This window comes from Triticum urartu, chromosome 1A (assembly GCF_056163025.1).
Source record: "Triticum urartu cultivar PI428250 chromosome 1A, HENAU_Tu73, whole genome shotgun sequence".
Taxonomy (NCBI): domain Eukaryota; kingdom Viridiplantae; phylum Streptophyta; class Magnoliopsida; order Poales; family Poaceae; genus Triticum; species Triticum urartu.
Genome location: NC_141873.1, coordinates 283777584 through 283849672, shown reverse-complemented (window position 1 = coordinate 283849672; position 72089 = coordinate 283777584).

The following is a 72089-nucleotide window of genomic DNA, read 5'->3' as shown; positions in this document are numbered from 1 at the left end:
TTTCCATCCAAGGATCTTAGAATCTTCTTGATGATGAATCTATCGGTCATCTCTTCACTTCCTAAGCCGGCAATCTCATTTGTGATGAGAGCAAGCCAAGAGTACATTTCAGCAACACCTTCACCATCCTTCATCTTGAACATGTCAAGTTGACTTTGAAGCACATCCAACTTGGATTCCTTGACGGAGTCGGTACCTTCGTGCATATCAATCAAAGTGTCCCAAATTTCCTTCGCATTCTCAAGACGGCTGATTTTGTTGAATTCTTCGGGGCACAATCCGTTGAAGAGAATATCACAAGCTTGAGCATTGTATTGCAACATCTTCAACTCATCCGCGGTAGCTTCATGGTTTGGTTCTTTCCCATCAAAGAAGTCACCTCGCAAACCAACACACACAATAGCCCAAACGGCGGGGTTATGTCCAAGAATATGCATTTTCATTTTATGCTTCCAACTAGCAAAATTAGTACCATCAAAGTAGGGACCTCTACGGTGATAATTTCCCTCGCTAGACGCATACTCTCCTAGGTTGTGAAACCAAGGCTATGACCACCAAAAGCTATGGAGATCAAAGCAAATGGAGACCAAAGCTCTGATACCACTTGTAGGATCGAAAGTATGTCTAGAGGGGGGGTGATTAGACTACTTGACCAAATAAAAGCTTAACCTTTTCCCAATTTTAGTTCTTGGCAGATTTTAGCTAATTTAGGACAAGTCAAGCAATCATCACACAATTCAAGCAAGCATGCAAAGAGTATATTGGCAGCGGAAAGTAAAGCATGCAACTTGCAAGAATATAAAGGGAAGGGTTTGGAGAATTCAAACGCAATTGGAGACACGGATGTTTTTCCCGTGGTTCGGATAGGTGGTGCTATCCTACATCCACGTTGATGGAGACTTCAACCCACAAAGGGTAACGGTTGCGAGAGTCCACGGAGGGCTCCACCCACAAAGGGTAACGGTTGCGCGAGTCCACACAGTGCTCCACCCACGAAGGGTCCACGAAGAAGCAACCACCCACAAAGGTTCCACGAAGAAGCAACCTTGTCTATCCCACCATGGCCATCGCCCACACAGGACTTGCCTCACTAGCGGTAGATCTTCACGAAGTAGGCGATCTCCTTGCCCTTACAAACTCCTTGATTCAACTCCACAATCTTGTCGGAGGCTCCCAAGTGACACCTAGCCAATCTAGGAGACACCACTCTCCAAGAAGTAATAAATGGTGTGTAGGTAATGAACTCCTTGCTCTTGTGCTTCAAATGATAGTCTCCCCAACACTCAACTCTCTCTCATAGGATTTGTATTTTGTGGAAAGAAGATTTGAGTGGAAAGCAACTTGGAAAGGCTAGAGATCAAGATTCATATGGTAGGAATGGAATATCTTGGTCTCAACACATGAGTAGGTGGTTCTCTCTCAGAACATATGAGTTGGAATGGTGTATGTGTTCTGATGGATCTCACTTCGAATGAAGAGGAGGTGGAGGGGTATATATAGCCTCCACACAAAATCCAACCGTTACATACAGTTTTCCAATCTCGGTGGGACCGAATCAACAAACTCGGTCGGACCGAAACTGTAAACCTAGTGACCGTTAGAGATTTTCGGTGGGACTGACATGCAACTCGGTAGGACCAATATGGTTAGGGTTTGGGCATAACGTATTCTCGGTGAGACCGATTACACAAACTCGGTGAGACCGAATTTGGTAATTAGCTAACTAGAGAGTTGGTCAGGCAAACTCGGTGGGACCGATTTGCTCTTTCGGTGAGACCGAAAAGTTACAAAGGGGAAACACTGAATTTACATTGCAATCTCGGTGGGACCGATTCGCTCTTTCGGTGAGACCGAAAAGTTACGAAAGGGAAACAGAGAGTTTTCAATCCCATCTCGGTGAGACCGAGATACCTATCGGTAGAACCGAATTGCTAGGGTTTGGTAGTGGCTTATGATAAGTGAAACTCGGTGGCGCCGGATAGGAAGAATCGGTAGGACCGAGTTTGGATTAGGGTTTAGGTCATATGTGGATATGGGAAAGTAGTTGAGGGTTTTGGAGCATATCACTAAGCACATGAAGCAAGAGGCTCATTAAGCAACACCTCATCCCTCCTTGATAGTATTGGCTTTTCATAAAGACTCAATGTGATCTTGGATCACTAAAATATAAAATGTAGAGTCTTGAGCTTTTGAGCTTGAGGCAATCCTTTGTCCTTAGCATTTTGAGGGTTCCACTTTCACATCCATGCCATGCCAATCATTGAGCTTTCCTGAAATAATCATCTTGGAATAGCATTAGCTGAATGAGCTATATGTTGTTATGAATTACCAAAACCACCTAGGGATAGTTGCACTTTCAGAGGCCATAGAAAAAAGAGAAAATGCCCAAATAAAAAAATGAGAGAAAAACAGAGAAGGAACAATGCTACTATCCTTTTACCACACTTGTGCTTCAAAGTAGCACCATGATCTTCCTGATAGAGAGTATCCTATGTTATCACTTTCATATACTAGTGGGAATTTTTCATTATAGAACTTGGCTTGTATATTCCAACGATGGGCTTCCTCAAAATGCCCTAGGTCTGTGAGCAAGCGAGTTGGATGCACACCCACTTAGTTCTTTTTGTTGAGCTTTCATATACTTATAGCTCTAGTGCATCCATTGCATGGCAATCCCTACTCACTCACATTGACATCTATTAATGGGCATCTCCATAGCCCGTTGATACGCCTAGTTGATGTGAGACTATCTTCTCCCTTTTTTGTCTTCTCCACAACCACCATTCTATTCCACATATAGTGCTATGTCCATGGCTCACGCTCATGTATTGCGTGAAGATTGAAAAGTTTGAGAACACCAAAAGTATGAAACAATTGCTTGGCTTGTCATCGGGGTTGTGCATGATTTAAATACTTTGTGTGGTGAAGATGGAGCATAGCCAGACTATATGATTTTGTAGGGATAACTTTCTTTGGCCATGTTATTTTGAAGAGACATAATTGCTTAGTTAGTATGCTTGAACTATTATTATTTCTATGTCAATATTGAACTTTTATCTTGAATCTTTCGGATCTGAATATTCATATCACAATTAAGAGAATTACATTGAAATTATGCCAAGTAGCATTCCACGTCAAAAATTCTATTTTTTATCATTTACCTACTCGAGGATGAGCAGGAATTAAGCTTGGGGATGCTTGATACGTCTCCAACGTATCTATAATTTTTTATTGTTCCATGCTATATTATATCCTGCTTTGGACATTATTTGGCTTTATTGTACACTTTTATATTATTTTTGGGACTAACCTATTAACCGGAGGCCCAGCCCAGAATTGCTATTTTTTTCCTATTTCAGAGTTTCGCAGAAAAAGAATATCAAACAAAGTCCAAACGGAATGAAACCTTCGGGAACGTGATTTTTGGAATGAACATGATCCAGAGGACTTAGACCCTACGTCAAGAAAGCAACCAGGAGGGCCGAGCTAGGGGGGCGCACCTACCCTTCCCCCAGGCGCGCCCTCCACCCTCGTGGGGCCCATGTTGCTCCACCGACATACTTCTTCCTCCTATATATACCTACGTACCCCCAAACTACCAGATACGGAGACAAACCCTAATTCCAACGCCGTAACTTTCTGTACCCGTGAGATCCCATCTTGGGGCCTTTTCCGGAGCTCCGCCGGAGGGGGCATCGATCATGGACGGCTTCTACATCGACACCATAGCCTCTCCGTTGAAGTGTGAGTAGTTTAGTTTAGACCTTCGGGTCCATAGTTATTAGCTAGATGGTTTCTTCTCTCTTTTTGGATCTCAATACAAAGTTCCCCCCCTCTCATGTGGAGATCTATTCGATGTAATCTTCTTTTGTGGTGTGTTTGTTGAGACCAATGAATTGTGGGTTTATGATCAAGTTTATCTATGAACAATATTTGAATCTTCTCTGAATTCTTTTATGTATGATTGGTTATCTTTGCAAGTCTCTTCGAATTGTCAGTTTGGTTTGGCCTACTAGATGATCTTTCTTGCAATGGGAGAAGTGCTTAGCTTTGGGTTCAATCCTGCGGTGTCCTTTCCTAGTGACAGTAGGGGCAGCAAGGCACGTATTGTGTTGTTTCCATCGAGGATAACAAGACGGGGTTTATATCATATTGCCGAGTTTATCCCTCTACATAATGTCATCTTGCTTAAAGTGTTACTCTGTTCTTTTGAACTTAATACTCTAGATGAATGCTGGATAGCGGTTGATGTGTGGAGTAATAGTAGTAGATGCAGGCAGGAGTCGGTCTACTTGTCTCGGACGTGATTCCTATATACATGATCATACCTAGATATTCTCATAACTATGCTCAATTCTGTCAATTTCTCAACAGTAATTTGTTTACCCACCATAAACTTATGCTCTTGAGAGAAGCCACTAGTGAAACCTATGGCCACCGGGTCTATTTTCCATCATATTAATCTTCCTTCAAAAAGCTATTTCCTTTTCCATTTATTTTGCTTTCTTTACTTTGCATCTTTATCATTAAAATACCAAAAATAGTATCTTATCATATCTATCAGATCTCACTTTCGTAAGTGATCATGAAGGGATTGTGTCGGAGTAATGGGCCACGGGTAGGCCAACCCAGGCCCAGAACCTTTCAAGACATTGGGGTAGACTGCGCCCCTCGAGGCCCCAGGACGAAGAGCCGCCTTCTCAGAGTCGGCGGCGAGGCCGCCGGCTGCTCACTCGTGGCCGAGTCCCAGGGATGACTTCAGGATAAGCCGACTCCTGACCGGCGACTTCCATAGAAGCCGGCCTTGGGGAGACGGCCCACGACGCCAACAACCCCCATGCCCTCATAAAGAGGGACGAGACGGGGAGTGGCCACAGTGAGGACCACTCCCGCCCCTTTTTTCCAAGGGCAGGCGTGGCTACAGTACGCCGTACCCGTGAAGATTTCCGCACGACGCGACACTGTTGCCATGCCGGCCCTGACATCAGCCCCAGGGGGCGGAGCCCTGTGCCCACGACGGCCTGCTGGTACGACCCAGGGATGATGGGTCCCACCAGTCGGCGGGCATATGAAAGACGGCGAAAGCACCACCTGTCGGCCTGGATGGGAGTCGGCCACCAGAAGTCGGCCGGCCTCTCCCACGGGCCCCACGCGCCATTAATCAGACACGACAAGTAGTGGCCACAGTGATCGCCCGCCAGACGGCGGGGCTATCGCCACGACCTCATGACCGAGCTTGCGTCATCAGAGGCATGGCTACAGTAATCTGCACCCGGCAAAGACCCGCCCGCGGCGGACGCGGCCTTTCGGCCCCACACCAAGCCAGTCGGCGGGGCCCACTAGTTGGCGGGCCCCAGGAGTCGGCGGATAAGATGGCGGCCAGAGGGACTGACGGCTGGGCCCGCGCCCAGCCGGATTACATGTACCCCTGGGGGGTAGGCCTATATAAACCCCCAGGGCATCCATGCAAAGGGTTGGAATCCATTAGCACTAGACCAGATCATATAGGAAGGAGAGAGCTAGCCTTGCCTTCTCCTACCTCCAGGAAACAGCTCAAGGAGCAACTGTGTAAACACTTTACCATAGTGATCATGCGGAGACCCCGTAGAGCAGCAGTAGGGGTATTATCTCCCCGGAGAGCCCTGAAGCTGGGTAAGATTCGCCGGCGTGCATGTCTTCGCCTTATCCCGTTTCGAGGCACCGGTGATGTTCTACTCGCCCCACCATGATAAGCCATCCTTTGGCATATGTCGCACCCAACCCCCGACATTTGGCACCCACCGTGGGGCATGGTGCACCGTCGTCCGGAGACCTGCTCTGGACGGTAACCCTTTTCCTCCCTGGCGAGCGCAGCCAGCCAGGCACGCCAGACGGAGTTTGCGCTGCACGGCGTTGAGATCGCCTGCGCTGCCAGCTGCCTCGCCGAACTTGTCGGCGAGGTTCGCCTCTTCGACGAACCTGCATCCAACGCAGGCACGGGCGGCCCCGAGAGCCTCCTCGCGGGCCTCCTCGACCAACTCCACGTCGTCGGCGAGCTTGCCGTGGACTTGGAGTATGTAGGTTCCACCGACCCGATGCTGGTCGACTCCGACACCGCATCGCTCGACGCGTTCCCCACCAATGTGGTGGTCTACGACGAACCTCTCCCTCGCGCGGAGAGCTACGGAAGCACCGTCACCGAGGTGCTCGTCATCGGTCATGATGAGCCTCCCGGCGAAGGAGCACATGACCCACTTGGCGCGGCACTACAAGACCTGACTGCGCCCATTCCGGAAGACGTTGACACGGAGACATTGGAGGCGCGTCGCCTTCAGCTCGTCGAAGCCGCGAAGAAGCTGGCTAGCATGAGACGCTTGTCAGAAGCCTACCAGCGTGAGATCGATCGCGCTGTCGGTGGCTTGCCGGCCCCAGCTGGGCCCAGCCGCCTTGGCACGGTCCAGCAACGCGGCGTGGCCATCGCCAACCTGTTCGGGGCAAGTCGCCCTGTGTACGCCACGCCTGCGGAGAACATTCGAGCCGCCCAGGCGGCGGCGGACGAGCTAGACAACTTCGAGGGCGAAGAGTGCCGCCTGATGATGAAGCGAGTCCAGCGGCTCCTCGACGCGGCTGCCGCGCAGAACGAGGCCGGCTGCCGCACGGAGGTGTCGCAGCGGCAAAACGACAACCTTCGCCAAGATCAAAGCGCGACGTCTCAGACGCCGACTGGCGGCGCCCGAGGAAGGAAAGACAAGGATTCGACTGTCAGCCACAGTCGGACTCACATTACCATAGAGCGCGACCAAGACGGCCGCCCGAGAGCAGTAGAACGACGGGTCGACTGTCCGCCTCCTCCTCCTCGCAAGGAAAGGCGAGTCTCCCCACCGCCTGTTGACCATCCGACTCTCAGCGACTGCCTTGGCCGCCGAGAGGGAGTCGGGGAAAACGACGCCCGCCACCGGATCGATCGACTTCACCGATCCCTGGCGCTGGAAGAAGAAGACGAGTTGGGTCCGCCTTGTTTCAGGCCCCGCATTTGAGACGAGCCCTTTCCCAAAGGGTTCATGCTCCCAAGAGACACGCCCAAGTACACTGGCTCCGTGAAGCCGGAGGACTGGCTGGTTGACTACTCCACGGCTATCAACATAGTGAACGGCAACAAGCGTGTCGCCGTAAAATACGTTCCGCTCATGCTCCAGGGCACGGCCCGGACATGGCTGAACAGCCTGAAGCCCCGCAGCATCAACGGTTGGGTCGACTTCACCGAAGCATTCGTCCGCAACTTCACAAGCACGTACAAGCGTCCTCCCAAGCCTCGTCAGCTTTCCTTGTGCATGCAAGGCCCCAACGAGTCGACCCGCGACTACCTCACGCGTTGGGCCGAGCTTCAGAACTCCTGCGAGGGCATGCACGAGGTGCAGGCTATCGAGTATTTCACCGCCGGGTGCAGAGAAGGCACCCTCCTCAAGCACAAGCTCCTCTGCGACGAGCCAGAAACCCTTGACGAGCTGCTGATCATAGCAGACAAGTATGCCACATCCGACTCCTCCATGAAGGCGGAGATTCAAGTTAGTGCAACTGGCAAAGTGGCCCCTCAGGCTCCAAGAACTCTGGCAGGAGACGCCAGTCGGCGGAAACAGCAGAACGACCACAAGCGCAAGGCCCCGCATCCGGCTTCCAGTAGCCGGCAGGTCGCGACAGTTGAAGGCCAGCAGCCGGATGGGCAGCCTCCAACCAAGCGATAGAAGGGTGGCAAGCCCAACTGCTTGCCGGCTTTCTCATACGAGCAGACTCTGGATGGTCCTTGCAAGTTCCATAGCGGCATGAAGCCGTCGAATCACACCACCCAGAAGTGCCACTGGCTCACCAGGATCGCTAAAGGAGACGGCCTCCTACCTCCCCCGCCTGCTGGGCAGCAGCCTCTGCCTCCGCCCCAGCAGCCGGCTGTCAGGCCAATCAGCGCAGTACAAGACGAGTACCCCGAAGAGGACGGAGCCTACGTGATATTTACCGGCATGGCTGATGATCAACGCAGCAAGCGGCTGCAGCGACAAGAGGTGAATGCAGTAGCGTCAGAGACGCCAGAGTTCATGCACTGGTCCGAGAAGCCTATCAGCTGGAGCAGGGCTGATCATCCAGAGGTGATACCGAGTCCAGGCTCTTATGCCTTGGTCTTGGATGCCACCTTTGCCACGGATAGACGAGCTGCTTGTTTCTCGCGAGTTCTAATAGACGGAGGCAGCAGCATCAACATCCTGTACAAGGACACCATGGAGAAATTAGGAATCAAGCAAAGACAACTTCAGAACAGCCAGACTGTGTTCCACGGCATTGTTCCTGGGCTTTCCTGCTCACCAATCGGCAAGATCCTGATGGACGTCCTCTTTGGACACAAAGATCACTTCCGCTGAGAGTCAGTTTGGTTCGAGGTGGTGGACCTCGAGAGCCCATACCATGCACTACTTGGCCGACCCGCCCTGGCCAAGTTCATGGCGGTCCCCCACTACGCCTACCTCAAAATGAAGATGCCCAGTTCCAGGGGGATTCTGACCGTAGTTGGCGACTACCGGAAGTCGTCTGCCTGTGTGGCTAAGAGTAGTCGGCTAGCCGAGTCCCTGGTGATCGCGGCCGAGAAGCGGCTCCTTGACCGGGTTGTGGCGATGGCCGGCAAGCAGCTAGAGGTGTCGCCTAACCCAAAGGAATCGGAGGCCGAGGGTTCGTTCAAGCCGGCCAAGAAGACAAAGAAGATACCCTTGGATCCGGAGCACCCAGAGAGGTACGCTGTCATAGGCGCAAACCTCGACAGCAAATAGGAGGGTGAGCTCGTCGATTTCCATCATTGACAGCAAAGAGAAGAGTTTTTGGAGAAGAGATAGCCTGACTCCTAGCAGTCGTCTTCATTATGGAAGTATTCTTTCCAGAATGGCTAGCCAACCCGGTCCTGGTACTGAAGAAGAACAAGCAGTGGCGAATGTGTATTGACTACACAAGCCTCAACAAGGCCTGCCCCAAGGACCCATTTGCTCTACCAAGAATTGATCAGGTGATAGACTCCACTGCCGGATGCGAGCTGTTGAGCTTTTTGGACGCATATTCAGGATATCACCAGATCAAGCTGAACCCGGCTGACAGACTGAAGACCGCCTTCATCACGCTGTTTGGAGCCTTCTGCTACCTCACCATGACGTTCGGCTTGAGGAATGCCGGCGCCACCTTTCAGCGTTGCATGCAGAAGTGCCTCCTCAAGCAACTCCGTAGAAATGCCCATGTCTACGTGGACGATGTGGTGGTGAAGATGGAAAAGCATGGAACACTGCTGGAAGACCTCAAGGAGACCTTTGAGATCCTGCGCGGATTCCAGATCAAGCTCAACCCTGAGAAGTGCGTCTTCGAAATACCAGCCGGCCAACTCCTTGGCTTCCTGGTCTCCGAACGCGGCATAGAGTGCAACCCTGTAAAGATCAAGGCCATTGAGAGGATGGAGGTACCCAGCCGACTACTGGACGTGCAAAAGTTCACCGGCTGCTTGGCGTCCATCAGCCGATTCATCAGTCGGCTGGGCGAGAAAGCTCTCCCCTTATACCAGCTCATGAAGAAGACCACTTTTTTCGAGTGAAACCACAAGGCGGACGAAGCTTTTCTACAGTTGAAGAAGATGCTGACTACTCCACCCGTTCTGGCGGCTCCGACTCCTAAGGAACCTATGCTCCTGTACATCGCCGCCACTAGCCGGGTAGTTAGCACAGTCATTGTAGTGGAACTCAAGGAGGAAGGCAAGGCACTACCTGTCCAGAGACCGGTATATTACCTGAGAGAAGTACTGTCGGCCTCCAAGCAGAACTACCCCCACTACCAGAAGATGTGCTATGGCGTGCACTTTGCCGCCAAGAAATTGAAGCCTTACTTCCAAGAGCATCCAATCACTGTGGTCTGCATGGCCCCACTTGCCATGATCATTGGAAGCCAAGATGCTTCTGGCCGAGTGGCCAAGTGGGCCATAGAGCTGGCTCCCTACACCATCCACTACCAGCCCCGCACCGCCATCAAGTCACAAGCACTGGCCGACTTTCTCGTCAACTAGGCCAAGACCCAGTACCTACCTCCAGCGCCCGACTCCACCCATTGGCGGATGCATTTCAACGGCTCCAAGATGCGCACCGGCTTGGGAGCCGACGTTGTCCTCACTTCTCCTAAAGGCGAAAAGCTCAAATACGCACTGCAAATCCATTTTGCCGCCTCCAACAACGTCGCCGAGTACGAGGCGCTCATTCAGGGGCTCCGGCTTGCCATAGAACTTGGCATTCATCGGATCTTGTGTTATGGCGACTCGGACTTAGTAGTCTAGCAGTCATCTGGCGACTGGGACGCCAAAGATGCAAACATGGTGAGTTACAGCTTCCTCGTGCAGCAACTCAGTGGGTATTTCGAGGGGTGCGAGTTCATCCATGTGCCAAGAAACAACAACGACCAAGCAGACGCCTTGGCATGAATCGGCTCTACCCGCCAAGCAATACCATCCGGCGTGGCCCTTCAACGCCTTCACCAGAATCAGACTCCATTTTTGTGCCAGCTCCTCCCGAAGAAGTCGGATCCGACTCCAGAGCCCCGGCAGACGGTACGGGGATTTTGACAGATGGCTCCAAAGCCGCCACGGTCGGGGCCAGCCCAGGGACTGCAGAACCCGGCCCGGGGATTGCAGCGGCCGGCCCGAAGACTCCAGAACTCAGCCCAAGAGCTGAGCCAGTCAGCCCGGGGACTTCATTAATCCAGCAAGCGGTTGTTGACTCCAACCCGCCACCTCCCAGCCCAGCCGCCCTTGTCCAAGTCACAGTTCTGGCAGTCGAAGAAATAGTAGCACCCTCATGGGCTCAGCCCATCCTCAAATTTCTGGTGAGCAAAGAGCTGCCGACTGATGAGACCTTAGCTCGGCAAGTACAACGCCGAGCGGCAGCCTACACCATAGTCAATACAGAGCTGGTCAGGCGCAGCGTCACTGGTGTCTACCAGCACTGCGTAGAGCCAGAGAAAGGCCAAGCAATTCTCAAAGACATCCATCAAGGCGTGTGCGGCCACCATGCGGTTTCAAGAGTACTCGTCGCCAAAGCTTTCCGACACGGTTTCCTTTGGCCAACGGACTTAGAAGAGGCCAAGGAATTGGTCCAAAAATGCAAAGGGTGCCAGAAGTTCCGCTCCAAGCCGCATCAGCCGGCTTCTGCACTGAAGACCATCCCCATTGCCTGGCCTTTCGCAGTTTGGGTTCTAGACATGGTGGGACCATTCAAGACGGCACAAGGCGGCTTAACTCACTTACTTGTCGCGGTGGACAAGTTCACCAAGTGGATAGAAGCGAAGCCAATCAAGAAACTGAACGGTCCGACTGCCGTGACTTTCATCTCCGACATGACAATTTGGTACGGCATACCACACAACATCATCATCGACAACGGCATGAATTTTGCCAAAGGCGCCTTGGCCCGTTTCTGTGCGACACAGGGCATCCGACTGGACCTAGCATCCGTCGCCCATCCATAGTCAAACGTCCAGGTGGAGCGAGAAAACAGCCTCATCCTGGCCGGCATCAAGCCCCGACTGATCGAGCCTCTGGAGCGCTCGGCTGGCTGCTGGCTCGACGAGTTGCCAACCATCCTCTGGAGTCTACGCACGACTCCAAACAAGTCAACCGGGTTCACGCCTTTCTTCCTCGTCTATGGTACTGAAGCCGTCATCCCAACGAACATAGAGTTCGATTCCCCGCGAGTCAGCATGTACACCGAGGAAGAAGCACGGCAAGACGGCGTCGACCTGCTGGAAGAGGGCCAGCTGTTGGCTCTCAGTCGGTCCAGCATCTACCAGCAGAGCCTGCACAGATACTACAACAGGAAGGTCAGGCTGAGATCTTTCCAGGAGGACGACCTCGTGCTCCGATTAATCCAGCGAACAGCCGGCCAACACAAGCTGTCGGCACCTTGGGAAGGCCCCTTCATCATCAGCGAAGTGCTGGGCAACGACTCCTACTACCTGATCGACGCTCAAAAGCCCCGAGCACGCAAGAGGGACGACTCCGGCAAAGAGATAGAACGGCCATGGAATGCAAATCTCCTCCAAAAATTTTACAGTTAAACACAGTATGTATCACGCTACCTTTTGTATTAAAAGTACCAAGACTTCAGGCCCCCCGAGAAGAGCTCGGGGACTGCACTCTTTTATCTATATGATAAGAAATATGCCTTCGAGTATATTACTCTTTGTTATGCCGTTTGGCACCGGGTTCGACTAGTCGGCTCGGGGACTTGCCGACCTGTGCTATCAAATGCTTCCTGCAGCCGGACAAGTAGTGTGTGGCATCTAAACCATCTCCTACCAGAAGCCGCAGCTCGCAGAGCGACTGTCTGGTGGGCAGGAGTGAGGAAGAATGGGCGTCCACATGAAAAATGGCTAAGGACTCAAAGCACAAACATAGCTTAAAGCCGGCTTCCAGCCTTTTTTCGCAAACCGACTCTTGAATAGTCGGCTTGACGCCTTCTATCCGACTTGTTAAAACAACCCTAAAAACGGCTAAGTACTTGCCTTCCCAAAGTGACCAAGAATTTGATCCAGCAGGAGTCCGCGGAGCGGCTATTTGACTGACAAAGACGGCAACTGAGGGAAGGCGGCAAAGGAAAAAGCCAAAAGAACAATGAGCAAGAAGGATAGAAGTCGGATGAATATTTACATAACAAAGGCCCTTGGCCGAATCTTCGAGAAGAATTTCAAAATACACCCCGTGGGTGGAATTGTGCAAATTAACAAGTTCTTCAAAAACTATTAGAACCGATAAAACAAAGACAAGGTGGCAGCCTAGTGTTGGAAATATGCCCTAGAGGCAATAATAAAAGCATAATTATTATATTTCTTTGTTCATGATAATTGTCTTTATTCATGCTATAATTGTGTTATCCGGAAATCGTAATACATGTGTGAATAACAGACACCAACATGTCCCTAGTAGGCCTCTAGTTGACTAGCTCGTTGATCAACAGATAGTCATGGTTTCCTGACTATGGACATTGGATGTCATTGATAACGAGATCACATCATTAGGAGAATGATGTGATGGACAAGACCCAATCCTAAACATAGCACAAGATCGTATAGTTCGTTTGCTAGAGTTTTCCAATGCCAAAGTATCTTTTCCTTAGACCATGAGATCGTGTAACTCCCGGATACCGTAGGAGTGCTTTGGGTATACCAAACGTCACAACGTAACTGGGTGACTATAAAGGTAGACTATGGGTATCTCCGAAAGTGTCTGTTGGGTTGACATGGATCAAGACTGGGATTTGTCACTCCGTATGACGGAGAGGTATCGCTGGGCCCACTCGGTAATGCATCATCATAATGAGCTCAAAGTGAACAAGTGTCTGGTCACGGGATCATGCATTATGGTACGAGTAAAGTGACTTGCCGGTAACGAGATTGAACGAGGTATTGGGATACCGACGATCGAATCTCGGGCAAGTAACATATCGATTGACAAAGGGAATTGCATACGGGGTTGATTGAATCCTCGACATCGTGGTTCATCCGATGAGATCATCGTGGAGCATGTGGGAGCCAACATGGGTATCCAGATCCCGCTGTTGGTTATTGACCGGAGAGTCGTCTCGGTCATGTCTGCTTGTCTCCCGAACCCGTAGGGTCTACACACTTAAGGTTCGGTGACGCTAGGGTTGTGAAGATATGTATATGCAGTAACCCGAATATTGTTCAGGGTCTCGGATGAGATCCCGGACGTCACGAGGAGTTCCAGAATGGTCCGGAGGTAAAGAATTATATATGGGAAGTGCTATTTCGGCCATCGGGACAAGTTTCGGGGTCACCGGTATTGTACCGGGACCACCGGAGGGGTCCCGAGGGTCCACCGGGTGGGGCCACCTATCCCGGGGGAGCCCCATGGGCTGAAGTGGGAGGGAACCCAGCCCATAGTGGGCTGGGGCGCCACCCCCCCAAGGGCCCATGCGGCTAGGGTTGGGGGAAACCCTAAGGGGGGCGCCCCCTTGCTTTGGGGGCAAGCCCCCACCCCTTGGCCGCCGCCCCCCGTAGTAGATCTCATCTACTAGGGCCGGCGCCCCCCCATGGCACCCCTATATATATAGTGGGGGGGAGAGGAGGTATTACACACCCAGCCCCTGGCGCCTCCATCTCCCCCTGTTACGTCTCTCCCTCGTAGTCTTGGCGAAGCCCTGCTTCTGTCACGCCCTGCATCCACCACCAGGCCGTCGTGCTGCTGGATCTTCATCAACCTCTCCTTCCCCCCTTGCTGGATCAAGAAGGAGGAGACGTCTCCCGTCCCGTACGTGTGTTGAACGCGGAGGTGCCGTCCGTTCGGCGCTGGTCATCGGTGATTTGGATCACGTCGAGTACGACTACATCATCACCGTTCTTTTGAACGCTTCCGTGCGCAATCTACAAAGGTATGTAGATGCATCCGATAGCTCATTGCTAGTTGAACTCCTAGATGATCTTGGTGAAACGAGTAGGAATTTTTTTTTTCTGCAACGTTCCCCAACAGTGGTATCAGAGCCAGGTTTATGCGTAGTTCTTCTTGCGCGAGTAGAACACAATTTGTTGTGGGCGTAGATTTGTCAACTCTCTTGCCGCTACTAGTCTTTTCTTGCTTCAGCGGTATTGTGGGATGAAGCGGCCCGGACCAACCTTACACGTACGCTTACGTGAGACCGGTTCCACCGACTAACATGCACTAGTTGCATAAGGTGGCTGGCGGGTGTCTGTCTCTCCCACTTTAGTTGGAGCGGATTCAATGAACAGCGTCCTTATGAAGGGTAAATAGAAGTTGACAAATCACGTTGTGGCTTTAACGTAGGTAAGAAGACGTTCTTGCTAGAACCCTAATTCAGCCACGTAAAACTTGCAACAACAATTAGAGGACGTCTAACTTGTTTTTGCAGCAAGTGGTTTGTGATATGATATGGCCAAAGTTGTGATAAATGATGAATGATCTATATGTGATGTATGAGATGTTCATGCTATTGTAATAGGAATCACGACTTGCATGTCGATGAGTATGACAACCGGCAGGAGCCATAGGAGTTGTCTTTATTCTTTTATATGACCTGCGTGTCATTGAGAAACGCCATGTAAATTACTTTACTTTATTGCTAAACGCGTTAGCCATAGTAGTAGAAGTAATAGTTGGCGAGCAACTTCATGGAGACACGATGATGGAGATCATGATGATGGAGATCATGGTGTCAAGCCGGTGACAAGATGATCATGGAGCCCCAAGATGGAGATCAAAGGAGCTATGTGATATTGGCCATATCATGTCATGTTTATTATTTGATTGCATGTGATGTTTATCACGTTTTGCATCTTGTTTACTTAGAACGACGGTAGTAAATAAGATGATCCCTCATACTAATTTCAAGAAGTGTTCCCCCTAACTGTGCACCGTTGCGACAGTTCGCTGTTTCAAAACACCACGTGATGATCGGGTGTTTTATTCAGACGTTCACATACAACGGGTGTAAGACAGATTTACACGTGCAAACACTTAGGTTGACTTGACGAGCCTAGCATGTATAGACATGGCCTCGGAACACAGAAGACCGAAAGGTCGAGCATGAGTCGTATAGAAGATACGATCAACATAAAGATGTTCACCGATGTTGACTAGTCCGTCTCACATGATGATCGGACACGGCCTAGTTAACTCGGATCATGTAATACTTAGATGACTAGAGGGATGTTTAATCTAAGTGGGAGTTCATTAATAATTTGATTAGATGAACTTAATTATCATGAACTTAGTCTAAAATATTTTACAATATGTCTTGTAGATCAAATGGCCAACGTATTCCTCAACTTCAACGCGTTCCTAGAGAAAACCAAGCTGAAAGACGATGGCAGCAACTATACGGACTGGGTCCGGAACCTGAGGATCATCCTCATAGCTGCCAAGAAAGATTATGTCCTACAAGCACCGCTAGGTGATCCTCCCGTCCCACAGAACCAAGACGTTATGAACGCTTGGCAGACACGTGTTGACGACTACTCCCTTGTTCAGTGCGGCATGCTTTACAGCTTAGAGCCGGGGCTCCAAAAACGTTTTGAGAGACATGGAGCATACGAGATGTTCGAAGAGCTGAAAATGGTTTTTCAAGCTTATGCCCGGATCGAGAGATATGAAGTCTCCGATAAGTTCTTCAGCTGTAAGATGGAGGAAAATAGTTGTGTCAGTGAGCACATACTCACTATGTCTGGCTTACATAACCGCTTGTCTCAGCTGGGAGTTAATCTCCCGGATGATGCGGTCATTGACGGAATCCTCCAGTCACTTCCACCAAGCTACAAGAGCTTCGTGATGAACTTCAACATGCAGGGGATGCAAAAGACCATTCCTGAGTTGTTCTCAATGCTGAAATCAGCGGAGGTAGAAGTCAAGAAAGAACATCAAGTGTTGATGGTCAATAAAACCACTAAGTTCAAGAAAGGCAAGGGTAAAAAGAACTTCAAGAAGGACGGCAAGGAGGTTGCCGCGCCTGGCAAGCAAGCTGCCGGGAAGAAGCCAAAGAATGGACCCAAGCCCGAGACTGAGTGCTTTTATTGCAAGGGAAGCGGTCACTGGAAGCGGAACTGCCCTAAGTACTTAGCGGATAAGAAGGCCGGCAAAACAAAAGGTATATGTGATATACATGTAATTGATGTGTACCTTACTAGTGCCCGTAGTAGCTCCTAGGTATTTGATACCGGTGCAGTTGCTCACATTTGTAACTCAAAGCAGGGGCTACGGAATAAGCGGAAACTGGCAAAGGACGAGGTGACGATGCGCGTCGGGAATGGTTCCAAGGTCAATGTGATCGCCGTCGGCACGCTGCCTCTGCATCTCCCTTCGGGATTAGTCTTAAACCTTAATAATTGTTATTTAGTGCCAGCTTTGAGCATGAACATTGTATCGGGATCTCGTTTAATTCGAGATGGCTACTCTTTTAAATCTGAGAATAATGGTTGTTCCATTTTTATGAGAGATATGTTTTATGGTCATGCTCCTATGGTGAATCGTTTATTCTTTATGAATCTCGAACGTGATGCTACACATGTTCATAATGTGAGTACCAAAAGAAGTAAGGTTGATAATGATAGTCCCACATACTTGTGGCACTGCCGCCTTGGTCACATAGGGGTCAAACGCATGAAGAAGCTCCATGCAGATGGACTTTTAGAGTCTCTTGATTATGAATCATTTGACACGTGCGAACCATGCCTCATGGGTAAAATGACCAAGACTCCGTTCTCAGGAACAATGGAGCGAGCAACCAACTTATTGGAAATCATACATACTGATGTGTGCAGTCCAATGAGTGTTGAGGCTCGCGGTGGCTATCGTTATGTTCTCACCCTCACTGATGACTTGAGTAGATATGGGTATGTCTACTTAATTAAACACAAGTCTGAAACCTTTGAAAAGTTCAAGGAATTTCAGAGTGAGGTTGAAAATCAACGTGACAGGAAAATCAAGTTTCTACGATCAGATCGTGGAGGAGAATACTTGAGTCACGAGTTTGGCACACACTTAAGAAAATGTGGAATAGTTTCACAACTCACGCCGCCTGGAACACCTCAGCGTAACGGTGTGTCCGAACGTCGTAATCGCACTCTATTAGATATGGTGCGATCTATGATGTCTCTTACAGATTTACCGCTATCTTTTTGGGGCTATGCTTTAGAGACTGCCGCATTCACTTTAAATAGGGCTCCGTCGAAATCCGTTGAGACGACACCGTATGAATTATGGTTTGGGAAGAAACCTAAGCTGTCGTTTCTAAAAGTTTGGGGATGCGATGCTTATGTCAAGAAACTTCAACCTGAAAAGCTCGAACCCAAGTCGGAAAAATGCGTCTTCATAGGATACCCAAAAGAAACTATTGGGTACACCTTTTACCTCAGATCTGAAGGCAAGATCTTTGTTGCCAAGAATGGGTCCTTTCTAGAGAAAGAGTTTCTCTCGAAAGAAGTAAGTGGGAGGAAAGTAGAGCTTGATGAAGTATTACCTCTTGAACCGGAAAATGGCGCAACTCAAGAAAATGTTCCTGAGGTGCCTGCACCGACTAGAGAGGAAGTTAATGATAATGACCAAGATACTTCTGATCAAGCTCCTACTGAAATTCGAAGGTCCACAAGGACACGTTCCGCACCAGAGTGGTACGGCAACCCTGTCCTGGAAATCATGTTGTTAGACAACGGTGAACCTTCGAACTATGAAGAAGCGATGGCGGGCCCGGATTCCGACAAATGGCTAGAAGCCATGAAATCCGAGATAGGATCCATGTATGAAAACGAAGTATGGACTTTGACTGACTTGCCCGTTGAACAGCGAGCCATAGAGAATAAATGGATCTTTAAGAAGAAGACAGACGCGGATGGTAATGTGACCATCTATAAAGCTCGACTTGTCGCTAAGGGTTATCGACAAGTTCAAGGGGTTGACTACGATGAGACTTTCTCACCGGTAGCGAAGCTGAAGTCCGTCCGAATCATGTTGGCAATTGCCGCATTCTACGATTATGAGATATGGCAAATGGACGTCAAAACGGCATTCCTTAATGGTTTCCTTAAGGAAGAATTGTATATGATGCAGCCGGAAGGTTTTGTCGATCCTAAGAATGCTGACAAGGTGTGCAAGCTCCAACGCTCGATTTATGGGCTGGTGCAAGCATCTCGGAGTTGGAACATTCGTTTTGATGAGATGATCAAAGCGTTTGGGTTTACACAGACTTATGGAGAAGCCTGCGTTTACAAGAAAGTGAGTGGGAGCTCTGTAGCATTTCTCATATTATATGTAGATGACATACTATTGATGGGAAATGATATAGAACTCTTGGAGAGCATCAAGGCCTACTTGAATAAGAGTTTTTCAATGAAGGACCTTGGAGAAGCAGCTTATATATTAGGCATCAAAATCTATAGAGATAGATCGAGACGCCTCATAGGTCTTTCACAAAGCACATACCTTGATAAGATATTGAAGAAGTTCAATATGGATCAGTCTAAGAAGGGGTTCTTGCCTGTGTTGCAAGGTATGAAATTGAGCTCAGCTCAATGTCCGACCACGGCAGAAGAAATAGAAGAGATGAGTGTCATCCCCTATGCCTCAGCCATAGGTTCTATTATGTATGCCATGCTGTGTACCAGACCTGATGTAAACCTTGCCGTAAGTTTGGTAGGAAGGTACCAAAGTAATCCCGGCAAGGAACACTGGACAGCGGTCAAGAATATCCTGAAGTACCTGAAAAGGACTAAGGAAATGTTTCTCGTTTATGGAGGTGACGAAGAGCTCGTCGTAAAGGGTTACGTCGACGCTAGCTTCGACACAGATCTGGATGACTCTAAGTCACAAACCGGATACGTTTATATTTTGAATGGTGGGGCAGTAAGCTGGTGCAGTTGCAAGCAAAGCATCGTGGCGGGATCTACATGTGAAGCGGAGTACATGGCAGCCTCAGAGGCAGCACATGAAGCAATGTCGGTGAAGGAGTTCATCACCGACCTAGGAGTCATACCCAATGCGTCGGGGCCGATCAAGCTCTTCTGTGACAACACTAGAGCCATCGCTCTTGCCAAGGAGCCCAGGTTTCACAAGAAGACAAGGCACATCAAGCGTCGCTTCAACTCCATCCGTGAAAATGTTCAAGATGGAGACATAGAGATTTGTAAAGTGCACACGGACCTGAATATAGCAGATCCGTTGACTAAACCTCTCCCTAGAGCAAAACATGATCAACACCAGAATTCCATGGGTGTTCGATTCATCACAATGTAACTAGATTATTGACTCTAGTGCAAGTGGGAGACTGTTGGAAATATGCCCTAGAGGCAATAATAAAAGCATTATTATTATATTTCCTTGTTCATGATAATTGTCTTTATTCATGCTATAATTGTGTTATCCGGAAATCGTAATACATGTGTGAATAATAGACACCAACATGTCCCTAGTAGGCCTCTAGTTGACTAGCTCGTTGATCAACAGATAGTCATGGTTTCCTGACTATGGACATTGGATGTCATTGATAACGAGATCACATCATTAGGAGAATGATGTGATGGACAAGACCTAATCCTAAACATAGCACAAGATCGTATAGTTCGTTTGCTAGAGTTTTCCAATGTCAAAGTATCTTTTCCTTAGACCATGAGATCGTGTAACTCCCGGATACCGTAGGAGTGCTTTGGGTATACCAAACATCACAACGTAACTGGGTGACTATAAAGGTAGACTACGGGTATCTCCGAAAGTGTCTGTTGGGTTGACATGGATCAAGACTGGGATTTGTCACTCCGTATGACGGAGAGGTATCGGTGGGCCCACTCGGTAATGCATCATCATAATGAGCTCAAAGTGACCAAGTGTCTGGTCACGGGATCATGCATTACGGTACGAGTAAAGTGACTTGCCGATAACGAGATTGAACGAGGTATTGGGATACCGACGATCGAATCTCGGGCAAGTAACATATCGATTGACAAAGGGAATTGCATACGGGGTTGATTGAATCCTCGACATCGTGGTTCATCCGATGAGATCATCATGGAGCATGTGGGAGCCAACATGGGTATCCAGATCCCGCTGTTCGTTATTGACCGGAGAGTCGTCTCGGTCATGTCTGCTTGTCTCCCGAACCCGTAGGGTCTACACACTTAAGGTTCGGTGACGCTAGGGTTGTGAAGATATGTATATGCAGTAACCCGAATATTGTTCGGGGTCCCGGATGAGATCCCGGGCGTCACGAGGAGTTCCGGAATGGTCCGGAGGTAAAGAATTATATATGGGAAGTGCTATTTCGGCCATCGGGACAAGTTTCGGGGTCACCGGTATTGTACCGGGACCACCGAAGGGGTCCCGGGGGTCCACCGGGTGGGGCCACCTATCCTGGGGCGGCCCCATGGGCTGAAGTGGGAGGGAACCCAGCCCATAGTGGGCTGGGGCGCCACCCCCCCAAGGGCCCATGCGGCTAGGGTTGGGGGAAACCCTAAGAGGGGCGCCCCCTTGCTTTGGGGGCAAGCCCCCACCCCTAGGCCGCCGCCCGCCCCTAGTAGATCTCATCTACTAGGGCCGGCGCCCCTAGTAGATCTCATCTACTAGGGCCGGCGCCCCCCCGCATGGCACCCCTATATATATAGTGGGGGGAGAGGAGGGATTACACACCCAGCCCCTGGCGCCTCCATCTCCCCCCGTTACGTCTCTCCCTCGTAGTCTTGGCGAAGCCCTGCTTCTGTCACGCCCTTCATCCACCACCACGCCGTCGTGCTGCTGGATCTTCATCAACCTCTCCTTCCCCCCTTGCTGGATCAAGAAGGAGGAGACGTCTCCCGTCCCGTACGTGTGTTGAACGCGGAGGTGCCGTCCGTTCGGCGCTAGTCATCGGTGATTTGGATCACGTCGAGTACGACTACATCATCACCGTTCTTTTGAACGCTTCCGTGCGCAATCTACAAAGGTATGTAGATGCATCCGATAGCTCGTTGCTAGTTGAACTCCTAGATGATCTTGGTGAAACGAGTAGGAAAATTTTGTTTTCTGCAACGTTCCCCAACACCTAGGGGGCGACACACGGGTTTGGAGGATCGGAGGAGACGGCGGTGTTGGACGTTGGGGCGGCCGGCTAGGCGGTCTCGGCTTGATCACCTCCGGCAGTAGTCGGCTCGGGCGGGCACGGCTCGTTGCTGGAGGCACAGTCGAGCTGAGGCTGGCCGTTCGCTCCGTCTTCCGGTGCCTCTGTCTCGCTCCCGTCCTCCGCCTCGTCTTCCTCCTCGACGCTGGAGTCGATCACCTCTTCCGAGTCCTCGCCGTAGTCGGGGTTCAGCCCAAACCACTCCGGTGGCACCTCCTCGCCGTCTTTAGCCCGCTCGGGGACAAAGATGCTGGTGTCGGTGTACTCGGCGATCACCACCGCACGCTTGATGAGGGCATCTTCCGTGGCTGCCAACTCCGGTTGGGCCTCTGACCGGAGTGTGGCCAGCCGGTCTAGGTCCAGCCCCGGGTACCACGCCTTGACGAATTCCAAGGCTTGGCGCGCTCCGGCCCGGGCCGAGGAACCCTTCCAGGCCTCAAGACGGCCAGCCGCGACCTCTAGCCAGTCGGCAGTCCGACTGGGGGTGTGCGGAGCCTGCACGTCTGGCCACAGGGCGGTGATCGCTTGGGCGCCGACACGTTGAAGCCAGCGCAGCATCTGGTGGGCCGGCCACACGCGAGCCCCAATGCTCAGAATATGCTCGTCAAGAGTCCGAGGGGCATCAGTGGCGATCTCCGTGCCACCCGCCCTCCGCTCCTCGCGGTCGGCCTCGATAGCTTGAATGCCGGCCTGCGAGTGGCCGGGGAAGAAGTCTGCCAAGACGGAAAGAACGAAGAGCAAGTCAAAAAAACCAGAAGTCGGCTTGACCTATAGTTAGCGGTTCGAAGAAGGAAAGCAAAGAAGCTCACCGTCGACAAGGTCCTCGATCTCGTGGAAGCCGGAGACCAGCATTGCCTCCTTGTCGGTCCAGGAGGAGCGCTCGCTCGTGAACTCGGCCAGGAGGGCGGCTTCCACCTCTTCCGCCTCCTTCTGCGTCTTCGTAAGCAGCTCCTTCTGCTCCGCCAATTGTGCGGCCAGTAGATCGCGCTCGGCAGCGAGCTTGCTGCACTCCTCCCCCTTGGCGCTCAATGCGGAGTTGGCTTCGCTCAGCTGCTGTTGAAGAGCGGTGTTGGCCTCTGAAGAGAAAGAAGAAAGAAGGCGTTAAGTCATCAACGAAGAAGGTCGCCGGGGAGATCCGGCCCGACTGCTTAGCAGTCGGCCCGAATCTCGGGGACTACAGCCCGCGGGTGCACCAGCGCGCCCCTGCAAAGAAGAAAAAGGACTCACCCTGGCTCTCCGACAAGTCGGCAGTCCGCTTCCCCGGCTCTTCAACGTTGCGGTTGAAGGCGACGACACGGAGGTTGTGATAGTCCTGCAACAAGTATTTTAGAACAAAGGTTAGAACCCGGAACATACCAATTGGAGTTCCGGGCCGCCTGCTCTGCAGCCGGCCCAGAACTCGGGGACTACACCCAGTGGGTGCGCTGGCGCGCCCCCATAGAGAGAAACAAGAAAACAGGGACAAAGGAGAAAGCATACCCGGATGGCTGCCCGCGACGCCAGGTGCGCCTTGGTGCAGTTCTAGATGGCGTCGCTCTCGGCTCGCAGCTTTGTCTGAACATCCAGAAGCACCTGGTTCAGCGGGCCCATGCCGCCTCCTCGCACCCACCCAATGGGCGCGGCACTCGTCGCCTCAGCGTCTGGAATCGTCGAGCTAGCGGTGCCGGTCTCCAAGGGGCATGGCGCCGAAGTCGCCTTCCCAAGATGGCGGCGCGTTGGCGAGCCTACTTGAAGGAGTAGCCTCGCCACAGCCTTGTCTTCAGTCGGCGGCAAGGGCGGATCCACCAGCTGTTTGCCTGCCGTGCTTCTAGACGGCGGCAGGGGCGGCTGTGGCGGCGCGACCACGTCCGGCAGGGGGTCGTCGCCGCCACCTCTCTCCATGATCGGGAACTCGCCGCCGGCTTCCCCCGACTGCCCCGTGAACTCCGAGGGCGGCGGCGCGGAGTTCAAAGGGGTAACGAACACCGCCGACCACCGGGGCGCGACTTCCTTAGCTGGCTGCTTTGCTGCAACGGCGGCCGAGCTTCTTCAGGGCGGAGGCCTCCGCCTCCTCGGCCTCCGCTTTCTCCCGGCGGGCGGCCTCGTCCTCCTCGCGCTTCTCCCGCGCATTCCACTCCGTCGCCTCCCGAAGGTCGGCGGAGGGTTCAATCCGCCGAGTGGTGGCAGACGTCTCCACCGACCCCATGACGGAGGCGGCGGCAACCCTCTCAAGAGTGAGGGGAGCCCTGAGGTGAGAAAAGCATATGAAAAACTCAGACAAAATTAACAAAGAGAAAATAAAGATAAGGGACGGAGGCGCTTACACAGAGACCAGCGGCGGCTTCTTCACCTCCTTGCGGAAGCGGTTGGCTTTCGCGGCCGCCTCTTCCCGTTTGGTCGCGGCAGCCGCTCCCTTGAACTTCTTCGATCAGCCACCAAGCATACTCGGCCCGGCCCGACGCTTCTTCGCACCGCCTTGAGCGTCCAAGCCGGTGGAGGAACTCGCGCTTTGCTGGCGACGTGGGGCGACTTCTCCCTCGGCCTCGTCGTCAGGCCAGTCGGCGAAAGTGGCCGAAGGCCTGGAGCCACCTGCCTCTCCTCCTCCTCCCACGGCGTTGGCTTCCATGGCTGCCGCCCCCAAGTCGGGATCGTCGACATCGCTCTCCGCCCGATCGGGGACAAACTGACAAGCCGGCCCCGCGGTGCCGGCCGAGGGAGGGACGAGAGGATTCTGATTCAAAACAAAAACGGTCAGACTTGACAAGTCCAACTCGGCAGCAAAAGAAACAGAAGAAGGAAGACGACTTACAAGAGGCGGGGGGTTGGCGCGCGAATATGACTCCTTGCCGAACCGCCAGTCCACCGAGAGACCGCGGTTCACAATGTAGTTCACCATGTTCGCCACCTCCGCGTGAGGCATGTCCTTGGAGCACATCCGACACGGGTCCCGATGACCGCTCATCTGGCAGATCAGGTGAGGTCGGCCTTGGAGTGGGAGGACTCAGCGCGCCACGAAGGCGGCCAGCAAGTCGGCCCCGGTCAGGCCCTCCGACTGCGTCAGCACTCGGAGTCATGCGACGGCAACAGCACCAGCGGGAGATAGTGTCCTGGCTCGGTGTGACCAGCTGGAGAGCCTTCCAGCCGGCGCTCCGGCTTCATAAGCCGGCAGGTTGACCCAGTCGCCTTCTGGGCGACGTTCTTCACATAAAAATATGACCGCTGCCACATCTTCACTGACTTAATCAGTGCGATGGTGGGAAACGGATTGTCGGCCACTGATCTCCGCATCGCGATGAATGCACCGCACTGGGCTGGCACGCGGGCAACGTGTGTGCCAAGCTTGGATTGGAAGAACTCCCCCCAGAGCTCGATGGTGGGGAGAACGCCGAGGAAGCCTTCGCATAGGGTGGCGAAGGCAGCCAGCAGCACCACCGTGTTTGGAGTAAGGTGGTGCGGCTGGAGCCCGTGGAACTCCAAGAAGGAGCGGAAGAAGCCACTCGTCGGCAGTCCCAGGCCGCGCATGAGGTGCGAGCAGAATATGACCTGCTCGCCCTCCTCCGGCGCCGGCGATATCTCTCCCTCCGGCACGAGGCGGACCCGCACTAAGTCCCTACCAGGCAGCCATCGTGTCTGGCGGAGGATTTCGATGTCTTCGTCGTCAACCTCGGAGCCGTCCCACACTCCGGAGCGAACAACAAGAGGCGCGGCGGCGGCGGAGGAGCTCATCGCTGCGGGCACGGCATGGTTCAGAGCAGCAGCGGCAAGAAGAAGAAGAAGCAAGAAGGAGCGAAAGGAAGTGGGGAGAATGGGCGCGCGCGCTTCGCCCCCCCTCCCCCCGCCTACTTGTAGGCTTGTGGGCTGAGAAGTCGAGGGGGCGGACGTGGAATTAACTGCGCCCGGGACCCCACAACCCCCACGATTTACCACACGAAGTTACCACGCGCAATAACCGTGCGGGAACCCCAACCGTCCGCACGGCCACAACGGATCCGTTCGCATGCCGAGGCACGGTAGTGGTGGGCCCCGCCTGTAGACCTATTCTGTCGTGCGCGTGGGCGATCAGACTAGCTCCGCCATGTGGCACCTCGCGACAGGTCAACCGCGGGTGGCGGCCCGAAAGCTTATCAAGCACGCCACCTGAACTCCGCCGCAGCGTTCAAACTTTCTTAGGGGCAAGTCGGCCTTGAGCAAGTCCGACTCCGACTAATCGGCTTGACAGAAGACGGCTAGCGAAGCCCAGATCCGACCGCCGGAAAGAAGAAACTGGTGAGGCTCCATGACATGTCGCCCTCGGAGCCTCACCGGCTTCAAGGACTATTGTCGGAGTAATGGGCCACAGGTAGGCCAACCCAGGCCCAGAACCTTTCAAGACATTGGGGCAGACTGGGCCCCTCGAGGCCCCAGGAAAAAGAGCCACCTTCTGAGAGTCGGCGGCGAGGCCGCCGGCTGCTCACTCGCAGCCGAGTCCCAGGGACGACTTCAGGATAAGCGGACTCCTGACCGTCGACTTCCAGAGAAGCCGGCCTTGGGGAGTCGGCCCGCGACGCCAACAGCCCCCATGCCCTCATTGTTGGGGAACGTAGCAAAAATTCAAAATTTTCTACGCATCACCAAGATCAATATATGGAGTCATCTAGCAACGAGGGAGGAGTGGATCTACATACCCTTGTAGATCGCACACGGAAGCGTTCAAGAGAACGGGGTTGATGGAGTCGTACTCGTCGTGATCCAAATCACCGATGATCCTAGCGCCGAACGGACGGCACCTCCGCGTTCAACACACGTACGGAGCAGCGACGTCTCCTCCTTGATCCAGCAAGGGGGAAGGAGAGGTTGATGGAGATCCAGCAGCACGACGGCGTGGTGGTGGAAGTAGCGGGATTCCAACAGGGCTTCGCCAAGCGCTGCGGGAGGAGGGAGATGTGTCATGGGAGGGAGAGGGAGGCGCCAAGGCTTAGGTGTTGCTGCCCTCCCTTTCCCCCACTATATATAGGGCCAAGGGAGAGGGGGGGCGCAGCCTTGGCCCTTCCTCCAAGGAAGGGTGCGGCCAAGGGAGGAGTCCCTCCTCCCCAAGGCACCTCGGAGGTGCCTTCCCCTCTTAGGACTCTTCCTTTCCGTCATCTCTTGGCGCATGGGCCTCTTGGGGCTGGTGCCCTTGGCCCATATAGGCCAAGGCACACCCCCTACAGCCCATGTGGCCCCCCGGGGCAGGTGGCCCCACCCAATGGACCCCCGGGACCCTTCCGGTGGTCCCGGTACAATACCCGTGACCCCGAAACATGTCCCGATGGCCGAAATAGCACTTCCTATATATAATTCTTTACCTCCGGACCATTCCGAAACTCCTCGTGATGTCCAGGATCTCATCCGGGACTCCGAACAACTTTCGGGTTACCGCATACTAATATCTCTATAACCCTAGCGTCACTGAACCTTAAGTGTGTAGACCCTACGGGTTCGGGAGACATGCAGACATGACCGAGGTGACTCTCCGGTCAATAACCAATAGCGGGATCTGGATACCCATGTTGGCTCCCACATGTTCCACGATGATCTCATCGGATGAACCACGATGTCAAGGACTTAATCAATCCCGTATACAATTCCCTTTGTCTAGCGGTACGATACTTGCCTGAGATTCGATCGTCGGTATCCCGATAGCTCGTTCAATCTCGTTACCGGCAAGTCTCTTTACTCGTTCCGTAACACATCATCCCGTGATCAACTCCTTGATCACATTGTGCACATTATGATGATGTCCTACCGAGTGGGCCCCAGAGATACCTCTCCGTCACACGGAGTGACAAATCCCAGTCTCGATTCGTGCCAACCCAACAGACACTTTCGGAGATACCTATAGTGTACCTTTATAGCCACCCAGTTACGTTGTGACGTTTGGCACACCCAAAGTATTCCTACGGTATCCGGGAGTTGCACAATCTCATGGTCTAAGGAAATGATACTTGACATTAGAAAAGCTTTAGCATACGAACTACACGATCTTTGTGCTAGGCTTAGGATTGGGTCTTGTCCATCACATCATTCTCCCAATGATGTGATCCCATTATCAACGACATCCAAAGTCCATGGTCAGGAAACCGTAACCATCTATTGATCAACGAGCTAGTCAACTAGAGGCTTACTAGGGACATGGTGTTGTCTATGTATCCACACATGTATCTGAGTTTCCTATCAATACAATTCTAGCATGGATAATAAACGATTATCATGAACAAGGAAATATAATAATAATAATCAATTTATTATTGCCTCTAGGGCATATTTCCAACAGTCTCCCACTTGCACTAGAGTCAATAATCCAGTTCACATCGATATGTGATTAACACTCAAGGTCACATCCCCATGTGACTAACACCCAAAGAGTTTACTAGAGTCAATAATCTAGTTCACATTACCATGTGATCAACACTCGATGAGTTCTGGGTTTGATCATGTTATGCTTGTGAGAGATGTTATAGTCAACGGGTCTGAATCTTTCAGATCCGTGTGTGCTTTACAAATCTCTATGTCATCTCCCAGATGCAGCTACCATGTTCTATTTGGAGCTATTCCAAATAACTGTTCTACTATACGAATCCAGTCTACTACTCAGAATAATCTGGATTAGTGTCAAAGTTTGCATCGGCGTAACCCTTTACGACGAACTCTTTTACCACCTCCATAATCGAGAAAATTCCTTAGTCCACTAGTTACTAAGGATAACTTTGACCGTTGTCCTGTGATCCATTCTTGGATCACTCTTGTACCCCTTGACTGACTCATGGCAAGGCACACTTCAGGTGCGGTACACAGCATAGCATACTGTAGAGAGCCTATGATAAAATCATAGGGGACGACCTTCGTCCTTCCTCTTTCTTCTGCCGTGGTCGAGCTTTAAGTCTTAACTTCATACCTTACAACTCAGGCAAGAACTCCTTCTTTGACTGATCCATCTTGAACACCTTCAAGATCATGTCAAGGTATGTGCTCATTTGAAAGTACCATTAAGCGTTTTGATCTATCCTTATAGATCTTGATGCTCAATGTTCAAGTAGCTTAATCCAGGCTTTCCATTGAAAAACACTTTCCAAATAACCCTATATGCTTTCCAGAAATTCTACGTCATTTCTGATCAACAATATGTCAACAACATATATTCATCAGAAATTCTATAGTGCTCCCACTCACTTCTTTGGAAATACAAGTTTCTCATAAACTTTGTATAAACCCAAAATCTTTGATCATCATCAAAGCATACATTCCAACTCCGAGATGCTTACTCCAGTCCCTAGAAGGATTGTTGGAGCTTTGCATACTTATTAGCATCTTTCAGGATTGACAAAACCTTCCGGTTTGTATCACATACAACCTTTCCTCAAAAAACGTCGAGGAAACAATGTTTTGACATCCTATCTGTAAGATTTCATAAATAATGCAGTAATCGCTAATATAATTCCAACAGACTCTTAGCATCGCTACGAGTGAGAAAGTATCATCGTAGTCAACTCCTTGAACTTGTCGGAAAACATCTTAACGACAAGTCGAGCTTTCTTAATGGTGATACCTACCATCATTGTCTGTCTTCCTTTTAAAATCCATCTGTACTCAATAGCATTACGACCATCGAGCCGTTCTGCCAAAGTCTACACTTTGTTTTCATACATGGATCCTCTCTCGGATTTCATGGCCTCGAGCCATTTATCGGAATCCGGGCCCACCATCGCTTCTCCATAGCTCGTAGGTTCATTGTTATATAGCAACATGACTTCCAAGACAGGATTACGTACCACTCTGAAGTAGTATGCATCCTTGTCATCCCACGAGGTTTGGTAGTGACTTGATCTGAAGTTTCATGATCACTATCATAAGCTTCCACTTCAATTGGTGTAGGTGCCACAGGAACAACTCCGTGTGCTCTGCCACACACTAGTTGAAGAAACGGTTCAATAACCTCATCAAGTCTCCACCATCCTCCCACTCAATTCTTTCGAGAGAAACTTTTCCTCGAGAAAGGACCCGATTCTAGAAACAATCCCTTATTGCTTTCGAATCTGAGACAGGAGGTATACCCAACTGTTTTGGGTGTCCTATGAAGATGCATTTATCCGCTTTGGGTTCGAGCTTATCAGCCTGAAACTTTTTCACATAAGCGTCGCAGCCCCAAACTTATAAGAAATGACAGCTTAGGTTTCTCTAAACCATAGTTCATATGGTGTCATCTCATCGGAATTACATGGTGCCCTATTTAAAGTGAATGTGGTTGTCTCTAATGCCCAACCCATAAACTATCGTGGTAATTCGATAAGAGACATCATGGTATGCATCATATCCAATAGGGTGCAGTTATGATGTTCGGACACACCATCACACTACGGTGTTCCAGGCTGTATTAGTTGTGAAACAATTTCCACAATGTCTTAATTCTGTGCCAAAGTCGTAATTCAGATATTCATCTCTATGATCATATCATAGATATTTTATCCTCTTTTCACGACGATCTTTCAACTTCACCCTGAAATTACTTGAACCTTTCAATAATTCAGACTCGTGATTCATCAAGTAAATATAGTCAACATCTACTCAAATCATCTGTGAAGTAAGAACATAACGATATCCACTACATGCCTCAACACTTATTGGATTGCACACATCAAAATGTATTACTTCCAACAAGTTGCTTTCTAGTTCCATTTTACTGAAAACGAGGCTTTCAGTCATCTTGCCCATGTGGTATGATTTGCATGTCTCAAGTGATTCAAAATCAAGTGAGTCCAAACGGTCCATTTGCATGGAGTTTCTTCATGAATATACACCAATAGACATGGTTCGCATGTCTCAAACTTTTCAAAAATGAGTGAGTCCAAAGATCCATCAACATGGAGCCTCTTCATGCGTTTTATACCGATATGACTTAAGTGGCAGTGCCACAAGTAGGTGGTACTATCATTACTATCTTATATCTTTTGGCATGAACATGTGTATCACTATGATCGAGATTCAATGAACCATTCATTTTAGGTGCAAGACCATTGAAGGTATTATTCAAATAAACAGAGTAACCGTTATTCTCCTTAAATGAATAACCATATTGCGATAGACATAATCCAATCATGTCTATGCTCAACGCAAACACCAATCTCGATGGTAGAGGGAGCATACGATATTTGATCAACCTTGGAAATACTTCCAACACATATCGTCATCTCACCTTTAGCTAGTCTTCGTTTATTCTGTAGCTTTTATTTCGAGTTACTAACACTTAGCAACCGAACCGGTATCTAATACCCTGGTGCTACTAGGAGTACTAGTAAAGTACACATCAACACAATGTATATCCAATATACTTCTATCGACCTTGCCAGCCTTCTCATCTACCAAGTATCTAGGGTAATTCTGCTCCAGTGGCTGTTCCCCTTATTACAGAAGCACTTAGTCTCGGGTTTGGGTTCAACCTTGGGTTTCTTCACTAGAGCAGTAGCTGAATTGCCGTTTCATGAAGTATCCCTTCGTGCCCTTGCCCTTCTTGAAACTAGTGGTTTCACCAACCTTCAACAATTGATGCTCCTTGATTTCTACTTTTGTGGTGTCAAACATCGCGAATATCTCAAGGATCATCATATATGTCCTAATATATTATAGTTCATCACGAAGCTCTAGCAGCTTGGTGGTAATGACTTTGGAGAAACATCACTTTCTCATCTGGAAGATCAACTCCCACTCGATTCAAATGATTGTTGTACTCAGACAATCTGAGCACAGGTTCAACAATTGAGCTTTTCTCCCTTAGTTTGCAGGCTAAGAAAATCGTTGGAGGTCTTATACCTCTTGACGTGGGCACGAGCCTGAAATCCCAATTTCAGCCCTCGAAACATCTCATATGTTTCGCGACGTTTCAAAACGTCTTCGGTGCCTCAACTCTAAGCCGTTTAACTGAACTATCACGTAGTTATCAAAATGTGTATGTCAGATGTTCGCAACATCCATAGACAACGTTCGAGGTTCAGCACACTGAGCGGTGCATTAAGGACATAAGCCTTCTATGAAGCAATGAGGACAAACCTCACTTTACGGACCTAGTCCGCATTATCAACTTTCAACTAAATTTTCTCTAGGAACATAACTAAACAGTAGAACTGAAGCGCGAGCTACGACATAATTTGCGAAGACCTTTTGACTATGTTCAGGATAATTAAGTTCATCTTATGAACTACCACTCAGATAGACATCCCTCTAGTCATCTTAGTGATTACATGATCCGAGTCAACTAGGCCGTGTCCGATCATCACGTGAGATGGACTAGTCAACATCGGTGAACATCTTCATGTTGATCGTATCTTCTATATGACTCATGCTCGACCTTTCGGTCTCTTGTCTGTACATGCTAGGCTCGTCAACACCCGTTGAATTGAACGTAAGAATCTATCACACCCGATCATCACGTGGTGCTTCGAAACAACGAACTGTCGCAACGGTGCACAGTTAGGGGGAACACTTTCTCGAAATTATTATGAGGGATCATCTTATTTACTACTGTCGTTCTAAGTAAACAAGATGCAAAAACATGATAAACATCACATGCAATCAAATAGTGACATGATATGGCCAATATCATATTGCTCCTTTTGATCTTCATCTTCGGGGCTCCATGATCATCATCATCACCGGCATGACACCATGATCTCCATCATCGTGTCTCCATGAAGTTGCCTCGCCAACTATTACTTCTACTACTACAGCTAACGGTTAGCAATAAAGTAAAGTAATTACATGAAGTTTATGTTGACACGCAGGTCATAAATAAATTAAGACAACTCCTATGGCTCCTGCCGGTTGTCATACTCATCGACATGCAAGTCGTGATTCCTATTACAAGAACATGATCATCTCATACATCACATATATCATTCATGACATCCTTTGGCCATATCACATCACATAGCATACCCTGCAAAAACAAGTTAGACGTCCTCTAATTGTTGTTTGCATGTTTTACGTGGCTGCTATGGGTTTCTAGCAAGAATGTTTCTTACCTACGCAAAAACCACAACGTGATATGCCAATTGCTATTTACCCTTCATAAGGACCCTTTTCATCGAATCCGATCCGACTAAAGTGGGAGAGACAGAAACCCCCTAGCCACCTTATGCAACTAGTGCATGTCAGTCGGTGGAACCAGTCTCACGTAAGAGTACGTGTAAGGTCGGTCCGGGCCGCTTCATCCCACAATGCTGCCGAATCAAGATTGGACTAGTAACGGTAAGCATATTGAACAAAATCAACGCCCACAACTACTTTGTGTTCTACTCGTGCATAGAAACTACGCATAGACCTAGCTCTGATACCACTATTAGGGAACGTAGCAGAAATTCAAAATTTTCTACGCATCACCAAGATCAATCTATGGAGTCATCTAGCAACGAGGGAGGAGTGGATCTACATACCCTTGTAGATCGCGCGCGGAAGCGTTCAAGAGAACAGGGTTGATGGAGTCGTACTCGTCGTGATCCAAATCACCGATGATCCTAGCGCCGAACGGACGGCACCTCCGCGTTCAACACACGTATGGAGCAGCGACGTCTCCTCCTTCTTGATCCAGCAAGGGGGAAGGAGAGGTTGATGGAGATCCAGCAGCACGATGGCGTGGTGGTGGAAGTAGCGGGATTCCAACAGGGCTTCGCCAAGCGCTGCGGGAGGAGGGAGATGTGTCATGGGAGGGAGAGGGAGGCGCCAAGGCTTAGGTGTTGCTGCCCTCCCTTTCCCCCACTATATATAGGGCCAAGGGAGAGGGGGGGGCGCAGCCTTGGCCCTTCCTCCAAGGAAGGGTGCGGCCAAGGGAGGAGTCCGTCCTCCCCAAGGCACCTCGGAGGTGCCTTCCCCTCTTAGGACTCTTCCTTTCCCTCATCTCTTGGTGCATGGGCCTCTTGGGGCTGGTGCCCTTAGACCATATAGGCCAAGGCGCAACCCCTACAGCCCATGTGGCCCCCCGGGGCAGGTGGCCCCACCCGGTGGACCCCCGGGACCCTTCCGGTGGTCCCGGTACAATACCGGTGACCCCGAAACTTGTCCCGATGGCCGAAATAGCACTTCCTATATATAATTCTTTACCTTCGGACCATTCCGGAACTCCTCATGACGTCCGGGATCTCATCCGGGACTCCGAACAGCTTTCGGTTTACCGCATACTAATATCTCTATAACCCTAGCGTCACCGAACCTTAAGTGTGTAGACCCTACGGGTTCGGGAGACATGCAGACATGACCGAGGTGACTCTCCGGTCAATAACCAACAGCGGGATCTGGATACCCATGTTGGCTCCCACATGTTCCACGATGATCTCATCGGATGAACCACGATGTCAAGGACTTAATCAATCCAGTATACAATTCCCTTTGTCTAGCGGTACGATACTTGCCCGAGATTCGATCGTCGGTATCCCGATAGCTCATTCAATCTCATTACCGGCAAGTCTCTTTACTCGTTCCGTAACACATCATCCCGTGATCAACTCCTTGATCACATTGTGCACATTATGATGATGTCCTACCGAGTGGGCCCCAGAGATACCTCTCCGTCACACGGAGTGACAAATCCCAGTCTCGATTCGTGCCAACCCAACAGACACTTTCGGAGATACCTGTAGTGTACCTTTATAGCCACCCAGTTACGTTGTGACGTTTGGCACACCCAAAGTATTCCTACAGTATCCGGGAGTTGCACAATCTCATGGTCTAAGGAAATGATACTTGACATTAGAAAAGCTTTAGCATACGAACTACACGATCTTTGTGCTAGGATTAGGATTGGGTCTTGTCCATCACATCATTCTCCCAATGATGTGATCCCGTTATCAACGACATCCAATGTCCATGGTCAGGAAACCGTAACCATCTATTGATCAACGAGCTAGTCAACTAGAGGCTTACTAGGGACATGGTGTTGTCTATGTATCCACACATGTATCTGAGTTTCCTATCAATACAATTCTAGCATGGATAATAAACGATTATCATGAACAAGGAAATATAATGATAATAATCAATTTATTATTGCCTCTAGGGCATATTTCCAACACTCATAAAGAGGGACGGGACGGGGAGTGGCCACAGTGAGGACCACTCCCGCCCTTTTTTCCAAGGGCAGGCGTGGCTACAGTACGCCGTACCCGCGAAGATTTCCGCGCGGCGTGACACTGTTGCCATGCCTGCCCTGACATCAGCCCCAGGGGGCGGAGCCCTTTGTCCACGACGGCCTGCTGGTACGACCCAAGGATGATGGGTCCCACCAGTCGGCGGGCATACGAAAGACGGCGAAAGCACCACCAGTCGGCCCGGATGGGAGTCAGCCACCAGAAGTCGGCCGGCCCCTCCCACGGGCCGCACGCGCCATTAATCAGACACGACAAGTAGTGGCCACAGTGATCGCCCGCCAGACGGCGGGGCTATCGCCACGACCTCATGACCGAGCCTGCGTCATCAGAGGCACGGCTACAGTAATCTGCAGCCGGCAAAGACCCGCCCGCAGCGGACGCGGCCTGTCGGCCCCACACCAAGCCAGTCGGCGGGGCCCATCAGTCGGCGGGCCCCAAGAGTCGGCGTTTAAGACGGCGGCCAGAGGGACTAATGGCTGGGCCCGCACCCAGCCGGATTACCATTGTACCCCTGGGGGGTAGGCCTATATAAACCCCCCAGGGCATCCATGCAAAGGGTTGGAATCCATTAGCACTAGACCAGATCATATAGGAAGGAGAGAGCTAGCCTTGCCTTCTCCTACCTCCAGGAAACAGCTCAAGGAGCAACTGTGTAAACACTTTACCATAGTGATCATGCGGAGACCTCGTAGAGCAGCAGTAGGGGTATTATCTCACTAGAGAGCCCTGAAGCTGGGTAAGATTCGCTGGCGTGCATGTCTTCGCCTTATCCCGTTTCCAGGCACCTTCGACGTTCTACTAGCCCCCACCATGATAAGCCATCCTTTGGCATATGTCGCATCCAACCCCCGACAGATTGACAACCCCTTTATTGCGTTGGTTGCGAGGATTTTATTTGTTTGTGTAGGTGTGAGGGACTCGTGCATGGCCTCCTACTGGATTGATACCTTGGTTCTCAAAAACTGAGGGTAATACTTACGCTACTTTGCTGCATCACCCTTTCCTCTTCAAGGGAAAACCAACGCAGTGCTCAAGAGGTAGCAACGGCTCCTCAGGAGCCACCTTCACCATAAGTGCCGGCCTTAACCCCAGCCAAGAGGACGCATTGGTGAAGTTCTTGCGCGCGAACAAGGAAATATTCGCATGGGAGACCAATCAGCTGGTGGTGGTCCCAAGAGAGGTGATTCAGCACCACCTAAGGGTGTGCCCCAATGTGCGCCCTGTGAAGCAGCGTGCATGGCAGCAGTCCACGAAGAAGCAGGCCTTCATCGTCCAAGAGACCCACAAGTTGGAGGTGGTGGGTGCCGTTCGTGAGGTCAGGTACCCCGAATGGCTGGCGAACCCAGTCGTGGTGCCAAAGAAAGGTGGGAAGGAGCGAATGTGTGTCGACTTCACTAACCTCAAAAAGGCGTGCCCTCAAGATCCGTTCCCTCTCCTGCGCATTGACCAGATCATCGAATCCACCGCTGAGTGCAACCTACTTTGCTTCCTGGATGCATTCTCAGGGTATCGCCAAATCAAGATGGCGGTGGAAGATGTAGAGAAGACAGCCTTCCTGACCCCATGTGGGGTGTACTGCTACACCTGTATGCCCTTCGGATTGCGCAACGCGGGTGCGACCTTTCAGCAGATAATGCACTTCGCTTTAGGGCGGCAGCTCGGGAGGAACAAGGAGGCCTACGTCGACGACATAGTGGTGAAATCTCGGGAGATGAGAACCTTGATCCAAGACCTGGAGGAGACCTTCGAGAGCCTGCGCCAGGTAAACCTGTGGCTTAACCCGGAGAAGTGTGTGTTCGGTGTTCCTTCTGGCAAGCTGTTGGGATTCCTCGTGTCACACAGAGGGATCGAGGTGAATCCGGAGAAGATCAAGGCCATTGAAGGCATGAGCCCGCCGCGGACCCTCAAGTAAATGCATAAGCTGGCTGGTCGGGTGACTGCATTGGGGCGCTTCATCTCCAAGCTGGGAGAGCGCGCCTTACCCTTTTTCAAGCTGATGAAGAAAAAGGGCCTGTTCTAGTGGACTCCGGAGGCTGACCAGGCCTTCCAATACCTCAAGAGATACCTGACCAGCCCATCGGTATTGGTGACGCCACGGCCTCTCGAGCCCCTAGTACTCTATCTTGCCGCCACACCATACTCCGCCAGCGCTACGCTAGTGGCAGTTTGGGAGGAGCACCAGGCCAAGAGTGCGACGTGCAAAGCTACGTCGCCAGCTGAGATGACACAAGATCAGGATGGCGCAGCAAGAGCCATAGCGGCAGCAACAGAAGACCAAGCTCAGCAGGATGACACCATAGAGATCCCCGCAAGCGACCAGGCGCTAGAGGTCCCACCACCTCAGGAGGCACCCCTGCTTGCGCAAGATGCCAGCCTCACCAACACGCCGGTCCTCGTCGAGCACCCGGTCTACTTTGTCAGCACGGTGCTGCGGGGCGGAAGGGCACGTTATCCCATGCCTCAGAAGCTCCTACTCGCGCTCCTGGTGACCTCAAGCAAGTTACGGCACTACTTCTAGGGCCACCCCATCAAAGTCATCTTGGCCTACCCGTTGGAGAGGGTGCTCAGGAGCCCCAACTCCGTTGGAAGGGTCGCCGAGTGGAACATCAAACTACAGGCATTCCAGTTGGAGTTCAGCACCACCAGGGTCATCAAGGGAGCCGCACTCGCTGATTTCGTGGCGGAATGGACGGATGCCCCAACACTGGAAGCAGGCGAGGACCGGTCCACCTCGCCAGGGAGTGAGGCACCATACGGATGGGTCATGTATTTTGATGGTGCCTTCGCGCACCAGGGCGCGGGGGACGGAGTAGTGCTCATCTCACCCACGCAGGACAAGCTCTACTATGCTATGCAGCTCTGTTTTCAATAGGGCGAGAAGGTCACCAACAACATCACAGAATACGAAGGCCTCATAGCTGGTCTGAAGGCCGCGAAAGCTCTAGGGGTGAAGCGCCTCACCGTTAGGGGCGACTCACAGCTCCTCGTCAACTTATCCAACAAAGTGTATGAGCCAAAGGACGAGCACATGGAGGCATACCTCGCGGAAGTACGTAAGATGGAAAAGCAGTTCCTAGGAATGGAGGTGGAGCATGTGCCCCGTGGCACCAACAAGGAAGTCGACGACATCGCCAGGAGGGCATCCAAGCTGCAGCCCCAAGAGCCTGGCGTCTTTTAGGAGTGGCTCTTTAAGCTGTCAGCGACGCCACCACTTGCAAGCACGACGCGGCCTCGGGAGGAGCTCCCACAACCGCCAGCCACGCAAGCCCCATCTTGTGGCCCAACTTCAGGGGCTCACTTGCTCTTGGCGCTCGAACCTCAAGAGGGATGTTGGACCAAGGAATCCAAGGAATATCTGATGCAAGGGGCGCTACCAGATAAGGAGGAGGACGCAGAGCGCGTAGCCCGGCAAGCCACGGCGTATTGTATCCAGGACGGTGAGTTCTACAGGAAGCGACCAAATGATGTGTCGTTGCGTTGCATTTCCAGGGACCAGGGGAAGGAGTTGCTGATTGACATACACGACGGGGACTGAGGACACCACTCGTCGTCACGAACTCCCATTGGCAAGGTGTTCCGCAGTGGATTCTCCTGGCCCACGGCGCTCAATGACGCAGCTGAGCTGGTGAAGTCCTGCGAAGCTTGACAGTTCCACGCCAAGCAGATCCATCAGCCTGCTCAGGGCCTCCAGACTATACTGCTCACGTGGCCGTTCGCGGTCTGGGTGCTGGATATCTTGGGCCCATTCCCTCGAGCACCAGGGGGCTACCGCCTCTACGTCGCCATTGAAAAGTTCACCAAGTGGGTGGAAGTGGAAGCCGTCCGCACCATCCCAGCCGGTTCCGCGGTTAAATCTATCAAGGGCCTCGTGAGCCATTTCGGGGTCCCCAACTGCATCATCACCAACAACGGCTCGCAGTTCACCAGTAACCTCTTCAAAACATACTGTGCTAACCTTGGAACGCAGATCTGCTATGCTTTGGTGGCGCACCCCAGGAGCAATGGCCAGGCTGAACGCGCCAACGTGGAGGTCTTGAGAGGCCTCAAGACCAGGACCTTCAAGAAGAAGCTCGAGGCCTGCGGCAGGGGCTGGCACGACGAGCTCCGGTCCGTGTTGTGGTCCATCCGCACCACCGCCACGAAGCCAACAGGAGAGACCCCATTCTTCCTTGTCTACGGAGCCGAAGCAGTCCTCCCTCACGAGGTCAAGCATCGCTCCGCACGGGTCCTGGCGTTTGATGAAACGCAGCAAGACGCCATGTGGGGGATGGACCTCGTACTGGGGGAGGAACGATGCCGCGAAGATGCACTGAGGGCGGGAAGGTACTAGCAGGTGATGTGGCAGTACCACTGCCGCAACATCCGCCCCAAGATGCTTGAGGTAGGAGACCTCATCTTGAGGCGGGTCCTCTCCAGGGAGGGGTTGCACAAGCTCTCACCCATGTGGGAGGGCCCATTCAGGGTCGTCCATATCTCCAGGCCTGGCGCCGCGCGCCTGGAGACGCAGGACGGGGTGCCCATCCAGCACCTCCGTAAGTTCTACCCATGAAGCAAGGCCCAGTGCTTGTGAAGAAAGGCCCAGTGCCTGCAAAGAAGGCCCGGTGCATGTGAAGAAAGGCCCAGTGCTTGTGAAGAAGGCCCGGTGCCTGTGAAGAAGGCCCGATGCCTGTGAAGAAAGGCCTAGTGCCTGTGAAGAAGGCCCGGTGCCTGTGAAGAAAGTCCTAGTGCCTGTGAAGAAGGCCCGGTGCCTGTGAAGAAGGCCTGGTGCCTGTGAAGAATCGCCGCCCGTGACACTCTCACATAATAATGAGTGGGGCTGTACACGCCCCGGAGTCTCCGGAGAGCCGCCCTCGGGCCTCGGGGGCTCCCTCCCACGCCTAGTGGCAGCACTTAGCTCCGCACTAGTGAGAAGATGTCGAAGACTAGACTAGGTGCTGGACGTGGCTTTTCATTTGCTTTCTGTAGTTGGCTCGCCTTCTCTTAATCGAAGTTTGCTTCCGGTGACACTTGCAGATTTGGTTTCGTCGCCTTTTCTGAATCTAGTTCGCTTGTGCTCTCTGTCTCGCATACCTCACAAAGGGGCTAGGCCGGTGCCTTTGAGAGGGTTTCTTCTTCCTGAGTTGATCCTTCTCTCTGCCTTCGGACTGCCTTCTTGCGAGGCACCCTTGTTCGGGCCTTCCACCGGCACATCTCTCCTAATCCGTGCCCCTCGGGTACCGCGATATGAAGCGCTGGGTCAAGGCTCGGGTGAACGATGAGTCTCCTAGCGAGCTTCCTAACAAGTTTTTTTGCAGTTCCTGAGCAACCACCAAGCCAAGACGGGCACGAGGAGACAAATGCCTCATGAAGAAGAAGCCGCCACGAACGCGCCAGGCTAAGATATCTCCGCACGAAATAACGACACAGCATAGAAATAACAAGCATAGCGTAATGAATGAGGAATCACAGTTTGATACACACCCCTATGGGCCCATACTGGTTTCATTTTGATGCAGGAAACAAAAGAGGAACAAAACAAAAGCGGCGTTGCAAAGAGCCATGGGGGCAGGCCTCCAGCGACATCCCGAGCTCAACTGGACCCCTCCTTGCACTTCACGGAGTCACGATGAAGAGATGACCCGCTACCACCTTCGAAGCGGGCGCGGCGGCGGGGTGGCTGGTCATAGCCGCCACTGCTGGAGCTTTCTCCAAGAGAAGAGCCACTATAGCTGGATGAGGCGCAGCCGGTGAGATCACCCTCGTCACGGCCATCGCCGAGACCGAGCACCTCCTCGCCGTTGTTTGTCTCGAGGCAGCACCCGGTGCGGCAACCATCTTCCCCAAACGCCCTCACGTAGAGGTTCGCATCACCATCATACTTGAAGTGGAGGATGCACCGCTTGCCCAGGCCGCGCACGCGGGCGAACGTCTGCCAACCGTGAGCCAGAGCAATGTTGCCCGCGGCGGAGAATTCAACCGCGACCCAGGAGGCCCTGCTGCAGCAACCGTCCGCCTGCAGCCAGAGCCCGCCTGGACCAGGGTCCGACAGCTCATTGACGAAGAAGCGAGGGAGCTGGAGCCAGTTGCCGGCCGGATGCATGACCAGACAACGAACTCCGGCAGCACCTCTGCTGAGTGGAAGCGTGGCCGGGGAGGCCGTGCGACCATGGCACGTCTCCCCTCATCGAAGGGGCTACCACGACTGGATCGACCCCTGCCACGCACAGCGGCGCCACCCCGGAGCAGGGGGCCTCGGTGGGAGTCATGGTGTGCTTGCGGGGGCGACCACGTCCCTGTTTAGGTGCCGGGGAGCCGGGCCCTTCGTGAGGGGCCTTTCCTTTCTCCGCGGTGGAGAACCTCTTCGACGGCGCCATTGGAGACGATGGTGGAGCAGACGAAGAAGAAGCGATTGGGATGGGAAGAGATGGGCGACAGGGGCTCTGCCCCCCTCCCCATTTATAGCAGGAGAAGGCCAACCAGCACCCCCACGATTAGAGGTAATGATGGTTTTCCTTGCATGTCGCAGGGACTTGTCAAGTCGGGCAGTTGCCGAGGCAGCATGGGGAAGTGGAGACGCCCACGCCCAATCAACTGCCACGTGTCAATCGAGGCCGCGGGCTTTGGGGGCCCGTGGCGCTTGGCGCTTGACCCTTTGGATTCGCCTCGAAGCCAAGCACGAGAGCGCCTTGGGAACGGGGGCTACTATCGGCGTCCTGAGAATGGGGGTTGTCGGCGTTCTGGGAACGGGGGTCCCCAGACTTGCCTGCCTGCGGCCTGTGGCGTGGCTCAAAAGGGGGCCCAGCACGGCCCATCTTCACCAACAAAGACTCAAGACCCTCGCGAGGGGCCAAGCCTCGCGGGGCAGACGACCCGGAGCTTCCTCAGGCACGGCCTCATCAGGCTGGCTCGCGAGGAGGTGGAGAGATCAAGGTGGGGTACCTCACAAGGTGCCCGTGACGCAAGCCATGACGACCAAGGGCGCCAGGCGGGCGCCAGCCCGCGCAGTGTCCTCCTTTCCCCTTTGGTGCAAAGGCGGCAAGCGCAGCCGTGGAGTACTGAGGCATCAGGCAAAGGTTGCCATTTCGGTGCAACAAGACCAAGACCAGGAGGACTGCAAGACGGAGGTCATTGTGGAGCCCAAGACGGCGTCACCACCAGAGCTTTGTGCAGGCGAAGACTACTTTTGTCAGGATAGCTGGTACTAGCTGTCCCCTTTCAAATTAGCCCGCCATTGTTGGCTCCCTTCCCGCTCGATATTTGGGAAGAGGACCAGGGCCTCTATAAATAGGACCAGCCACCCGCAGGATGAAAGGGAGAGGACAATCGAGAGAGAGAAGGGTGACTGAACTTCTCCCAGCTGTTCATCCCCCCAGCCAAGAACAGACCCTCGCGAGGCTGTTCTTCCTTGTATTGTTCATCATCATCAGCCCAAGAGGCAATCCACCACACCACACACTGGAGTAGGGTATTGCACCACAACGGTGGCCCAAACCAGTATAAACCCTGTGTCTCTCGTGTTGTTCTTTCCATAGCTTAGATCTTTGCGTGGCGGAGGGGTGCAGGTAGGTAGGAGGCGAAATCTCCGCGCGCACCCCAGTGTTCGAACCTCAAGGGTCTGTCGGAACCCGAAATCCGACATTTGGCGCGCCAGGTAGGGGTGCACCGGAATCCACCTTCTACCGCTTCGTGCCCCGTCGCGTCGTCATCACCATGTCCGGCGACCAGGCGGGCAACCCTGATCCATGGGCGGCGTGGCCCGCCCGCGCCGAGCCGCTCGCCTCGGGCGACCCCGCGCCCCAAGCAGCTCGCGGTCCGCAGGGCGCTACAGGCCGCGACCGACGCGGATAGGCTTCGACAGCTCTCACACCACGGCAGGCGCGGTCGTCAGCAAGGGCCTCCAATCATGCCGCGACCACGACACCGTACACCCGCCGGGAGCAGGCGAACTCGAGGGCCGTGCTCACGGTGGCCCGAGAGCTGTTGCAGTGCAGGCTGCTGGAGGGCGGCCATGATGTGCTGCTGGAGTGGGTGGCAGAGCTCCTGGGCTTCGCCGCCTCGGGGGCTCACCCCTTCTGCACCCAGCTCCCATCTCAAGCCCAGGGCGGCCAGCACGGGGGCTCCACGCGCGCCCGCGGGCTCCAAGGCTGCTCCAACACCAGCGAAGCTGTCAGCACCAGACCGGCGGCGGCGCTACCCCCGCTCCCAGTCCGCGAAGAAGAAGGACGCGATGCGACCCGCGGCCCCAGTGGACAGCCGCGCTGCCACCCCACGATGGGCGCGTCAGGCAGGACCGCGTGGCACACGGGGCACTACGGCGTGGCCTTCGGGATGACGGCGCCAGAGGAATACGTGCCCCTCATGATGGACCAAGAACACCCTCACGAGGGCGAACAAGGCTCGCTCCACAGCCTAGGCTGGGGGGACGAGGCGCCAGAAGCTGAGCCTTTCCAGGAGCCCCGGGACGGTCTCACTGGCCGCGCTGGAGGCAACGATTATCGGGTACCGCTAATTCTTCAGGAGCAGGCATACGCTAACCATGGATCGTAGGAGGTGCAGGTCGCCACAGCGAGCAGCTGCCCCGCTCCCACAGTCTCCTACCCCTCGGGAGGAGGGCGCAGGGGGCTGCAGGAGAGGGGCCGGGATCCGACATCACCACCGCGGCGTTCGGAGCAAGGTGTTCTCAGGAGGTAGGCCCTCCGCTGGGGAGGTGCCTCAGGGCCTGCCCCCGGCGGAGGACCCGTGGTCGTCGCGGGAACCGCTGGCGACCGCTCTACCCCATCGGCGGCGTCCTGGTTTCCGGTCGTCGTTGATGGCACTAGAGTGTGGCGCAAGGCGGGGCCCTCATCTGGCGATGTGAAGCAAGGCCGATACCTGTGAAGAAGGCCCAGTGCCTGTGAAGCTCGCCGCCCCGTGACACTCTCACGTAATAATGAGTGGGGCTGTACACGCCCCGGAGTCTCAGGGGTGCCGGCCTCAGGCCCTGGGGCTCCCTCCCACGCCCAGTGGCAGCACTTAGCTCCGCACTGTTGAGAAGACGTCCAAGACTAGACTAGGTGCCGGACGCGGCCTTTTGTCTGCTTTCGTTGCTTTTCCCTTTGGTTGTCGCTTTCCGCCGCAGGTTTCAGGTTGGATTCGAATTTGAGATTTACGTGTGTTCAGGGAAGGGGTGCTTAGTCTCGTTCTAGCAATTTCTCGCGTTTTGGTTACCACTTCGCCTCAGCTGCCTCCCCTCGTGAGCCCCTCGCGAGCCGGGTCAGGCCTAGCTTGCGCGCAGCCCAGACTGCCGCCGCCGCATCCTCTCGGGAGGGTGTTTTACTGCAGATCCAACGGATTCAATCAGGGAGCACTCAGGACACCACAGCCTCCCACGGGCTACCTCAGGGCCAGCACGGGACAAAGGTAAACTAGCCGACCAGCGTGTCGCTTAAGCCAACCACTTGGCGCGGGCGCATGGGAAATATAGCATCTACTAACGCGATCAACACAAGTTTTACATAAGGGGCTCCCCCTCCAAAATGCTCACCGCCATCAGGCCAAAACCTAAGTTCTATTCATGCAGGGTAAGGAAGTAGGAACGATGCACAATCAGTCGAATAAATCCCCCAATGCGTCCTCAGGAGCACCACCCGAGCCGTTGCTGGCGTCGCTGAACTCGCCATCGCTGTCCGCGTCGCCGCCAGCAGCGTCAAGGACGTGCACCACGCCCCCCTCGTCAGCAGCCACGATCACGCCGTCGTCATCTGAAGCGAAGGCCCTGATAAGAGCATCCACATTATCTTCCACCCAGTGCGCCATGTCGTCTCGGACGGCCTGGGGGACTGGGGCGATGGCGGCGTCGAAATCGAAGTGGGGATCCATGTTCCGGAGATGGCTGAAGACGCGAGAAAAGGCGCGCTGGAGCAGGGCACGGCTCCTCTCCTCCACCAACCTGTCAGCCCTGACCGACCGCGCCTCCAGCTGCGTCACCACGTCAGTGAAGAACTGAAGATTGCCGGCGTAGTTGACTGCGTGCGGCTCGCCAACAGCCGCCTCGCAGGTGTTTCCCAAGGCTGTGTTGGCTCTCTCCCGGAGCGTGATGAGCATGGGGCCGTGCTGATGCTCCAGGATCCGCCGTTGACGTATCTCGTCCGCATTCTGGCGCGCGACGGCCTCAGCCTCCTTCACCCGCTGGTGAATAAGGAGCACCTCGGCCTGGGAGGTGGTTAACTCACCTTGCGCCACCTCAAGGGCGGCCCGGAAAGCATCGGCCCGCCGCGTCGCCTCCTCCAGCTTGGCCCTCAAGGCGGCAATCCTGCCTTCAGCTTCGTCCCGGATCAACCCCAGATTCTCTTCGAACTCATGCTCGAGGTTCAAATGCGCCATCGCCACCCGACGTCCGACCTCCTCCAGGACACGGGCTTCCTGTGCAGCGACATCATCCTCCGCCTGCGTCACCAAGCGCTCCCTCGTCTCCAGACGCTCGTACTCGCGGGTACGTTCGGCAGCTTCTAGCGTCAGCGCCTCCTCACGCTTCTGGAGCTCTGCTGAGTCGCCAAAGGCCACCTTCATCGACTCGAGGGCTGCCTCACACAGCTCCACCTGCTCCTCCAATGAGTGGCACCAGGCTAGGAGCTCCCGAGCCCGCTCCTCCGCCGCCTTTCGCCGCTGGTCGGCTTCCCGGGCCTCCTCAGCGGCCCAAGATCGAGCCTCCCGAGAGGCCACCAGCGACTCCTTGGCCTCTGCGTCGTCAAGATATCACTGACGGCGCGCAAGGGCGATGGCGCCCTCCAGCTCGCGCCTCTCCGCAGCCAGGCGCAGGCCCTCGGCCTCAAGGCGCGCGTCTTCATCAGCAAGCTCCTCACCAAGCAGGCTCACCGCGTCAGCCGCCCTTCGAAGGAATCCTTGGCGGAGAGCGCGACGCTCCCGAGCACGCTCAAGCACATCTTCCACACCATCATCTGCCCCAAGCAAGCGCTGGGGGCCACGAATCAGCACTCCCCCTCCGGGCAGGGGGCTGGGGGCTGGCACCCTCGCGACGGCCGGGCACGCCGCGCCAGAAGCCCGGCCTGGAGCCAGCCCGTCCCTAGGTGAAGAGCGCAGGGAGCGCCTCAGCCAATCGCAGTCCACGACCAGGCGAGAAGCCCACGGCAGGCTGGCTATGCCACGAGAAGGCCCGCGAAGGAGGATCACAAGGTGCGCAGGGCCACGATACGTCTCGGGACGATTCGCCTCTTCGATCGCCCTCACCACGAGGGCTCCGCTGCTCGGAGCGCTTGAGGACGGTGGAGGGGGCGAAGCCAAGGGGGACGGCTCCTCAGCCGTCTCCGCAAGCTCGGCTGGAAGGGGCCTGCGGAGCAAGGGTCAGTAAAAGCAACAGAAGGATCGGGAGCTGGGAAAGGAGAAGGCTTACTCATCAGTGGTGAAGTACTTCCTACGCTTCAGCAGGCGACAAGGGTAATCGTCGCCCAGGGCCTCCCTTCTCTTCCGGAGGGCCTCAAAGTCCACGCGGAAGCGACCTAAGAGTTGGGCGCAGGGATCAACCAGCGACGAAGATGGAGCGTCAAAGCGATCTGCGTCAGGGGCGCCTGCTTGATGTGCGCTGCCGATCGCCTCGCCAGGAGAAGCAGCCGGAGCCTCAGGGGCCTCAGTCGCAGGCGTAGAGGGCAGCTGCTTGTCACCCTCAGCCTCAGCGGCACGGGCCCCAAGAACTTCTCCCTCATGAACATCACCCGGCGCTGTCACCCTATCAGGAGCCCCCTCGGCCTCTGGCGCCTCATGCCTCCCTGCTCCGCCGCTTGAGGAAGAGTCGCCTTGGCCGACTGGAAGGGCAGTGACCACCACTAGGTTCTCGCGAGGCCCCTGGAGGCCAGCAGGGCGCGGCCCCCACTCATCAAAGATAGGCATCTGCTTCACAAAATCGCCCCTGCTCTGGCAGAGGTACAGCAAGGCCCCTCCCTGCTAGATGCTGCCGGGGTTGAGGTCCCCAGTCAGGGTCAAGAGCGCTGTCCTCAGCGCTTCAGGAGTCAGGTCCTCTTCCTGGAGCCTCATACGATCATTGCGACCGCTGAAGGCCCACATCCGGCGGGAGTGGCGTTGGAGAGGAGCGATGCGGCGTAGCAGGAATTCCTTCACCACCTTGGGCGCTGTCACGCCAAGCGACCTCAAGAACGCGAAGCGGTGCCAGACGAAGATGAGCCGGGGGCTCTCAAGCGTCTCCTGGCCCCAGCCTGAATTGGGGACAGCAGGCGAAGTTGGCTCCGATAGCAGGGGGCTGGGCACCCCTGCGTCCACATACAGCCACCACTCGCGGAACCCAGCTGCGGGCAGGGGGAGCTTGAAGTCAATCCCAGAGGCCGCTGTCTCAGACGCGGCAACGAAGCTCACACATGCCCAGCATTGGGTAGGGTCGACAAGGCGCATTGAGAAGAAGTGGCGCATCAAGGCAACCAAAGGAAGGATGCCCATCATAGCCTCGCAAACAAAGGCGAAGACCGAAAGGAGAGTAATGGATTCAGGACCCAGATACATCATGTGGATCTGATAGTGGGAAAGCACGGCATTGAAGAAATCAGAAAAGGGAGGAACCAGACCCGCCCACAGGGCGTCGGCAAAATACGGGACCTCGGTGACTATCCTGTCGATGGAGAAGTGGGACGCGGGCCAGGCCGTCGTCCTCCCGCATTTGTTGAAGATGGTGGACAGAGCCGAGCTGACTTGCCCAAGCCCTCGGCGGGGGCCGCCAACGGCGGCGGGCAAGGCGGAGACACGGGTTTCTTTCCTTCTTCGTCGGAGCCATGGCGATGGGAAGGGGGGGGGAAGGTTCGAGATTGGGTTGAAAACAGAAGCCGGAGTTCGAGCGGAGGAAGGACAGAGGGCGCTCAAGCAAAAGAAAGGGGAACGGCTGTGTACGACTACGAGTCCGCCTAGCATGGCGCAAAATAAGGAGGGCGTGGGGGAACAGTGCCGCCCACGTCCAATCAACCGCCACGCGGCACCCGAGGCCGCAGGCTGTTAGGGCCCATGGCGCTTCGCTCTTTCCCTTCCGCCTCCCTGCACGGCCAAGTGCGGGCGCGCCTTGGGCCCGGGGGCTATTGTCGGTGTTCTAGGAATGGGGGTCCCCAGACTTGCCTGCCTGCGGCCTGCGGCGTGGCTCAAAAGGGGGCCCAGCATGGCCCATCTTCACCAACACAGACTCAAGACCCTTGCGAGGGGCCAAGCCTCTCGGGGCGGACGACGCGGAGCTTCCTCAGGCACGGCCTCATCAGGCTGGCTCACGAGGAGGCGGAGAGATCAAGGCGGGGTACCTCACGAGGTGCCCGTGACGCAAGCCATGACGACCAAGGACGCCAGGCGGGCGCCAGCCCGCGCAGTGTCCTCCTTTCCCCTTTGGTGCAAAGCGGGCAGGCGCAGCCACGGAGTACCGAGGCATCAGGAAAAGGTTGCCATTTTGGTGCAACAAGACCAAGACCAGGAGGACTGCAAGATGGAGGTCATTGTGGAGCCCAAGACGGCGTCACCACCAGAGCTTTGTGCAGGCGAAGACTACTTTTGTCAGGATAGCTAGTACTAGCTGTCCCCTTTCAAATTAGCCCGCCATTGTTGGCTCCCTTCCCGCTCGATATTTGGGAAGAGGACCAGGGCCTCTATAAATAGGACCAGCCACCCGCAGGATGAAAGGGAGAGGATAATCGAGAGAGAGAGAGAGAGAAGGGAGACTGAACTCCTCCCAGCAGTTCATCCCCCCAGCCAAGAATAGACCCTCGCGAGGCTGTTCTTCCTTGTATTGTTCATCATCATCAGCCCAAGAGGCAATCCACCACACCACACACTGGAGTAGGGTATTACACCACAACGATGGCCCGAACCAGTATAAACCCTGTGTCTCTCATGTTGTTCTTTTCATAGCTTAGATCTTTGCGTGGCGGAGGGGTGCAGGTAGGTAGGAGACAAAATCTCCGTGCGCACCCCAGTGTTTGAACCTCAAGGGTCTGCCGGAACCCAAAATCCGACAGGGGTCCCCAGACTTGCCTGCCTGCGGCCCACGACATGGCTGGGCTGGCAGGTTTGTATGGCCCATCTTCATCGACAAGGCATTCAAGACCCTCGCGAGGGGCCAAGCCTCGCGAGGCGGATGACGCAACACCTCCTCAGGAGCGGCCTCGCCAGGCAGGCTCACGAGGGGCGGAGAGATCAAGGAAAGGCAAAACTTGCAAGGTCCGTGGATGTGAGCCATGACGATCGAGACCAGGCAGGCGCCAGGTGGGCGCCAGTGCGTAGTGTCCTTGTTTCCCCTTTGGTGCCAAGGGGGCAAGCGCAGGCGCGGAGTACCGAGGCATCAAGCAAAGGTTTCCATATTGGTGTAACGAAACCAAGACCAGAAGGACGGCAGGACAGAGGTCACCATGGAGCCCAAGACGGCGTCATCACGAGAGCCTTTGGCAGGCGAAGACCACCTTTTGTCAGGATAACGTGTACTAGCTGTCCCCTTTCGAATTGGCCGTTGTTGGCTCCCTTCCCGCTCAATATTTGGGGAGAGGACCAAGGCCTATATAAGTAGAACTAGCCACCACAGAGAAGAGGGGCGAGAGAGGATCGATCTAATCACAAGTCGGAAGCAGATCCAAGATCATCTCACCCACGCAAGTTCACCAAGCACAAGAACACCTCAACCTCAGGAGGTTGTTCTTCCCCTTGTAACTGTTCTTCATCATCCCAAGAGGCAATCCACCACCACACTGTAGTAGGGCATTACACCACAACGATGGCCCGAACCAGTATAAATCTTGTGTCTTTCTACATTGTGAGTTAGTTGAGTTCATCTGCGAGATCTCAGAGAGCTAGAGCGTGGATCGATAGGGAGAAAACCTTCGCATGCACCCCAGTGTTTGAACCTCAAGGTTTTGCCGGAACCCATGATCCGACAGGACCCCCTGCCCAAGATCCGCCAGTTTTGACACCGACATTGGTGCTCTCATTGAGAGTTCCACTGTGCCGTCGTCAAAAGGTTTGATGGCTCCTTCAATCATCTACAACGACACTGTCCATGGGGAAGTCTTCCTCCCCTGAGAGATCTTCGTGTTCGGCGGCTTTGCACTATGGGCCAACTCGCTTGGCCATCTGGAGCAGATCGAAAGCTACGCCCCTGGCCCTCAGGTCAGATTTGGAAGCTTGAACTACATCACGGATATCCATGGGGACCTGATCTTTGACGGATCCGAGACCACGGCAGCCGCTCCCTGCCATCACGATGAACATGATGTAAATCTGTCATTGGTCCATACCTAGGAGATAGTACCTGTACCTGCTCTGGCCCTATATCCGGAGCAGATCGCGCCATCCGAAGACGGGAAGCTCAACCCCGCCGCGCAAGCCTCAGACTCAACGGCGTTGGAGCCACACACATACCTAACTTCAAGTGACATCTGTGTCACCGGAACCATGGACTCGTCTCCAGCTACAGGTTCCGAACCTTGTGCGTCTGCATACGTCAAGCTTGATTGATCATCGTTCGTCGAATTCAGCTCCGCGGACATCTTCCGGCACTCGCCTTTGGGCGACGTGTTAAACTCGTTAAGAGCACTATCCGTAGCGGGGGGGTTCACAGCCGAACTATACCGGTTCGAACTGGAGGCTGATGATGGAGATTTTCGCTTCCCAACCACCGCCCACTTAATAGCCACTTTCGAAGACTTAACCGACACACTCGATTATGGCTCCGACGACATCAATGGTATGGACGACGATGCCGGAGAAGAAGAGGCCCAAAACCCGCCGTTTACCGGACGCTGGACGACCACTTCCTCGTATGACGTATACATGGTGGATGCACCAAAATAGAATAGCGGCGATGACAAGGAGGATCCAGTTAAGGAAAAACCTCCCGAGGTACAACCAAAGCGCCGGCATCAGCGGTGCCGCTCTAAGTCACACCGCAGCAAAGATAGCAACACCGGCACAGGAGAAGACAACAGTCCAGACGGTGCCGAAGACAACGAAGACCCCGTTCAGCCAACTTCTGAATAGGATGATCGGGAAGATGGGCAAGTTAGCCCTGGTAAACAGGCCACACACGAAGACTTGGAGGACAGTAATTATCTTTCGCTCTCCGAGGACGAGGCAAGCCTCGGCACCGAGGATTTTATCGTGCCTGAGGAACCTCTCGAACAGGAGCGCTTCAAGCGCCAGCTAATAGCCACTGCAAGGAGCCTGAAAAAGAAACAACAGCAGCTTCAAGCTGACCAAGACCTGCTCAATGATAGATGGAATGATGTTCTGGCAGCCGAGGAGCACGACCTCAAGCGACCACTCAAAAGTTACCCGAAGCGCAAACTGCTGCCTAAATTCGATGACGAGGCGTTGGAGCCCAGGCCGTCAGTATACAATGCGGCTGACGGACCACCATGTGGTCGGGACAAAGTAGCAACACAGGCCGAACACCAGCCCGCCTTACCTCGCCGTAAAGGCAGAGACAAAACTATTCAGGGATACACGTATGATCTCCGGCAGGGCCTGAAGAATAAAACAGGACCAGCCAGATCGATCTGTGGATAACGGGGGCTTGCCCCGACGCGCAACGACGGCTCTCAAGCCGAGCATGACAAGTCTAGTCATGCGCGGGCCGAAAACCGCAAACGGACTCCATCGGAGCTACGAGGCGATGTGGCCCGATATAGAGGCGCCGCACACCCTCTTTGCTTCACTGACGAAGTAATGGAGCATGAATTCCCAGAAGGGTTTAAACTCATGAATTTTGAATCATACGATGGAACAACTGATCCTGCGGTGTGGTTTGAGGATTTTCTTCTCCATATCCATATGGCCCGCGAAGATGACCTCGACGCCATCAAATACCTCCCGTTAAAACTCAAAGGGCCAGCTCGGCACTTGTTGGGGATATACCTATTAGGTATGACCCGCCCAGGAGGGGCCGGGTCATCCCTATGAAGATTCATCGCAATGAAGCCCAAGATCATATGGCGGTTCATAGATAGGCTTGGTAGAGGTCCCAGGCCCGAAGGCGGCTTAAGGCCCATGGATATAAACTGCCATGTATGTAAACTTGTATTATACGGCATGTAAGAAAGGTCACCGAGCCGGATACGTTGTATAAGCCTGACGGGACTCTGTAGCCCGCAGGGCATCAACCCGTGTATATAAGGGGACGACCTAGTGGCGGCTTAGGATAAGAAACAACAGATCGAGAGCCGGGTCAAGCGTATTCACTCCCTACTCATCAAAACCCAAGCAATACCACCCACAACTGGATTAGGCTTTTACCTTCGCCGTAAGGGGCCGAACCAGTATAATCTCCTCGTGTCCTTTGTCCCGATTAACCCCTTTAAGCTAACCTCATCGCGATGGCTCCACGACTAAGTCCTCACACTAGGACATCTGCCGTGACAATTCCACGACAGCACTAGTTAAACAGTCTGCCCGAAAACTCTATTGGCAGCTGGGAGGATTTGGAAGACGCCTTCCATGACAACTTCCAGGGTACATATGTCTGGCCACAAGATGCCGATGACTTAAGCCATATACTTCAACTTGCCGGAGAGTCATCCAGGAAATTTTGGACTAGGTTCCTCACTAAAAAGAACCAGATCGTCGACTGCCCGGATGCGGAAGCCCTAGCAGCCTTTAAACACAGCATCCACGATGAATGGCTCGCCCGCCACCTCGGCCAAGAAAAGCCGAAGTCCTTGGCAGCCCTGACGGCACTCTTGACCTGCTTTTGTGCGGGTGAAGATAGTTGGCTGACCCGTTGCAAAAACAATGCAAGCAATGCCGGCACCTCTAAAGCCAGAAATAGCAACGACAAGTCCCGACGCAACAGACACAAGCGTCGAAACAACAATGACAACACCGATGATACATCGGTTAATGCCGGATTCAGTGGCTCTAAGTCCGGTCAACGGAAGAAGCCGTTCAAAAAGAACAATTCGGCCTCATCCAGCTTGGACCGCATACTCGATCGTCCGTGCCAGATCCATGGCACCCCAGACAAACCACCCAATCATACCAATAGAGATTGTTGGGTTTTTAAACAGGCCGGCAAGTTAAACGCCAAGAGCAAGGAGAAGGGATCGCAAAGCGAGGACGACGACAAGGAGCCCCGGCCACCGAGCACAGGGGGACAGAAGAAGTTTCCCCCTCAGGTCAAAATGGTGAACATGATATACGCTACCCACATCCCCAAGAGGGAGTGCAAGCGCGCGCTCAGGGACGTCTACGCGATAGAGCCGGTCGCCCTAAAATTCAATCCATGGTCGTGATGCCCGATCACTTTCGATCGTTGGGATCATCCGACTAGTATCCGTCACGGCGGTTCAGCCGCACTAGTCCTAGACCCAATAACTGATGAGTTCCACCTAACGCAAGTCTTGATGGACGGTGGCAGCAACCTGCTCTATCAGGATACAGTGCACAAACTGGGCATTAATCCATCACGGATCAAGCCCACAAAGACTACCTGTAAAGGAGTCATACCAGGTGTAGAGGCCCACTGTACCGGCTCAATCACAATAGAGGTTGTCTTCGGATCTCCGGACAACTTCCGAAGCGAGGAGTTAATCTTCGATATCGTCCCCTTTCGCAGCGGCTATCACACACTGCTTGGACGAACCGCATTTGCTCGATTCAACGCGGTGCCACACTACGCTTATCTCAAGCTCAAGATGCCCGCACCACGCGGCATCATAACAGTTAATGGAAACATGGAACGCTCCCTCTGCACCGAGGAGCACACCGCTGCTTTAGCAGCAGAAGTACAAAGCGACCTTTTCAAGAAGAATCTTAATTCGGCAGTCGAGCTCCCGGACACTGTCAAGAGAGTCTGGACTATTCTGTAGCAGGACAGCTTGGCTCGTCAAGAGCTCGGCTTGCAATTCGGCCTCCGTCCTAGTCCCGTCCAAGTGGCGGCAATTGTACCGCATGTACATAACAACGCACTCAAAATACCTTGGGCACAGATGGAGGCATAACTAGCTTGTGATCCACAATACGGCTCGACCGCCCCCGGACACATGTACTTTCACTTTTTCTTCTCTCTCCTTTTCAGGTTTCTTTTCCACAGGCCTTCTCTGACAGCCTGACCATTGGTCCTTTTCAAGGATAAACACACCAAGACGACAAGAAGCATGGACGTACGGGGGAATTTTTAGGTTTTCCTTTAACGATCCCTCTACCTGTTTTCAGGACCGACACGCAGCTCACCCTTGGTTAAGGCATATTAAATAGCCTTCTGCTTATTGCACTACTTGTATAAATGCGCTTTGACGCACTAATGAAATTATCATGGAAACTGTTTGCAGCCCAAATTCTACGGCTCTAGCTTACTACCCTTTCTTCTTTTTATTTTTTTGATAACTTTATCAAACAGCACCCGTACACTTTGGTATGTTTCAATTTGCCAGGGGCTTCATAGCGCCCCACAACATGGCAACAAAGTCCGAACAGTTTTTATAGTATTGTTCGGCATCCCTAATTTAGCACTATATGCATTGGCTCCAAATCATGTCTTTGGTCAATAGTTGGGTTTCCCGGCTCATGTGCTTGCTACCTTACGTTCCGCTATATCGGCTAGGGTAGTAAAGGGAGAACTACTGCGATTGTGCCCTGGTTTACCCGGATGAGCACCTCAGTAGAGAAAGCCGAAAACTGACTGTCATGATGTGGCAAGAGCCGGCCAGCTCTTCGGAGGTCTCAAATCCTTAGAGATTTTTCCCGCATTACGCGAGGGATCGGTACTTACCCGATCAGGTGTTTATAGCATCCTACTTCGGATACTACGGGCTGTGCCTATATTTTTATTGTCAAACTCCTATGGCTAAGTGAGGGTGCTAAAGCCACATAGTCCGATTGTCTAGTTCGTCGCGCTAAACACCTCCTTCAAGGACCAAACAATTGGATCAAGAGTGTTTATATTACACCCCGAAGACCCACGTACTACCTAGGCGGGGGCAGAAGCCGACGACTGGCCAACTCTTAGATTTCACACAACACGGTTGCACAGGAGGTGAAATTTTTTAAATAACAAACATTATATTACATAACGACTTTGTTCCATCATACAAGGCAGAGACAACATGAATGTATTCATTCGAAAATAATGTCTTGCGCACATTGCGTTGCCACAATACGAGACCCCTCCAGGATGTCTTCAAAGTACCACCCAGGCGTGCGGTGCTCCTTGCCCTCTGGTGGCCCCCCGTTTGTAAGCTTGACAGCGTCCATCTTTGCCCACCACACCTTGACGTGGGCGAAGGCCATGCACGCGCCCTGCATGCAGACCGACCGCTTGACAACGTCCAGCCGAGGGCAGGCATTCACCAGCCGCTTCACGAGCCCGAAGTAGCTGCCGGGCATAGCTTCGGCAGGCCATAGCCGGATTATTAAATCCATCATGGCTAGTTCAGCCACCCTATGCAGCTCGACCAGCTGTTTTAGCTGATTGCTGAAGGGCACTGGATGTTCTGGCGCAAGATATTGCGACCAGAACAGCTTCTCCGTAGAGCTCCCTTATTCAGCTCGGAAGAACTCCGCAGTGTCAGACATACTGCGTGGCAGATCCGCAAACGCGCTTGGAGGACTCCGAGTCCGGGTTAGTAAGATATACTTCTTCTTCACATATTTGCTTTGCATACTAAACGCCTTACCCGCCGTGATTTTCTTGGCCTCCTGGATCTCCTGGAGGGCGCCCGGGCCTCAATCCAGGCCTCTACCGCGCTTTGGAGGGCCGTAGCGAATTCGGTCTCTCGAGCCGAAACTTCGCGCTCCAAGGATTCGCATTTCTTCACCGCATCCTGGACCTCTTGCTGGACCTCATCCAGCCGGGCCTCCTGATTCTCGCGGGCGGCTTTTTCCTTGGCAACTTTCTCCTCGGCCTGGGCCAGGGCCTGTTTAAGGACCTCGACCTTGGTCGCTGCTCCTACACATATCATGGCACTACAGTCAATATGCATTATTTATTCTTTCCGAATATACAGCTAGTCAGTACATACCTTGCTGGTCTTCTAGCTACTTCCTCGCTTGGCCGAGCTCCTCCTCAGCCCGCTCCAGTCTCTGCTTTAGTCCGGAGACTTCGGCAGTGTGTGAGGTCACGGCCAGCAATGACGCCTGCTTATTCATATAAGACATATTTTAGTTAGTTTTCTGCGAAAATAAATTGATCCTCTATCCGTCTCTTCTTCCCAAACACCGGACAGTGTCTCAGGGTCTACTGTCTATATTGGGATTTTCTCTTTTGCGTCGCTTACCTCAAAGCCTGTCAGCAGGCTGCCGCAGGCCTCGGTCAGTCCGCTTTTGATGGACTGAACCTTCTCAATCATCGTACCCATAAGGATACGGTGTTCATCCACAAAGGAAGCGCGTCATAGCACTTCCAGCAGATTATCCAGTGCCTTTGGTTGGATAGAGGTCACCGGCAGAATAGGCACACCCCCTTCTTTAGAAGGAGGTTGCTCGCCGTATTCCAGAGACGTATAGGTCTCCGGACTTGTAATCGGCTGGGGGCCGAATTGAGAAAGGCCACCACCCCCAGTCGTCATGGGGGTCTGCTCCCCCATGTGTCCGGCAGCCGATGTTCCGCCCTTCGGCCTTCACCCTGGCGGCCTCCTAAACCTCTCCCTGGCATGGGAAGGTCCTTTGGGACAACAACTCATCGTCGCCCTTGGCCATGGGAGAGTGAGCGGCCGGTGGTGACCCACTGGACATCACCTTCGGATCCAACAAACCTCTTGATGAGGACCGCTGGGAGCTATCGTGGGCCGGACTGCATCATTTAAACATATTAATATCATGAAGCAAAGAGAGGCCGGATGTAGGGACGTATGCGGGTTTTTAGTACATACGATGCAGCCAGGGGCTTGTTTCGGGGGCGTCGTTCCGGGCTGTTGTCGATGTCCCACGCGGTGTTATCCGCAAGGGGACCTTTCCCCCTCTTGGGTGCCTTCGCCTCCAGATTTGTGGTGGCCGCCCTCTTCTTCCTCCCCCCCATCAGGGGGAGAGGTGCTTTCTTCCTCCTCCTGATCATCGTCTTCGGTGGCGGAGGAGTGAGTTTTGTCTTCGGACGTTACGTCTGAAGCTCCCTTGCGGCGGGGGCCACTCCGGACGCCCTTGGCCTTCTTCTCCGGCGCCTTATAGGGTGTCGGTACCAGCATCTTCGCCAGGAGCGGGATGACTGGTTCCTCGGTTAGCGGAGCCGAACATCGAATGCGCTCTGCTCTCTCTGTCCATACCTGAAATAATAAAGTTTAGATATCCTCCTTGAAACAAGCAAGTAGAGGATGCGTGTAGAGACGTAAAAGGCTTACCTCGTTGGCGGAATGAGTAATGTCGTGCCCTTGGTCCGAGTCTATGGCTGGCAGCATCTCATTGCCCTTACAAAGCAACTTCCAGGCATTTTCATGAGTGGTTCCGAAGAGCCTTACCAAGGTTTGGTGCTTCTTCGGGTTGAATTCCCATAAGGGGCAGCCTCGGCTTTGGCATGGGAGAATCCGGTGAACCAGCATCACCTGGATTACGTTGACAAGCTTGATGTTTTTATCCACCATGCTTTGAATGCACGTTTGCAGCACTATCAGCTCATCCGACGAAGACCAATTTGGGCCCTTCTCCATCCAGGAGGCGAGCCACACTGGAGCTCCAGACTTGTATTCGGAAGCGGCGACCAAAGTGGCGTCGCGGGGCTCTGTGATATAGAACCACAGTATCTTCCACTCCTTGATGGTCTCCACAAAATTACCCTTGGGCCATGTGACATTGGGCAGCTTGCTCACCATGGCGCCTCCGCACTCCGCATGCTGGCCGTCCACCACCTTCAGCTTCATGTTGAAAATCTTGAGCCACAAACCAAAGTGGGGTTGGATGCGAAGGAAGGCCTCGCACACGACAATGAATGCCGAGATGTTGTGGAAAGAGTTCGGGGCTAGATGTAACACCCATGATGCGGCTATATCTCCCACGTGTCGGAGCACGACTTAGAGGCATAACCGCATTGTAGGCAATGTTGCAAGAGGGGTAATCTTTGCACATCCCATGTACTGAATAGGAAAGAGGTACAGAGTTGGCTTACAATCTCCACTTCACACAATACATAAATATAACAACACAATCATCCAGATACAATCAAGGTCCGACTACGGAACCAAAATAAAGACAACCCCAAATGCATAAGATCCTCGATCGCCCCAACTGGGCTCCACTAATGATCGTCTGGAAAGGAAAAGTAGTAACATCCTGAGTCCTCATCGAACACCCACTTGAGTTCAGTCGCATCCCCTGGAACGGTATCATCGGCACCTGCATCTGGTTTTGGAAGTAATCTGTGAGTCACGGGGACTCAGCAATCTCACACCCTCATGATCAAGACTATTTAAGCTTATGGGTTGGTAAAAGGTATGAGGTGGAGCTGCAGCAAGCACTAGCATATATGGTTTCTACCTTACGCAAATGAGAGCGAGAAGAGAAGGCAAAGCACGTTTGAGAATCTATGATCAAGAAGTGATCCTAGAAATACTTACGTTCAAGCATAACATGAGACCGTGTTCACTTCCCGGACTCCGCCGAGAAGAGACCATCACAGCTACACACGCTGTTGATCCATTTTAATTAAGTTAAGTTTCAGGTTTTCTACAACCGGATATTAACAAATTCCCATCTGCCCATAACCGCGGGCACGGCTTTCGAAAGTTCAAATCCCTGAAGAGGTGTCCCAACTTAGCCCATCACAAGCTCTCACGGTCAACGAAAGATATTCCTTCTCCCAGGATGGCCCGATCAGACTAGGAATCCTGGTTACAAGACATTTCGACAATGGTAAAACAAGACCAGCAAAGCCGCCCGATGTGCCAACAAATCCCGATAGGAGTCGCACGTATCTCGTTCTCAAGGCACACCGGATGAGCCAGACGTAGGGTTGGCATAGACCCTGGTTGCCCAGGGGGCGCCAGACATCGCTCAGGTTGGACCAACACTTAGAGAAGCACTGGCCCGGGGGGGTTAAAATAAAGATGACCCTTGAGTCCGCGAAACCCAAGGGAAAAAGGCTAGGTGCCAAATGGTAAAACCAATGTTGGGCCTTGCTGAAGGAGTTTTATTCAAGGCGAACTGTCAAGGGGTTCCCATTATAACCCAACCGTGTAAGGAACACAAAATCAAGGAACATAACACCGGTATGACGGAAAATAGGGCGGCAAGAGTGGAAAAAAACACCAGGCATAAGGTTGAGCCTTCCACCCTTTGCCAAGTATATAGGTGCATTAAAGTAAACAAGTTATAATAATGATATCCCAACAATAATCATGTTCCAACAAGGAACAAACTCCAATCTTCACCTGGAACTAGCAACGCTATAAGAGGGGCTGAGCAAAGCGGTAACATAGCCAAACAACGGTTTGCTAGGACAAGGTGGGTTAGAGGTTTGACATGGCAATATGGGAGGCATGATATAGCATGTGGTATGTATCGCGCCATAGGCATAGTAATAGAGCGAGCAACTAGAAAGCAAAGATAGAAGTGATTTCGAGGGTATGGTCATCTTGCCTACAAAGTTCTCTGAGTTGACGTAAGATTGATCCTCGTAAGCGTTCTCAATGGGTTCCTCGATCACGTACTCGTCTCCCGGCTCTACCCAAAGCAAGAACACAAGAAAGGGAAACACAATCAACCACAGTGCAACGCGCAAGCAACATGATGCAAAACATGGCATGATATGCGGGATGTGATATGCAATGAATATGCGTGCTCCGGAAGGAAAAGATTGAACCAGGCCTCAACTTGGAAAACTAAGAGTGCCGCTGGAAAGATGAGTTGATTTCGGTCGAAATCGATATAAAGATCACCGGAATCTGATGCACGGTTTGCAAATGGCAAGCAAAACAATAATGGCACTAAGCTGCGATTAACAGCACGATGCCATCTAAGATGCATCAAGAAAATAAGCTAATGCACTCTAACATAGCAACAAAGCACATGGCAATGATCCACTCAAGATGCTTGACAAAAGATGAACACTGAGCTACGGCTAAATCACACAATAGCAGGTTCAAACAAGCATAGCAAAAGTGCAAAAGATATCAGGTTCTCCGACTTGGTGAAAATAACATGTCAGGATTTAACATCAGGAAGCAAAGTTTAGAGCAAGTTAACAACATGCTACAGGAACATATCATGGCAAAGCAAGGGATGGCATGAAACTAATCAAAGCATATAACAAAAGTCCCTTATTGACCATAAGCCAAAAAGGACCAGAAGATACAATGGCAACCATGTAAACATAGCAAGTTTCGTTAACAGATTCAGACTTCGCAGAAAACTGGACATGGCAAAAACAGAGTTACGTAGGCATGTTTACGAGCTCAATGCATGAACCACAAGGCATTGCATGACAAACTAAGCATACACCCAGAAAGAAGACATGATAAATAAGCTAACCATGGCTAGAACAAACTCATAGCATATATGGATCAACTACAATAACCTCGGCAAAATTGAATAACATGTAAACAATCTGCCAGGAACATTTTATAGCAAAAGTAGAGCAAGATTGAGTCATGCTAGGGTACTCCATAATTGCAAACAAAGACTTAGAAGAATTCTAAGTCCCTGAAATCAGCAACATCACGAGAGCTACTTTGCATGCTTTTGCTAGTCACCACAATGATCACAAAAATACATGGCATACACCCCTGTAAAGATGGCATGGCATAGCCCAAAACACATGTATGGCTCAAGTTCATAGGAGGCACACATTAAACATGGCAAAAATGACAAATGTCCATAATCTATTAAGAAACAGAAACTAACATTACATAGCACTATTGCCACAGCATTTAGGACATCAAGATGGACTCAAACAAGCATGGTGCAATGGAATGAAATGAAGTGAACATCCAGACGAACAATTTGACATATCACACGCGCAAAACGGAGCTACGGATGCAGAGTTATGGCATGATGAAGAATGCTAAAAATAATGCAGACTTAGGGGGAAAACGAGGTCAACCCCTAGGGTTACTATAGTTGGATCTGGATCTGGGCACGACTCCCGAGGTTGGCCGGGGAAAAGCTCGCCGGAGTTCTTCCCTGCGGTGGCCGGGACTAGCCAGGGAGGATGAAGATGCCAGAGTCGAGGGGACGCCGGATCCGGGTCGACGGAGGGCGGCGTCGGTGGCTGGAGAAGACGGCAGCGGGCGGCGCGGTGGTCGGAGTTGGCACGGCAAGGTGCGCCATGGCGGCGCTCCGACGCGGAGGTGGCCGGCCGGAGTTGGCGCGGTGGAGCTGGAGCGCGGCGGTGGAGGTCGGCGCTTGCAGGCGTGGCTCGCAGGCGGCGGCGGGCGGACACGCGGGCCGGGAGGGCCCCGCCTGGGCCCCGGCGGGCCGGCACGCAGGTGGACGGTGAAGTGGGCACAACATCTCAATGAACCAGGAGGCAACACGTGGTGGCGGCGAGGGCGGTGGACATGTCCGTCGGTGGGGAGTTCGTCCGGCGGCGGAGAGGGGAATTTGCTAGGGTTTCATCCGGGATTTTTTGGGGGAGTGCACATATTTGTAGGTAGAGGCAGCTAGGAGAGTCCCAATGAGGTACGGTTTTCGGCCACGCGATCGTGATCGAACGACCGAGAGGATGGAGGGGGTTTTGGTGGGTTTTGGGCCACTTTGGAGAGGTGTTGGGCTGCAACACACACGAGGCCTTTACAGCTCCTCGGTTAACCGTTGGAGTATCAAACGAAGTCCAAATGGCACGAAACTTGACAGGCGGTCTACCGGTAGTGAACCAAGGCCGCTTGGCAAGTCTCGGTCCAATCTGAGAATGTTTAACACTCGCACATGAAAAGAGGCAAAAGGGGACGCCGAAGGACATAGGAGTGCCGGAATGCAAAACGGACAACGGGTAAAATGTTTGGATGCATGAGACGAACATGTATGCAAATGCGATTCACATGATGACATGATATGAGATGCATGACAAGGACAAAAGCAAAACGAATACAAAAACCAACCACAAAGGAATATCATAACTTAGTGCCGAAAATGGCAAGAGTTGGAATACAAATATGGCAAATTACATATGGGGCGTTACAACACTCCACCACTACGAAAGGATCTCGTCCCGAGATCTAGGACTGGAAAAACTCCGGATATTCGGAACGGAGGTGGTCCTCGCGTTCCCAGGTGTCTTCACGGTTGGAATGATTTGACCACTTCACTTTTAGGAATTTGATAGACTTGTTGCGAGTCTTGCGCTCAGTTTCTTCAAGAATAGCAACGGGATGCTCATGATAAGACAGGTCTTCTTGCAGATCAATCTCTTCGAAGTTGATGGTGCGGTCAGGGGTCTTGAAACACTTGCGAAGCTGAGACACGTGAAACACATCGTGAACATTTGCAAAGTTGGACGGAAGCTCAAGTTGATAGGCGAGATCGCCTCTTTTGCCAATGATCTTGAAAGGACCCACGTATCTAGGGGCAAGCTTCCCTTTGATACCGAAGCGACGAGTACCTTTCATTGGAGAGACGCGGAGGTAGACATGGTCTCCGATCTCGAAAGCCAAGTCACGATGCTTGCTATCATAGTAACTCTTCTGGCGCGATTGCGCGGCTTTGAGATTTTCACGAATGACTTTGCACATTTCTTAAGCCTCTGTGATCAAGTCATTGCCAAGAAGTTGGTGTTCACCAGTCTCTGGCCAATTAAGAGGAGTACGACACTTTCAACCATAGAGAATCTCGAATGGGGCCTTGCCCGAACTTGCTTGGAAGCTGTTGTTGTAGGAGAACTCGGCATATGGAAGACAATCTTCCCACTTCATACCGAAAGAAATGACACATGCCCTGAGCATATCTTCAAGAATTTGATTTACTCGCTCGACTTGTCCACTAGTTTGAGGATGAAAGGCTGTGCTGAAGCGAATGCTGGTGCCCATGGCATTCTGAAAAGAATCCCAGAACTTAGAGGTAAAGATGCTTCCACGATCTGAAGATATCAACTGTGGAATGTCATGCAAAGAGACAATCCTGGAGGTATATAGCTCTGCCAACTGAGCTGCTGTGATAGATTCTTTGATAGGAAGAAAATGAGCCACTTTAGTGAGCTTGTCGATGACAACGAAGATAGCATCATTGCCACGCTTGGACTTGGGAAATCCAGTCACGAAGTCCATCTCAATATGGTCAAACTTCCATTCTGTAATGGCAAGAGGTTGGAGGAGGCCAGCTGGTCATTGGTGTTCTGCTTTCACTCTTCTGCAGACAACACATTCATTCACGAACTGAGCAATCTCGCGCTTCATTCGAGTCCACCAATACGACTGCTTATGGTCATGGTACATCTTTGTACTTCCAGGATGAATAGATACGAGTGAATTGTGAGCCTCGTTCATAATGACTTTACAAAGGTCACCCTTAGGAACAACAGTGCGATCCTCGAATAATAGAGTATCCTTGTCATCAAGGCGATATCACTTGTACTTGAGTTGGCTCTTGGCAATCCCAATCTTCACCTTCTTCACCATAGCATCAAGAAGTTGCTCATGAATCTGATCTTCCAAAGTAGGAGAGACTTGGAGGTTGGCAAGGAATCCTTGAGGAACAACTTGGAGATTAAGTTTGCGGAAAGCTTCACAAAGCTTCGGTTGATAGGGCTTGAGAATCAAACTGTTGCAGTAAGCCTTCCTTCTCAATTCGTCCGCAATTACATTGGCCTTGCCTGGAGTATATTCGATACTCGGATTATACTCTTGAATCATTTCGACCCAACGAGTCTGCCTGAGGTTGAGGTTGGGCTGAGTGAAGATGTACTTGAGACTCTTATGATCAGTGAAGATGTCCACTTTCCTTCCCAACAAGAGATGTCTCCATGTTAAAAGAGCATGGACAACTGCCGCCAACTCGAGGTCATGAGTGGGGTAGTTCTTTTCGTTGGGCTTCAACTGGCAAGGGGTATAGGCCACAACTTTCTTCTCTTGCATTAACACAGCACCAAGACCTTGAAGGGAAGCATCACAGAAAACCTCGAATGGTTTGGATTCATCAGGAGGAGTCAAAACTGGAGCTGTGACTAACTTCTCTTTGAGGGTGTTGAAAGCTAAGTCACATTCAGGCGTCCAAACATACTTCACATGCTTCTGGAGGAGGTTGGAAAGAGGCTTCAAAATCTTAGAGAAATTCTCAACGAACCTTCGACAATAGCTTGTGAGCCCAAGGAAGTTGCGGAGCTGCTTCACATTCTGAGGCAGTAACCAATTCACAATTGCAGACACCTTCTCAGGATTAACAGCTATGCCCTTGGCGGAGATGATATGCCCAAGGTAGAGAACCTCATCAAGCCAAAACTCACACTTTGAAAACTTCGCATAGAACTGATGTTCTCTGAGTTTGTCCAGCACCAATCTCAAGTGCTTGGCATGATCCTCCTTGTTCTTGGAAAAGACCAAAATGTCATCGAGATAGACCAAGATGAAGTCATCTGTGTAGGGGTTGAAGATGAAGTTATCATGCGAGAGAATGTTGGAGGAGCATTGACAAGGCCGAAAGACATGACAGTGTATTCATAGGAACCATAGCTTGTCCTGAATGCTGTCTTGGGGATATCTTGTTCACAAATGCGAATCTGATGATAGCCCATATGGAGGTCAAGCTTGGAGAATACTTGAGCACCTTTGATTTGTTCAAAAAGCTCGTTGATGTTGGGAAGTGGGTACTTGTTCTTTATGGTCTTCTTGTTCAATGGACGGTAGTCGACATAAAGTCGGTCCGTTCCATCCTTCTTCTTGACAAAAAGAACACCACAACCCCATGGAGAAGAACTTGGTCGGATGAGACCCATACGCTCTTGTATATCGGGTTGTTTCTTTAGCTCCTTCAACTCTTCTGGTCGAAGCTTGTAAGGACGTTTGCAAAAAGGTTCCGTGCCAGGCTGAAGATTGATGACGAATTCAACTGGACGGTGAGGAGGCATTCCTGGAAGCTCTTCTGGAAAGACGTCTTGGTATTCACAAATGACTGGAATCTGAGAGATGGCATCCAACTCTCCCTTCTCATTGAGAGAAAACAGTCGAATGGTATCATCACGAGCCTCAAAGACAATCACATCCTCAGATGAGTGTGTCAATTGAATCTGCCTGGCAGAACAATCAAGTTGAGCCTTGTGCTTAGAAAGCCAGTCCAATCCGAGAATTAAATCAATATCCGAGTCACCAAGAACATTAGGAGAAGACAGAAACTTATAGTCGCCCATCTTGATAGACCTATCTGGAACGAAAACTCGAGAAGTCATTTGTCGGGCCGGAGAAACAATAGACAAAGATCTCGGCAAAACTTGAGTAACCAAATCTTGCATAGCCACAAAAGGTCTTGAAATGAAAGAATGCGATGCACCAGTATCAAAAAGAACTTTTGCCGGAATAGAGTTAACTGGAAGGTTACCCATGATCACTTCTGACGAGTCCTCTGCCTGAGTTGCGTTCATCAAGTTGACCTTAGCATGCTTGGGATTATGCTTGACCACTGCATCGCTAGCAGATCTCACAGGAGGAGGAGGTGGAAGACGCCTCTGGTTGAAGCATTTGTTTGCATAGTAAACCTTCTGCTGACACTTGTTGCACGTAACCTTTGAGAGCGGACGGTGATACGGAGCACTTGATCTTGGGGCATGAGACGAAGCCTTTTTCTGAAAGCCTGGGTTGGGTGGGTGGGAAGATCCATTGCCACTTTTGCTCTTCTGCTGATAAGGCTGACGGAACGGAGGAGGAGGAGGCAACCAGAACTTTTGCTGCTTAGCTTCCACTTGAGTTGAGGAAGAAGAAGGAGTTGCATCCCTGACTCTCTTCTTGGAAGCATCGCACTTAAGCTGAGCAGTCTCTTGCTTTAGTGCCATATTGTAGAACTCATCATACTTTTATGGCTCAAAAAGCACGAGGGCTAGTTGCAGATCTTCTCTGAGGCCACCTCTGAACTGATAAATCATGCTCTTCTTGTCAGGGACGTCTTGCTTGGCGAAGCGAGCGAGCTTCTGGAACATGATGTTGTATTGGTAAACAGACGAGCTGCCTTGCTTCAGATTGTGGAACTCCTCATGCTTGCTCTCAACAACACTCTGAGGAATGTGGTGAGCTCTGAAGTCTTGGCGGAAATCATCCCAGGTAATCACATGACCTCCTCTAGAATCTTTGTATTGCTGATACCACTCAGCATCTTGGTCTTTGAGTTGGAATGAAGCAAACTTGAGAAAGTCCTCAGGCCTGACATCGCTGCACTCGAAATGTTTGCAGATATCCACGAGGCAATCATCAGCATCTGTGGCCTCGACACAGTTACTGAAGGTCTTCGGCTGGTTAGCGAGGAACTAGTTGAGGGTAGCAAACTGATTTTGATTGTTGCCATTGCCTTGATTTCCTTGGTTGCGCTCTTGCAAGAGTTGCATAATCAGCTGCGTGTTGGCGTTGGTAGCGGCCATCACAACTTGCCATGCCTCCGGAGGTGGAGGTTGTGGCGGCGGTTCCGGATTCTGAAGCGTTGGAGGAGCCATCCTGAAGAGGGTGACATCCGTTAGCATCTTGAAAGACATATATTCAAGCTGAATCAAATGGATCGAAATTGCAACATATAGCCTTAACATTCGAACAAGAATGTATGAATGAATTGCAAATTAAATGGTCACACTTCCATAAATTGAGAAGCCACTTAGATAGAAGTAGATGAATAAAATAACAAGGTACGGATATGAACAAATACTTGGTAAGGATTACCCAATCACGAACCAAATATCTGCAGAAGAAATACTAGAGCTACATGAATTCCCACCTATGAAACTCCCGAAATTTTCCGGTTATGCAATCAGGTGTTTGGGATACAGGGGAAGCATAATATCTCACCCAAAACTAGCAAATCCTACATCCAGCTGTATCCATCCTTCAACACATAACCAAGAAACCTTCGGAAATCATTTACCTCAACCTTCGAAAAGCATCCGTTATACGAGTTATGGCAATACTCCCGAACTCCCGCCCCAGTACTGGGTGGCGTTGAGGTTATCTCACCAACAACTGCATAAAAGAGATTTTCGATGTCGGCGAAACTCAGGTATTCCAAAATTGCAACGATAAAAATGTGACAACAACACCTCGGAGCTCAACTCCCCGGGACACTGCCACAACCCCTAAATGTCAGGAGGCACCAAGAACAATGTTCTCATCACAAAACCATCGGAACGATTCCAAGATACCCGCGTGATCCTAAAAAAATTTAGTGAATTTTGAGAAGAGAAGAGTCAAAACTCTACGTCAGGATGCCTCACCAGAGCGACGAAGGGACCGAGGAGTAAAAAGAATCCTACTCTCTGATATATATAATCCGAAAAGACTCAAAACATTTTTCTAGACTCAACAACGCAAACGATTCGATCAAGCAGGGGGCACCTAAGTCGGGGTAGGCTCTGATTACCAACTTGTAACACCCACGATGCGGCTATATCTCCCACATGTCGGAGCACGACTTAGAGGCATAACCGCATTGTAGGCAATGTCGCAAGAGGGGTAATCTTTACACATCCCATGTACTGATAAGAAAGAGGTACAGAGTTGGCTTACAATCGCCACTTCACACAATACATAAATATAACAACACAATCATCCAAATACAATCAAGGTCCGACTACGGAACCAAAATAAAGACAACCCCAAATGCATAAGATCCCCGATCACCCCAACTGGGCTCCACTACTGATCGTCTGGAAAGGAAACGTAGTAACGTCCTGAGTCCTCATCGAACTTCCACTTGAGTTTAGTCACATCCCCTGGAACGGTATCATCGGCACCTGCATCTGGTTTTGGAAGTAATTTGTGAGTCATGGGGACTCGGCAATCTCACACCCTCGCGATCAAGACTATTTAAGCTTATGGGTAGGTAAATGGTATGAGGTGGAGCTGCAGCAAGCACTAGCATATATGGTGGCTACCTTACGCAAATGAAAGCGAGAAGAGAAGGAAAAGCACGTTCGAGAATCTATGATCAAGAAGTGATCCTAGAAATACTTATGTTCAAGCATAACACGAGACCATGTTCACTTCCCGGACTCCGCTGAGAAGAGACCATCACGGCTAAACACGTTGTTGATCCATTTTAATAAGTTAAGTTTCAGGTTTTCTACAACCGGACATTAACAAATTCCCATCTGCCCATAACCGCGGGCATGGCTTTCGAATGTTCAAATCCCTGCAGGGGTGTCCCAACTTAGCCCATCACAAGCTCTCACGGTCAACGAAGGATATTCCTTCTCCCAGGACGGCCCGATCAGACTCAGAATCCCGGTTACAAGACATTTCGACAATGGTAAAACAAGACCAGCAAAGCCGCCCGATGTGCCGACAAATCCCGATAGGAGTCACACGTATCTCATTCTCAGGGCACACCGGATGAGCCAGATGTAGGGTTGGCATAGACCCTGGTTGCCCAGGGGGCGCCGGACATCGCTCAGGTTGGACCAACACTTAGAGAAGCACTGGCCCGGGGGGGTTAAAATAAAGATGACCCTTGAGTCCGTGAAACCCAAGGGAAAAAGGCTAGGTGCCAAATGGTAAAACCAAGGTTGGGCCTTGCTGAAGGAGTTTTATTCAAGGCGAACTATTAAGGGGTTCCCATTATAACCCAACCGTGTAAGGAACGCAAAATCAAGGAACATAACACCGGCATGACGGAAACTAGGGCGGCAAGAGTGGAACAAAACACCATGCATAAGGCCGAGCCTTCCACCCTTTGCCAAGTATATAGATGCATTAAATTAAACAAGTTATAATAATGAGATCCCAACAATTATAACGTTCCAACAAGGAACAAACTCCAATCTTCACCTGCAACTAGCAACGCTATAAGAGGGGCTGAGCAAAGCGGTAACATAGCCAAACAACGGTTTGCTAGGACAAGGTGGGTTAGAGGTTTGACATGGCAATATGGGAGGCATGATATAGCATGTGGTAGGTATCACAGCATAGGCATAGCAATAGAGCGAGCAACTAGCAAGCAAAGATAGAAGTGATTTCGAGGGTATGGTCATCTTGCATGCAAAGTTCTCCGAGTTGACGTAAGCTTGATCCTCGTAAGCGTTCTCAACAGGTTCCTCGGTCACGTACTCGTCTCCCGGCTCTACCCAAAGCAAGAACACAAACAAGGGAAACACAATCAACCACGGTGCAATGTGCAAGCAACATGATGCAAAACATGGCATGATATGCGGGATGTGATATGCAATGAATATGCGTGCTCCGGAAGGAAAAGATTGAACCAGGCCTCAACTAAAAAAACCAAGAGTACCTCTGGAAAGATGAGTTTATTTTGGTCGAAATCAATATAAAGATCACCGGAATCGGATGCACGGTTTGCAAATGGCAAGCAAAACAATAATGGCACTAAGCTGCGATTAACAGCACGATGCCATCTAAAATGCATCAAGAAAATGAGCAACTGCACTCTAACATAGCAACAAAGCACATGGAAGTGATCCAGTCAAGATGCCTGACAAAAGATAAACACTGAGCTACGGATAAATCACAAAATAGCAGGTTCAAACAAGCATAGCAAAAGTGCAAAAGATATCAGGTTCTCAGACTTGGTGAAAATAACACGTCAGGATTTAACATCAGGAAGCAAAGTTTAGAGCAAGTTAACAACATGCTATAGGAACATATCATGGCAAAGCAAGGCATGGCATGAAACTACACAAAGCATGTAACAAAAGTCCCTTACTGACCATAAGCCAAAAAGGATCAGAAGATACAATGGCAACCATGTAAACCTAGCAAGTTTCGTTAACAGATTCAGACTTAGCAGAAAACTGGACATGGCAAAAACAGAGTTACGTAGGCATGTTTGCGAGCTCGATGCACTCACCACAAGGCATTGCATGACAAACTAAGCATACACCCAGCAAGAAGACATGATCAGTAAGCTAACCATGGCAAGAACAAACTCATAGCATGCATGGATCAACTACAACAACATCGGCAAAATTGAATAACATGTAAACAATCTGCCAGGAACATTTTATAGTAAAAGTAGAGCAAGATTGTGTCATGCTAGGGTACTGCATAATTGCAAACAAAGACATGGATGGATAGAACATAACAATATCTCAAAATCATCCTTACTGAACATGCTCAAAAGAGGCATGGATCACTCTGTAGCAACATGAATACATGGCATAAAAATATCATCAGGGAAATGACTTGGAAGAATTCTAAGTCCCTGAAATCAGCAACATCATGAGAGCTACTTTGCATGCTTGTGCTAGTCACCACAATGATCACAAAAATACATGGAATACACCCCTGTAAAGATGGCATGGCATATCCCAAAACACATGTATGGCTCAAGTTCATAGGAGGCACACATTAAACATGGCAAAAATGACAAATGTCCATAATCTGTTAAGAAACAGAAATTAACATTACATAGCACTCTTGCAACAGTATTTAGGGCATCAAGATGGACTCAAACAAGCATGGTGCAATGGAATGAAATGAAGTGCACATCCAGATGAACAATTTGATATATCACACGCGCAAAACGGAGCTACGGATGCAGAGTTATGGCAATATGAAGAATGCTAAAAATAATGCAGACTTCGGGGGGAATGAGGTCAACCCCTAGGGTTACTGTAGCTGGATCTGGATCTGAGCACGGCTCCCGAGGTTGGCCGGGGAAAAGCTCGCCGGAGTTCTTCCCTGCGGTTGCGGGGACTTGCCGGGGAAGATGAAGATGCCTGGAGTCGAGGGGACGCCGGATCCGGGTCGACGGAGGGCGGCGCCGGTGGCCGGAGAAGACGGCAGCGGCGGTGCGGTGGTCGGAGTTGGTGCGGAAAGGTACGCCGCGGCGGCGCTCCGACGCGGAGTTGTCCGGCCGGAGTTGGCGCGGTGGAGCTGGAGCGCGGCGGCGGAGGTCGGCGCTGGCATGCGCGGCTCGCAGGCGGCAGCGGGCGGACGCGCGGGCCGGCGCGCGGGTGGACGGCAAAGTGGGCGAGGCGTCTCAATGAACCAGGAGGCGACACATGGCGGCGGCGAGGGCGGCGGACATGTCCGTCGGCGGGGAGTTCGTCCGGCGGCGGAGAGGGGAATTTGCTAGGGTTTCATCCGGAATTTTTTTGGGGAGTGCACATATTTATAGGTAGAGGGAGCTAGGAGAGTCCAAATGAGGTGCGGTTTTTGGCCACGCGATCGTGATCGAACGACCGAGAGGATGGAGGGGGTTTTGGTTGGTTTTGGGCCACTTTGGAGAGGTGTTGGGCTGCAACACACACGGGGCCTTTACGGTTCCTCGGTTAACCGTTGGAGTATCAAACGAAGTCCAAATGGCACGAAACTTGACAGACGGTCTACCGGTAGTGAACCAAGGCCGCTTGGCAAGTCTCGGTCCAATGTGAAAACGTTTAACACTCGCACACGAAAAGAGGAAAAAGGGGACGCCGGAGGACATAGGAGTGCTGGAATACAAAACGGATAACGAGGAAAATGCTCGGATGCATGAGACGAACATGTATGAAAATGTGATGCACATGATGACATGTTATGAGATGCATGACAAGGGCAAAAGCAAAATGAAGACAAAACCCAACCACGAGGGAATATCATAACTTAGTGCCGAAAATGGCAAGAGTTGGAATACAAATATGGCAAATTACATACGGGGCGTTACACTAGATCATGGAAATCTTGCCCGTAATAGAACATAAGCCCACGAACGAAAGGGTGGAGAGGAAACCCTAACCCACGAATGAAATGGGGGATGAAGACCACCCTCTCGTTGGGCTTCGGGGTAGGGACGATTTGTCCCTTAGCTGGAAGCCGGTGGGCGATTTCTTTCGCCAGATACTCGGCCTCCCGAAGCTTGGTGATGTCCTTCTCCCAAATGGAGGAGGCCATCCGCTTGCCTTGCCCTCCAGATCCGGACATGGTTGAGTGCTTCCTTGAGGCAGAAAGAATGAGGACTTGGGCGCTGGAACTTGAGAATGCAAGGGCAGAGGAAGAAAGAAGGCGTGGGTGAAGAAAAGGGAATTCTTATCTCCTTATAAAGGCAGTGAATATCAAGCGCCTCCCCACTCGCCTGTTCCCAAGGGCTGTGTAAACGACACGGTTATATTACCCACACCCGTTTTGATGAAAATCATGCAATAAGGGGACACGATCTCTGCTCGAAAAGACATGCCTATTAAAACCATGTCTCGAGACGTGGAACGGCAGACGGAAAACGGTTCGAAATGATGACCAAGAAGACGTGATGTCACAATATAAAAAGCTGTCAGCGGATTGGACTTGTGTAATATTATATTCTCTACGGTTGTGTGTGGTACTTGTGTTCCAGATCCGGACAT